We start from the raw sequence: 72,089 nt of genomic DNA on the forward strand, positions 1-72,089 counted from the left end.
AAACTTGTAAATAAATCTTTGTTTTGGAAATTATTTTTTGATGGCTCTAGATCTAACGAAGGAGTAGGAGTAGGATGCATTCTGATTAGTCCAGAAGGAGATAAAATCTTGCTCACATGTAGACTCGAATTCGATTGCACAAAAAATTACAGCAGAATATGAGGCTTTGGTTCAAGGCCTGTATAAAGCAATTGGGTTAGATTTCAAGTATCTTCAAGTTTTTGGAGACACTGAGATTGTGGTTAAACAGGTACGTAACACTATACATTGCTTATCAGGTCATTTAAAACATTATCAATCCTTAGTTCAAGATTTGACTGAGCATTTCATAGCGTTTAATATCTCTTCAATCCCCATAATCCAAAACGCAAGTGCAGACCTTTTGGCTAACGTAGCTTCTAAGCTTATTCCTTCGGAAGATTTTAGTCCAGATATATTCTCAATAGAATTAATCTTTAGACCATCCATTCCTGACAACATCACAAATTGGAGAGTATTCAATGACGATCCTGATATCGTAAATTTCCTCACATCTGAAGGATCCTACTCCAATCAAATAATTGACGAAGACCAGCACGATCGACAATTGCAACAAAATAGCACTAACAATGCTATAACTAAGTCGGTAGTCAAGTTCGAAGACTTGTACGATTTGAAAGATCGGTTTAAGAGGTCTACCAATTCGAAACTCCAAAGTTCAACCTTGAACTACGAATTAGTAAACCTAGGGACCGATGCTAAACCACAAAACATTAATCTAGGCCTCGGCCTAACCCCTGAAGAGAAACTAGAATATATTTGTATTTTGAGACAATATAAAAATGTTTTTGCCTGGAATTATGATGAGCTAAAAACATATGACACTTCCATCATCCAGCATACTATTCCCATGATCGATAATGAAAAACCTGTCCAACAAAAGTTGAGAAAGATCCACCGCAATTTAGAAAATCAGATAAAAACTGAGCTCAATAAGTTATTGAAAGCCAGAATAATCTTTCCCGTCAGACATTCCAAATGGGTCTCCAATATGGTACCTGTTAGAAAGAAAAACGGAGATATTAGGATTTGCATTGACTTTCGAAACCTTAACAAAGCCTATCAAAAAGATAATTTTCCTCTATCACCTATGGAACAGATACTACAGGTAGTGGCGGGCTCAGAATTAATGTCTTTCTTGGATTGATTTTCAGGATACAATCAAGTGTTGGTACATCCTGATGATCATTTGAAAACCACATTCAGAACTAAATGGGGCACATATCCATATCGAAAGATGCCATTTGGTTTGATTAATGCTGGTGCCACATTTCAGAGAGCCATGGACATCGCATTCAAAGGTTTAGTCAATAAATCTGTAGTAATTTATTTGGATGATATAACAGTGTACTCGAAGAAGCGAAGCAACCATCTCAAAGACCTGAAACAAATCTCTCAACGGTGTTTAAGGTATGGAATTTCACTTAACCCAAAGAAATATTTTTTCACGCTAAGTGAAGGGAAACTTCTAGGATTCATAGTGTCAAAATCTGGTATTCACATTGATCCCAACAAAATCAAAGAAATTTCTGAAGTATCCTTACCTCATAACAAAAAAGCCATGCAATCTTTCCTTGGTCAGATCAACTTTGTAAAGAGATTTGTTCCAGATTTTTCACGAATCGTGTCTCCTTTGCAAACCATGATTAAAAAGAATTCAAATTTTAAATGGGGCCAAAATGAACATGAAGCATTCGACCTGATCAAACAAGCTATTATTAATGCTCCATCTTTAGCAACTCCGAATTTTTCAGAGCCTTTTATTTTATACACATTTACCTCAGATAAGTCATATGCTGCGATTCTAACTCAAGCAAATCAAGAAAAAACGGAAGCTCCAATTGCATTTTTTAGTTCGAATTTACAGGGTGCTGAACTAAATTATTCAGACATGGAGAAACAGGCCTATGTTGTTTTCAAAGTGGTCAAATACTTCAAACCTTTCTTACTTAAAACCCATACTAAGATCATAGTATTGTTTCCAGCGATAAGGAATCTTCTAGTACAGAAGGATGTGGGAGAGAAAAGGGCCAATTGGGTTACTGCCTTACAGGAATATGACATTGAGATCAAACCAGCAAACATTGTAAGAGGTCAAGGCTTCCGCAGAATGCTGGCTGGAGTAGCACAAATTTTTGAAATTCCATCTGAAGAGGTACAAATGTGTGAGGTAAGCCTAAACAATGCAGAACCATTATATGTTGATATCATTTATTATCTTAAAAATGGGTATGCTCCTTCACACCTTGATCATACTAAGAAAAGAGCTCTAAGGTTGAAAGCCAAACAATATCATCTCATAAATGATATTCTTTTTAGAAAAAAATATGATTTTGTTCTTCTTAGGTGTCTTGAGAAAGCTGAAGCTGAAAAACTTTTGCAGGAACTCCACGATGGGCCGGCAGGCGGACACTATGTTGGAGATGCTACTGCACATAAAATATTGCGCGCAGGATATTACTGGCCCACGTTATTTAAAGACTCGCACAGTTACGTGAGGAGATGTCAAGTCTGCCAAGCTACTGCTGGAAGACAAAAGAAGATGTCCCTGCCACTACAGCCGGTAAACATCAAGCAACCTTTCAATCAGTGGGGATTGGACATAATAAGTGAGATCGTTCCTCACTCTTCTAAGCAACATAGATACATCCTCATAGCAACAGATTATTTTACTAAGTGGGTAGAAGCAGTTCCACTCAAGACGGCTAATTTTGAAAATATCATTGAGTTCATAGATCAATTTATATCACCAGGTTTGGATTGCCATCCGCTTTAATGTTTGATAATGCATCATACTTTTCTGGAAATGCAATGACTAAATTCGCACTTAAAAGAGGATTCAAACTTAAATATTCAGCTAATTACTACCCACAAGGTAATGGGCTAGCTGAGTCAACAAATAAAATCCTAATCAGGATTATTAAAAGAACAATTGACCAAAATCATAAAAATTGGCACAAGGCTTTGATATATTCTTTATGGGTAGATCGGATAACGCAAAAAGCTTCTATCGACACTTCTCCCTTTAATTTAGTTTATGGGAAAGAAGTGGTTCTTCCGACTCACTTAAAAATTCCCTCTTTGTCTTTAGTACAATACATTGATGAAGTACCCACTTCCTCCTTACAGCTAAGATAAATGGAAATAATTAAATCAGAAGAATAACGAGAACAAGCTAGGAAAATGCATGCTTATCACGAAGCACTAGTAAAATCCTCTTTTGATTCAAACAAATGACCAGAAAAGATTTTCAGATGGGAGATTTAGTTTTAAAGTGGGACAAGGCTCATGAAGAAAAGGGAAAACATACAAAATTTCAAAGGATGTGGCTTAGTCCTTTTCAGATTGTAGAAGTCATAGGTCCATCAACGTTTGTGTTATAGATTTAGCAGGTAAGAGGGATCCTTTGCCTGTTAATGGACAAATTCTCAAGAAATATTTTCCATAGAAGATTATTCTACTATTTTTGTAGAATAGTTGTTTTTCTTTTTCATAATAAAACCAATTGTGAGTGGTTACATTAGGCATTTACGAAAAAGACACCAATTCTCTTTCAGATTTTGAACTTTTTGCTTGTATAAATAGAAAATCTTTTGGAAAACTAATCTTTATTATTGATAGATACAGTTAAAAACTTTAGCCTAGATATGATACTAGTTTCAACTTCAAAAAATTTGATGAAAGCAACCTTTAGTGAAGAAATTGTTTTATCTCAGTACAATTAAAGGTATCAATAACAAAATAAAGATTCTATGTAGAACAGCTGTTTCCAAAAACTCTATTATTGTCATCTAGAGCTATCTTAAGGAAACAATGACTTCCTCCCTGCTAAGGAAATCGCAACTTTCAGAGGAATAACCCAAGGATACACTTTATCTTGAAGAATAAGAGGTCTCATCACGAGTCGGCTTATAATTATCACAGATATTATAACTTGTTGACTTTGCAAATACTGTACACCACAACAGGGCAATGACTCAAGATTGTTGCAATCAAAAGACAAGGGGTCTCATCACGAGCCACCTTGTTCAGCAAAGTTATAAATCAAGTGAATGACTATGTCATAATTTTGCTACCAAACCAAGACATTGTTCTTTAAGAATAAAAAGAAAATCAAAGCAATAAGTGTGGATATGGATTTTTCTTTGAAAGTTGTAGGCCACCTTAAGTAGGATAGAGGATCATTGCTAGGTAACAAGTAACTCTGTCGAGGCTATAAACGCTTGCTGGCAACAGAGGCTCTACCTATGACAAATGAGCATATTTAAAACTAGTTTACAGAGGAGACTTTGTTTTATCTTTACAAGACCAAGTAATGGCTGATGTAAATACAAGGACTAGCCTGAGGAAGAAAATAATCAAAGTAGAAAATGGTTGAAACAAAATATGATTGATGGTTTAGAGCATAATGTACTTTATCTTTCCATAATAAAGTTTAATTTTCTGAAAATTTTTCTGTTTTGGAAGTTTGAAAAATTCAATAGAAAAACAGAGATAACTAGTTCCTCCAAATGAATCGCCAATTTTTGTGGCCACCAACAACCCCCTCCTTATTTAGTATTAGCAATAGCACTAGGTAAGTGGGGACCCTTAGTGAAAATTTTAAAAATCTATTAAGGCTCGTGTATTTTACTCCTCAAGAAAGCATCGTATCGCACAAAGAATGATAGGACATTTCCTTATAAGTAAAAAATGATAAACTGCGAGATTGCGACGTGAACTCCATCACATCGCATGCATTAAGAAACGCTCACATTAGAAAACCTTAAAAAATCGCCAATATGCGATATGCGATATTGCCATATCACATATCGCAAAGTTGCATGAAAAACACATAACGGTTTAACGATTACAACGATCTGCGATTTTGCGATGCTGCGATCCGCGATTTTGCAATAGCATGATCAAACGACCTTGCTATAACACGACACAATGAAATTGCGATAATGTGATGCTGCGATGCGAATCGCAGAAACATCCCATCACAAATTTCCCTAGCTCAATATTCAAGAAAAGTTTTCCATAAACCAAAAACTGGATACACGCTTTAATGATAATTAATGAATGATATGCCAGTTGTTAATGAAAGATGGTTCTATGTTGTTCGAAGAGTCAGGTTACGTCAGGTTGCATGTTTTTGTACATCCGTAGAGCTTAAAGCTTTCTTGTCGATTTTTATTGTCATTACTCTTTCCTCACTTACTGCAGGGACAAAAAATAGAAGTAACATAAAGCAATGTGCAGGAAGCCATGAAGGAAAAGGGTAAAGCTCCAATGCTCAGAGACAGAGAAAAGATGCCCTCATAAATGGATACCGCATGCAACAGAGCCGCAGATTCACAGAACGCTACTGAGCTATCCATTACAGATCTTTCATTCACAGCCATGGTTGAATGAGTAGTTGAACAATGCTGATATCAATAAGCGGTTTAACGCTCAAGGTCAGAAGCTCACGAAAGCAGTATTTTTACAAATTTTGAAGCTTATACCCGGTGAAGGAAAAGGCGCTAAAGGCGAAAAACGCATCAGAGAGGCCCGGATCAAAGAACGGAGGAAATTTCTGATGCGCGATTAGCGCCTAGCAGTGATCATGCATTGCTGAGAAAATTGCTCAAAAAGCAAAGCCTATAACTGCTCAGTCACTTGTAAGCCCGGAAAACGCAAGAAAGGAATGGTAAAGAACAAACTGGAAACATAAAGCTGAAAGAAAAGGCAGAAGCAATTCGAGGATTAACCAAGTGGAACTTGGATTATTACTGGGCATACACAGTAAATCCACATAGCCAGAGGATGACTCTCGAGTATATCATCGATTTTGCTGAAAAGATGGTGCCAGCTCTTACCATTTCTGTTTGCTTAGCTCAACCAAAAGTGGAAGACAGTCAGCCGACTCTACCGAGGCAAATATTGAATGCTCGCAACATTAAGGAGCAAATGCAAAAATAGTTAGATATTAGATCTAATTTTTAGAAATAATTTTGCTTAGAAAAAGGGCGGTCATTTAAACCATATCCTAAATCTGTGTCATTATGTTATTTAGCTAGTAGTATTTAAACCCTTCTCATGCATTTAGAGAAGGGTCCAAAAATTTATCAAAAACTTGTCCTCAGAACATGCACTTTTGCACCCTCAGAGGAGGTTTTGGTGAATGAATGGATCAAGATTTGTTGATGTTTGCATTTGATATCTACTACTGATGTTGCACTTCTATACTCTTAGTGGATGTTAGAGCAAGGAGAGAAATCATTGTTGCTTGAAGCTTATGAGTAGGACTAATCATAAGTGGTACTTTTATCTCTTGACCATTTCTGCTTATATGTTAAAGTGATATATAGTTTTTCGTTGTTTATGTATTATTGCATGAATGCTTGAGTTATCATTTGGCACTTTTGTACGGTGATAGCTATTTATTTATGCCTAATGTATGAATAGCTCATTATGCGATATGTTTTTCACAACTGTTTCGTCTAACTTTTTATGCGAAGTGGTTCATCCTGATTGATTTCCTTTCTTATAATCACTGAATGATCTTTATTACCAGTTGTTATTTGAAATCTCTTTAGATCGCATAATAGAAGAATTACATCCCGGGTTAGTATAGATTTATATGTGCTGTTTGTTAGATTACAATAGCATAGAATTAGATTAAAATTTTGAATTAGAATATCTTAAATAGGAACTGTTAGATCAACAACATCGAATTCTACACACACACACACTCATAGATTGGGAAACTGGTCCCATTATCCCCAGTCAGACCCGCTATACCAAACGGATAAGGAGCTGCCAACCAAGGTCCAGACGGGGTGGGTATCCCCCTTGTTGTCAACCCAATATTCGGGGCCTTCAACACCTCCCAAAGTCTATAACCGGAGCCACACTTGTCATAAGCTACCAAAAAGGTTGTTGCATTAAGTGAAGTATGTGTTATATGTTCTGGATGGTCTATGTTGTATCGATAAGTTTTCAAGTGTGTGATCATAGTGAAGTTTTATCACTATTCACATAAGTTCCACTGATCCCACACTTAACTAAATTTCGAAGTTTCCTTGGCAACGTAGCCTCATCCAACTTTCCTGAACTACGCACTTCACATATGTAACCCTCAATATTTTACGTTGCTTGTTCGAATAGTGCAATGCACAAAAATCCCAACCTCCCTTACCATTCAAAAATGTGCAGTGGTTTCCTCCAGTTCCCTTCCCTCAGCCGGAACCCACTGTCTCCAAAAACTGTGCAGTTTTGTCCCCTGACTACCCAGTCTGCCTTACATCGTGAAATTGGATAGATGTGTCCTCCCAGGGCCTCATCCCATACTAGTTCTTTACATCCTAAAACTGTGTAAATGTGTCCTCGCAGGTCCTCATCCTGCAATAGTCACTGCCCATTGAAACTACACAATTATGTCTCTCACGGGCCACGAAGAAAGATGACATGAGAGATGACTCTCAAGGAGCTAAGGAGAAAAATAAACAGACCAAGAAGCCAAAGGTATGATAGAATATTAGGACCGCATGAAGACTCCATCTGATGCATAACCCTTTGGAGGCTAAGTATGGAAAACAAAGCACATATTTTGAAATACACCTCTTAATGTAACTTAAAATTTTTCTTATCATTGTCGTATCATTCCGTCTTCAATGAAATTCATGGTTGCAAGAACTGAAAGTCATTCCATGTGGTTTCTCTACGTGTCTTGCTCCCTTTCAGTTGTTTATTACACATCTTAGAAGATGAAGAGTATTACCACTTGTTTATTTAAGCTACGGAGGTTGTGACCAACATGATCTTATGACTAACCAGGCAGGATGCAAGGCATCCTAAGTGGGATGAAAGATGTTTGATGATATGTATGTAGTCAGTACACTCCTCTGCATTACTCCTTTGCATTAATCCTTGCTTTGTATCTTGCATGTACCCTCACCGCTTGTCAGATTTGGCTACCTACTGCCAATAGAATTCTTGAATGTTCTTCATAGCAATTATAGAGCTAAGAGAAGGAGATGTGGAATTTCACTATCAAACTCTTGAAAATACTTTGCATGTTCGAATATATCCAAACAATTAAACTGCCACTCAACAACATTATCAATCTTGGAAGACTCAAGAAAGATCACATCTCTAGATATTATAAACTTCTTATTCACTTCATCATAGAGATAGTATGCTTTGGATGTATGAGCACCCAAAGAAGATACATTTGTGACTCCTTGCACTGAGTTTTTTAATATGTTCCTTAGGTATGAAGGCATAATATGAGGAACCAAAAACCCTGAGATGCCTCACTGAAAGAATGTGGCCATACCACATTTCATAGGGAGTCTTTTTTCTAATAGCAAGAGTTAGACACCTATTATTTATATACACAACACATAAAACCACATCAGCCCAAAACCTTATGAACTTAACATGTGAACTATGCCAAGTTCATAGTTAAAGTAATACATTCCAATGAACTATGTGTTGAAAAATGCAACAAGAAATTCTCAATTTGATTTTTCCTTGGTTAAATTGAAAAAAATTGAATTTCCACATCAAAAGACAACTTGGATGATGTTAACTTGTGTGACATGGCTTGTGTCACCTAGTTTACTCAATAAATTCAAGTTGGAGGAGTTAGAGTTCAGTTATGCATATGCGATTGATAATTTGTAGCAATAAAGGTCGATTATCTCAGGTTGTTGTTAGTTAAACTAGTTCTAACTTTTGGAGGAACTAGTGGAAGGTCATTTAAGCAGTGGGACTTCAGTTAAACTTGGTGATCATCTAGTTAACTGATCAATCAACCCAAAATAATTGGGGCATGAAGAGAAGACAAGTTCCCTAAGATTGGTGGACATTCGAAGGTAGTCTTAATTTCTTGTAGCTCACACAGTTGCAAAAACTTGCTATAACCATAGTGGAGGAGGTAGCTTGAGTAGGAGCTTCTTGTGAAATTAGAGAGGAAATGATTGTTGGTAGCATTAATAGCCTGCTAGCAAATTGTTTTGCACCACACTTCAATGTTTTGGGCATGGTTTTTGAGGGTGGATAATTTTCTTTTATGATTTTTGGTCATGCACGTCCTCACTAAGTATCTTGGGAGGTCTATAATAGTTCCTTGCATGCAGATCCTCACTAAATATTTTTTGGGATGTTTGTACTAGGTCCTTGCAAATTTCCGTTTGCCAAGGCTTAACTACTTATGATCTTAGGTGCTCACAACAATTCGACAGTTTATGGCACTTTCCAAATCACCATTCCTGAAAGGATCCAACAAAACGACTTCAAAGGAAGATGAGAAGGGAAAACTCTTATTGGAACTAGCCTAGAACTAGTGGAATTGGTTGGTCCCAATGGTTTTAGAGTTGTACTAGTCTAGTTTGGTGGTTCAGATTGGTTAAGGTTGGTCTTGTATTGAACTGACCTTAAAACACCAAATTCAATAGTTCTCTAATAAACTGACCAATTCTGAAGAATGTAGTGCAACATAGCTAATGACCACCAAATAATAAATTTTTGATAAAAAATACTTAAGAGGAAAAAAAAATATTAATTCGAGGGCCCTACAAAACCTAACCCTAGTAATTAATGGTAATATTTAATTTTTAAAGTTAAAGTAAAAGTTGACATTCTCCTTATCTTTCCTTTTTGAAAAGGAAAGATAAGGATAATGTGAATTTTAACTTAAATTTTGAATACTAACATTAATTGTTTCGAGTTGTTTCAGAGTGGTTCCAACTTCATTGAATTTTGAGAAAGTCAAATTTTAGATCCCATTCAAAACTTAGTGGTGATTTTTTGAACCGCTTATTTATAATGAGTTCTAGACTTTGACTTCCAATTTTTCAGGTGCAGTTATTGCATAATCATATTCCTCGTGAGACTTTGCAGCAGAAGTTGATCTTTAATCCATTGCAAGCACTTGACCTAGCTTAGAGAACCATCAGCTACCCCTCCCAAGTTGTTCCTCAACATTGAAATTTTCTTTTTCAGTAGACATTCATTTTATCCATTAGATCATTTATTTCACTGTGACAGTCCAACAAAACCCCTACCAGCATATGCTTGACAATCCATCTCATCTTTACTGCTACCTTATAAAAACTCTTAAGTCTTGTGTCTCCAATATAAAAGAGGAAGAACCAGAAAGGGCCTTCTTGGCCCTCTTCACAACCCACAATATGTTTAGCTTCTCTCTTGTGCTTACACTCTATTCTTCTCACAGCTTCAGAATGGTGAATCTTAAGCACAGTCTCATGATGTCCATTAAGGGAAGAATAATTCACCCTTTCTTTGAATCAAATTACCCCCCTAGCCTTCCCTTTACCTTTACATGCAGGCATATATTTTCCTTCTAAATGACTATTAAGCTTGCCATCTCTATTTCGCCTCCCTCTCCTACCCTCATGAACCTGATAACCTGAATTTAACCAATCTCAACGTATCTGAGATAAAAAAATCCATCCAACTAGATAGATTGAGTTCAGACCCTTTTAGAAACTAAATCCATCCCTCCACAATGATATATCCCTTCCCAACAACATCATCATGTTGTGTTCGAGATCTAACATTCCCATGATCACTATAAATTTCTGAGTCCTTCACTTACATATTTGGTAACATCATCATTTAGATCACTTATACTTTATTGTGTTGTTTCTTGTGTTATGATTTCCTTTAATGGAAATATCTCCCTAGTAGGAACGAGTAACCAAATGCAATTTCTTATTGAACTCTTGTGTTAACATACTTAATTTTCATTTTGACCTATTCGGTTTCAAATTCTTGTGTGGTTGGTTTACTGGTTGACTACTAGCATTGACCAAGTGGTTATTGGTGATCATAGTTAGTCTAGAGTGAACGTTGGACTTTCCCTTGAAAACCAAGCCCCAAGAATAAGCAATTATCATGGAACATTTCAGAGCCCATACTAGTGGAAGGCCAATTGTGCAGTGGGACTTTAGTCAAACTCAGTGATCATCCAGTTAATTGATCAATCAACCCAAAACATCTAGTGCATGGAGAATTCGAGTTACCCAACTATGGTGGAGATTCCAAGGCAATGTAACATAAATTGTGGACTAGCCTTGAGTGTAGAAGTGTTGCATGTAGTCACATGATCAACCTTTGGAATTTCACAATCCATTTTGTAAAAATTCCTAAATAATAGGGGCCTAATTTCTAAAGGAATTCTGCAAGGAAATATGGGCTGAAACAGAGGTAGAAATTTACTAAGTCTGGATTATAGCTTCTTAGTGAGACGAGAGACAGGTTATTCACTTACAAGTTGTGCTCAGTTGAGAAAATAAATTGCAATACATTTCTATTCATCATATTAATGCAAGCAGAGATTGGGTTTTTTAGCATATTTCTTTCCCCGGGAAAAATTATGTTTGCATGTGTGTTATTTCTTATTGCATGTATGAAAATTCTGTTCTAAATTGTGAATTAACTTCGAGAGAGCAATAGAGTAGGTTTTTGTCTTGTGATTTTGATTAAAACTTCATAAGTAGTTGCAACTCTACACCATAATTTCTACAAGGATGGTGGAGGCATATTACAAAATATTCGTTAGTAGACAATATCCCTACTTAAAAGTATCTATGACAACTTTTGTGAGAAGAAGACATTGAGGATAAAATATTGGATTGTGGAAGAATTAGTCATAAAATTCACAAGGGCAGTAATTTTGGTTGCAAGTGTGGTGTATATGGATTAAATGTAATTATGTAGGTAGACAAGTCACAGTTACTTCTTTGATATTTGTCGATGATGTGTTACTATTTGGTAGATTGACCTCTTTTAATTGGTGTCTGTACTGCTTATGAATAATAGTAAATCTCATATGATTTCTTCTTACGGAGATGATGCATTGGTATTGGAGATTTATTATATTTTTGGTGTTATCTCCATTGCATTGGATGCAGATTTTGAAAATCTTAGATTTATGCTCCAACCTAATTTTATGGAATTAAGGATTGGAGTTGACTTATAGAGAAAATCCACTGTAAACTTTTATCATAAGCACAGAGGTCACTCTCCCTAGGAGGCAAGTTGACTGTAGTTTGAGCAGTCCTTTAGAGAATCTTTGTATATTGGCTTCATATTTTCGCTTTGCCTAAGAATATCAATAAATGTATATTTTTGGCTTCATCTTGGCATGAGGCAATGTGTCGTAAAGGACAGAGTTGGCCTGGTTGTTGTTTACTATGTATGGAGGCGATGGATAGCTAGACTCATCTATTTCCTTGATTCTGCTTAGAAAAATCATTTTGGAATGGTGTATTTAATATGTTACATTTACAGGTAGTTTATAACTACTCTTTTGTGGTTGATTGTATTCCAGACTGGATTATTGAATATAAAACATTTGGACCGCTTCCAATATACATTGGGGATTCAACCCAAAGAATGCATTATTGTCCTGAGCTCCTTTGTTGTGATACATCCTCCTCCATCCTTGTTAAGAAAGCTAAAAGCCTCCCTGAACTTAGACATAACCTCCATATTCCTTTAGTAGATAAAACCCTTCTCTCATTCTCTGACCATGCCAATCTACCCTCCATCCCATATTCTCTCATGAGCCCTGTGTAAACCACCATTTCATTCAAGGATGGAGAATTTGATGCATACTCTAACCATATTTGTTAGATACTTTCCCCCTTTTCTTGGTTATGGTTTCTTGCTTATTCATTCATTTCCAAACACTATACCACTAGTTCTAGGAATCTTGTGGATACTATTACCACAATAAATGTACATTTTATTTTATAGGAGACAAGAATGTATATTTCCCTTTAGGACACTCCAAAAATATTTTGATGCACCTTTGTGACCTTTATGACTTTATGACCTTAATTCCCATTCCATGTTCATCCATGTGGACACACTTTATGATGTTCTACGACAACCTAATGTCCTTGTCAACTTCCTCTCGTCTTCCTTGTCATGTTTTCAGGACTTGTGTATCCAACAAGAAATTTGGGAGATGAATGCCATCAAGGTAGAAAATCAAGGGGGTTTCAAGTCATTTATTTAGGGTTCCCACTAGCATAGTCCCGCCATGTAATCCACCCAATCCTTAAATTGGGGTCTATTGCTATTTAAATTAATTATTAGATGATCATGGTGGGCCATAATTCCAAGTTAAATATTATGATTCTTCATATAATATTATTGGAGATACTTGAAGAGACATCTTTTTGGCTAAAGGGTTAAGGGAGGATTTTGACTTCAATATCGAACCATCAACCATATCCTCAACATTTGTCCCATCAACCATATCCTCAACATATCTAACCAAGAATCAAGAAGAGAACTGAGGTGAAGCATGGGCATCCTCTCTCGCACACGTTGTTCAAGATATATATCAATTTATGAATGCCTCTACACTCCACCAACTATGCATCAACAAAATTTTGGGTTTCCCCACTATCCTCCAAGATGGATACATGTTGTCCCCGCATTGTGCCTTTGATTGCAGAGTGGCTAGTAATCATAGTTTATCGTGGATGATTGTCATCGTACATAACATCCATGCTCCAATTCATTTGTTTGGTGCCCAATGTTGGTGAATCATTGTATTGCATCATGGTAGCATATATTGCCTTTTTTAAAGAAAAAATATATTGAAGTTAAATTAAGTTATGTCTCATACAAATGTATAATATTGTTGTGTTGTGAGTGCTTTGCATATTATATGTATCTTATATCTATTATCACTTATTTCAAGCCTACTTTGAGAAATAAAGGAAGAGGTGCAAGCCCACCAACTCCTGTTCTCGTAGAAATTTTTCAAACGTTAGCGCATAAATCAAACACATGCCCTTATTTCTCTAGTTTGGAAACCCTTGGATGTTTCTGACAATGAACTCCTCCCAACAACTACTCTAACCATCTATTGAATGTCTTTGATTGGTATGTGTAAATTATTTTGATTGATTCCTGGAGAGGTGTGAAATCTAATTTTGCATGACATGATACAAACACCAAATTTAACCCATGGTAGCAAAAATTTTAGCTTTAGAACTCTCTCATCCAATATTAGATACTTCACTAATTAGTCAATGGGTAATCTACTTAACAATATATTAAATATTAGAAGCATTCATATTAATAGAAAAAATAAGAATAGTATTTAATATTAAGTTATAATGCAGGTAACTGCCAAGTTGACATATTTTCTACCTTGGAAAGTGAATAGTCAGCTTGACATAATGTCTGATGTTAGTTTTAAAAAAATTAAGATAAAATTGTTTAAGAGAACTCACATAGATCTATAAGTGCGGAGATGATAAATATGATGCAAAAATTTACTCAAAAGTTCACATTGAAAAATAGGTTTTCACTTATAGTAATATGATCCCATTCCTCCCTTGATAGATCCAAGGTTGGTATATTTGTCCCAATATAATAAATGTGTTTCTCTTTATTAAATTAGGTTGCTTCAACAATCATGTCCTTATTGTTAAGGGCGGATTATCTTAAGGTAAGTGTTGTCATAAGTAGTGTGATAGAAGTAACAATGGGAAACTATATCTATATATTTTTTTAAACATGTGAAAACGTAATCCCTAATTTATCTATGTCCATGGTAGTAAAAATCTACTTGTTATAGTGGTAGATCAATTATTTTTCATGTTAGTATGAGTGGTGGCACCTTGTGGTCATTATATTATGTTTAGTGGATATAGTAATAAATGGTGTAATTTAAAATTTTTAATTTAGACTACATTTACATCACAATGTGATACTCTATAATTGTACCAAAACTTAGTAGTGAAGACATGACAAGTAACTAGATGTATGGAACAAAATTTTATTGCTTTTCATTGTGTCTTTGAATAATATTTATAGTGCTAGCTAAATTGGGTAGTATTGACTTACTTTTACGATTCACATAGATATCATCATAACTCATTGGTTTTGATACCTTGATTATTTGAAAATAAATGCTAGTTAAATTAGGTAGTATTGACTTAGTTTTGCAATATATATACATAAGAACATAACTCATTGGTTTGATACCTTAATTACTTTTGTTTTGCCCATTTGTATTCATAAGTATATACAGGAACATAGAGGGTTTCAAGGAATAGAGAGGGTTTCAAGGAACATAGGAACAAAAAAGATTGAGAAATGTTTACGGATGCACGAAGATGGTGATAGTGCCACACCAATGTCACTTTGTTTCTGCTATGCTAAGAGATGGCTAGAGAATTTCCTTGATTTGTTCGAGAGGGATTCTCCAGACGGCATGAGAAATTGGGCTCTTTGGCAGGAATTGATGGAAAGGAATCCCGCGGTGGGCTTGGCAGAACTACTCCATTCTCTGCTTGATTCCTACCATGGCTTTCCATTACGAATCCACCGAAAAATGGTGCTTCATCTTCATCAACCAAACCTTCCTCTGCACTGCAATGAACCAACACCTTTGCTTCTACTTCGACCTTGATTATTGTACTGAACGTATTTCAGAGGTAACTATTGAAAATAATTCCTTTTGTAGTTTCTGCACTTCCTCCCAAATTCTGATGTTTAAGGAGGCCGAGGAAGAAATTTTAAGCTGCTTGTTTAAAGATGTAGAGTCTAGATTCATCCACGCTGATGGCCTAATGGTGTTGGTTCAAGAAAACTTCCTGGGGAACTAATGACCAATTCCCCACGCTCAACAATTTGGCCCCTTGCACAAGGAATGCTCTCTCACACACAGAAGATTGATCTACCATTGAAAAATAATTTGTATTTATTTTGCATAATATTCTCCTGGAGTGCAGTGATGCTAAGCCTGTGTCAGACTGAATTCCCTCTCTGCAGTTTTCTAGGGTTTTGTAAATATGCACATGATCCAGGTGGATATTGGTGGCCACCTGCCAAGTCCACCTGGACCCCCATTATTGTCTTTCTCAGCATTTTCAGTTTCCTTAATTGTAGCACAACTTACTATTTTTAGCAGTTTTTCGGGTCCTGAACTTCCGGAGCCATTTTGAGGCCCTAAACGACATTTTTTGGGGAATCCGAGGGCAACACGAGTCCATGCAATGGACTGGTGTTGCCCGTTCCAACAATGATAGTGCTCGGATAGATCTTTCTAATGAGCTATTGTACGCGTCAAACGGAGATCATATGCCAAAGTTACGACCCCGGGAAGTTGATGTACCAACTTACCCCCAAACGGGGCCCACAGTTTGGCGTTTCATCTCCTAGGGTTAGGTTTTGGAATGTTAAGGGTTTTTTCCATTGTTTCTCAACAATAAATAGGCCTTCAAGCCTCATTGTAACATAGTTCAGAGGCATGTAGCCATCACATCTCTTCTCAGAGATAAGCTACCATCGCCCTAGCTAGTTTGTTTCCATTTCTGTTTGTAAGCATATTTCAGTATTTTCCATTAATGAAATGAAGTATTATTTCCGCTGCATCTTTGTGTATATGGTTATCTCTGTAATTTGTTGCGTTCCTGTTTAAATCCGGATCCGTGGTATCAGAGCGGTCTGCTTTTTCTCTGTTTTTCTTTGCATGTCCCCAACAAGGTCGGGATATAAGGAGTTAGGGCTTGAACTGGTTGAACCTTTGCAAGACCAGCCTCGCAAATCCCGACGGCCTCCCATGGCGGACGAGAAGAAAGACGAGGGGGCAGGAGATCCCATCAAAATCTTGCTCGAAGAAGCGCTCGAGCGACAATGGAACGCGATGATGGACAGCTTTGCGCAGATCCTTCAGCGGCTACCCAGAAGCGGCGCATCGGCTTCCAGCAGCTCCTCTGGAAACGCCACACCCTTTAAGGTACAAGTTAATTTTGAAATCCCCATATTCGAGGGTCAGATAGACGCCGATGCCGTAGATAAATGGTTAAATTTGCTAGAGGGTTATTTTTCTGTTCATGAATTTTTGAGTCGGGAAAAGATTGTTTTTGCTCTTCTCAAAGCAGCCCCCCACGTCAAGGACTGGTGGGAAACCTACTGCGAGCAGAAGGATGAAAGTACTGGCTCACTATTTTCAGCCGCACCCACCTAGGATTCATTCCGGGATGCCATCAAGGAGCAGTACTACCCTGTCGGAAGCTATGAGGATGAATACATAAAGTGGACCACGTTGCGGCAGGGAAGGGACCAAGATGTGCCGGAGTTCACCAATATTTTCCATACCCTTTGCACAAAGTTGGGTATCAAGGATTCGGAGCAACATTTGATACTCAAATACCATGGCTGCCTGCACAAGTACATCCAGGAAGAAATACAGTTCCTAAACATCCCCTCGCTCGGCGCAACATACCGGTATGCCGTCAAGGTCGAGCAGAAGTTTAAACAAAAGAAGCGAGACTTTGGATCTGCGAATCCAAAGCAGGGGAAAGGTGCCCCTAAACCACAGAACAAAGGACAAAGCCAAGGCGGGACAGCCCAAGACAACCAGCCAAAGTTTCAAGCAAAGAGCAACGCCGCGAAGCCGAGAAAGGACACTGGAAAATGGTGCGAGTTCCATAAGAGCTCCACTCACAACACAAGTGAGTGTCGGGCCAAGCAGTCACTGGTGGCTGAGCTAAAGGTTTCAGAATCAGATGCATGTTCCGACTCTGAGTCAGAACCTGATAAGGGGTATGAAAAAGGGAAGCAAATCATTGATGCGGATCCCAGCGCCACTGTTGCTACCGCAAAGATCCAGAAAAGTGAACCCGGAGATCCAGAGGAGGAGGACCGTCTCTTCCACTCCCAGATGTGGGTAAAGGGCTCCCCGATACAGTTCATTGTTGATAGCGGGAGTCAAAAGAACCTCATTTCGGCAGAGGTCGTGAAGCGGTTGGGCTTACCGACCACAGCACATCCACAACCATAGACCATTGGGTGGCTTCACCAAGGGTGAGATCTTCGCGTGAGCCAGCAGTGTCGCCTTCCATACAACATCAAGCCCTTCACGGATGAGGTATTGTGTGACATTGCTCCCCTTGAAGTTTGTGATGTATTACTAGGACAACCATACTTGTGGAAGCGACATGCTGTGTATGAATCAAGGCCCCGTGCTGTTATTATTACATTGGGAAATAAGTTGTTCAGGATACCAGAGGTAGCACCACCTGCCGCCATCTCTTTGATTACTGCAAAACAATGCAGTAAGATCATTTCCAAAACCAGGAAATTTGTTTTCCTGATGATACGCCCTCAAGGGAAGAAGAAGACAGTGGCCGCGGCCTCCAAACAGGATCGCCTCTGCACGGCACCAGTGCTCGCGTTACCAGATTTACAACAACCATTTGAGGTCGAGACAGATGCCTCTGACTATGCTATTGGGGCAGTCCTTACTCAACATGGACATCCAGTGGCATATCACAGTGAAACACTTTCAGACACAGTCCGGAAGTACCCCACTTATGATAAAGAGATGTATTCCATTGTATAGGCCTGCCGACAATGGAAGCATTACATTTTGGGGAAGGAAACGGTCATCCACACAGACCACCGACCTCTGCAGTTCATACAGACCCAAGGGAAATTGCAGAATGATCGCCATCAGAAGTGGTCTACATACCTGCAACAGTTTCACTTGAATATCAAGTATAAAAAGGGCAGCACCAATAATGTTGCAGATTGCCTCAGTTGACCACCGATCATGGCGCTAACCACCATGCTCAACTCTTCCGGGCACGAGACTTCTGATTGGCCACTTCTCTACAAAAGCGACCCAGAATTCGGCCACACATACCAGACACTCTTGGAGGGTCGGCAGGTTGCAGATTTTCACCTCCAAGATGCCCTATTATGCCACCTCGGTCACCTTTGTGTTCCTTCAAGCGAGCGTGCCAAGATGATTTGGGAAGCACACTACAGTCGGGCTGCTGGGCATTTCGGCGTCGACAAAACAGTGGCAGTACTGCAAAACTATTTCTATTGGCCGAATCTTCGACAGGATGTTGGGAATTACATCCGATCATGTACTGCCTGTGCCATTGCCAAACCGACCATTAAGAAGCAAGGCCTCTATACCCCGTTGCCTACCCCTAGCCGACCTTGGGAATCCATCTCCATGGATTACATGTCAGGCCTTCCTTCCACTAAGCATGGAAATGACTGTGTTTTTGTGGTCGTCGACAGGTTCTCAAAGATGGCCATTATGATGGCCTGCAAGAAGAATATCACAGCAGAAGCCACTGCTAAACTCTTCTTTGAACGAGTGTGGGTGCACTTTGGGATCCCACAGTCTATCATCTCAGATCGGGACAGTCGGTTTCTCAGCACCTTTTGGTCCAGTCTCTGGTCAATGCTGGACACCAAACTCACGAAGTCCACAGCCTTCCATCCTCAAACTGATGACCAGACAGAGGTTGTCAATAGGATGATTGTGCACATTTTGCACATGTATAACTCAAAGCATCCACGCACATGGGACGAGAGCCTCCCCTACGTTCAGCACAGCTACAATCGAGCTCTTCACAGCTCCACTGGCCATAGCCCTTTTCAGGTGGGTTTGGGATTCCAGCCACTATGCCCCATTGATGTGGCCATGCCACTTGCAGCTACTCACATGAATTCAGCTCATGTCCAGTCCGAAACAGATAAGGCCACCAGCTTCATTGAGCGCATCCAACATATTCGCCAGCAGGTCCATGACATTCTTGAGAAATCAAATGCCAAGTACAAGCATCGACATGATCAACATCCGGTGCCACACAAGTTTCAGGTGGGTGACAAAGTCTGGTTGCATTTGCAAAAGGAACGCCTTACTGGAGCCTATCGGAAATTGAGACCACTCCGGTATGGTCCTTACACCATTACTAAGGCTATGGGAGACAATGCATTTGAGCTCAGCATTCCCCCATTCCTTGGCCTGCACCCAGTATTCAATGTGGACCGCCTTCGACCATACTTTCCACCATTGCTAGACACATCCGACATTGCAGAACAGCTCAAACCCACAGAATTAAATGCAGATTGCATGGAACAAGCTGCAACTGATCGGATCATGGACACACAGATCAAGAACACTCGCCAACAGAATATCCAACTGTATCGAGTTGTCAAAGCGGGCCAACTCCTTCAGCAGGGCAAGTGGCTCACCAGGGAACAAGTTCAGCAGAAGTTTCCTCATCTCATGGAGGAGCTCAACGCAATGGGGACCATTGCCTCCTAAGGGGGGAGGAATGATCCAGGTGGATATTGGTGGCCACCTGCCAAGTCCACCTAGACCCCCACCATTGTCTTTCTCAGCATTTTCAGTTTCCTTAATTGTAGCACAACTTACTATTTTTAGCAGTTTTTCGGGTCCTGAACTTCCGGAGCCGTTTTGAGGCCCTAAACGACGTTTTTTGGGGAATCCGGGGGCAACACGAGTCCATGCAATGGACTGGTGTTTCCCGTTCCAACAATGATAGTGCTCGGATAGATCTTTCTAATGAGCTATTGTACGCGTCAAACGGAGATCATATGCCAAAGTTACGACCCCGGGAAGTTGATGTACCAACTTACCCCCAAACGGGGCCCACAGTTTGGCGTTTCATCTCCTAGGGTTAGGTTTTGGAATGTTAAGGGTTTTTTCCATTGTTTCTCAACAATAAATAGGCCTTCGAGCATCATTGTAACACAGTTCAGAGGCATGTAGCCATCTCATCTCTTCTCAGAGATAAGCTACCATCGCCCTAGGTAGTTTGTTTCCATTTCTGTTTGTAAGCATATTTCAGTATTTTCCATTAATGAAATGAAGTATTATTTCCGCTGCATCTTTGTGTATATGGTTATCTCTGTAATTTGTTGCGTTCCTGTTTAAATCCGGATCAGCACAGGGGATGGTGGTGGCCTATCTTAGAAGTATCATAATATATGCATGAAAGGAGAGCCTCATTTGCCCCATTGCAATGGAGGGTTTGTCGAGAAAATGGAGAGACAAACACCAATGTTCGAGAGCCATGAGACTAATGTTTCTGTGATGGCCATTAAGAGCATGATGCCCAACGGCAATAGAGCACATACTCATTTATTCGTGGGTGGTGGGAGATAGATATTAAGACCCTCAGTCTTAGGAAAAGTGGGAGACATGCGCACCGACTGAGTGGGAAATAGTAAGAAACAGTGGGCTAGGCCATCTTAAAATGGAAACAGGCTGGCTTAAAATGGAAACAAGATGGCTGAAACCACTGAAACGTTTTTGGTGTAGAGGCTAAAAATATTTTTGGGGCCAAATTGTTTTAGTTTTTATATGATGGGGCTTTCATTGTTATTTTGCAAAGGAACTAGAAGTTGAGCTAGAAGCTTCAAGGAATACAGCAAAGGGGTTATTTTCCATAGGTATTTTTCTTTCAATTTGATGTATTTTCCTTGCAAAGTTGTTGGAATTGGTATTATTTTCGCTGTAGCAATTGGTATAGCTGTGGAAATTGGGATTACTTTCATGGTATAGATGTAGGCATTTGGATTATTTTCATGGTATATTTGGATTTGTGAGTATAATTTAACATGTTTTCAAGCTAGGGAAAGTACTTTTGAATTATACTAAGTGCACGAACATGGAACGCCAACCTAATTTGAATTAATTGGTCTCTAGCAGAGTCTATATATTGCATTCATGTTCATCAATAACATATTATTAGATTTTATTAGAAATTTGAATCGTCTCTCTCGTTCATTAGTCAATTTCTTAGTGGTTTTATTCTCTCTTGTTACTTGTTTTGCAAGTAACTATCTAGTATTTTTTCACACTTATATCTTTCTATTATAGTTTTATCTTGGCTAAGCAACTCATCCTGGTACCATTTCTTAAAGTCTTGCATTATTGTGATTTGAATCTATTCTCCTTCAAGGAAGTTTTGTTCAAGAATGCTTATTTTTATTTTTCTTATGTAATTCACACTTGGAACCATTTCCAAGAAGCTTAGATGAATTGACTATCCCAACCTTAGACAAATCAAATAATGATTTTTTACTAGATGTATCTATCCTTTTAGCATGGTGTATTTTTATGGAGGTGATTTTCCTCATTTTATTTGTAGATAATATGTGTTTTTCAACTTCTCAACGAATCTTTATCTTTGAAATTAATCATTGGTATCATTAGGTCTTTGTTGCAATTGCTTCTGAATTTCAGATAGATTTTCTAGCAACAATGCATTAAATTCTAACTGTCTTTTTCTCTCTTGGATTATCCTTTCATTATCTATCATGTAGATTTAGAGTATTTCTTTTAGGATCCTCACTATTTCTGCAAGATTTAGGAGTGTTTCTACTTTAGAATCCTCACCATTTCTACAAGATTTAGAGGTTTTTCTACATTCATCCTCTCTTGATATTCCTCACATTTGACATGGGTGGTTTCTTCAAGAGGACATCATACCATATTGGTTTTCTCTTGTGATGTTGTTTCCACTTTTTTCAGTTAATTATATTTTTTTTTTAGTGTTGTAATGCAAAAAATTCAATCATTAGTTGTAAATTAGCATAACAATTTAAATTAATAATGGACTATAACCTTTTATATGCAATTGTGTCTTATAACATGATAGTGTTGCACCCTATCCCAACATACAACATTGTAACAATCCTAGTTCATTTGGGTGTGTTTTGAGAAATGAGGTCATCCTTTTATGAAAATGCACTCCCCATTGGCTCATTGCTATATAATTCAACTTTTGTGCAATAAATGGCCACATTTTGTCACTTGATATCTACCATTCTAGGAGATGCACTGGGATGGTCTTTTTCTTGGATATGTGATCATGTGTTTGGCACTAGACTCTAATTCTTTCACATGAAATAGGTTGATATCACACACAACATGCTTTTACCAGCAAGATAAAATCACATATAATATGGAAATTTTATTTATCAACAATATAGGGAATGGTCCTTGTAAGTCCAATTGCAAATTTTGTAATCTATTGCTAAAAGTTAGTATTCTGTCTACAAGTTTGGTTCTTTTTGAATCCCCTTTACTAGGAACATGCATATCATCCAAAATAGTATAACTCTTAGCTACTTCTCCAGATTCTACAGGATTTTTTGTGAGGAGAATATTTTTAGAGTGCTCTGCGCCATCCAAACCCGTAGCATCCTTCTCCATGACACACACATGGTCTCCAAGTGGGACATGCAGTGACAAATATTCAGTCTCTAATGTCACATCATTTTCTATAAGCTTGAGATTTTTCACTAGGGTATCATATTCTGGTCCCTCGGCATGTTCAAACCTCTTCAATGAATTATCCAAGGAAAGTTGTTGATTGCACACATCCTTGTCTTCTAGAAGAGATTCATTCATACTTAAACAAGGGGATATATTGTAACTTTTTCTAAGTTCCTGAACTTTTGGATGGAATACTGGAGTCCAGGCCAAATCAGGTGCTTAAAAAAGGAGATATATTATATCCCTCCGTAACCTCCAGGATCCTCAATGGAGTATCCAATTGGGAAGGTTCCTTCTTTCTCACCACAATCTATATATTTTCTCCAACTTTGAAATTTTGGGTCTCTCTAGCTTCCTAGCCATTATTTCCCTCAATTTTGGCAGGGTCGATGAATCACTCATGTTTTTCATTGTTTTCCATATCAAACAATTGTTCTCTAGTTGGAGTTGCATCAGTTATGGCATCAACAATAAAAATTCTTTCCTGGCATGCTCCATATTTTACTTCATTCTTTTCCACAACTATATTATATCCCTCTGTAACCTCAGGGGTCTTCAAAGGATTGTCCAATTGGTAAAGTTCCTACCTGCGTGCAACTTCTGTAACAATCTCAGAGATATTTTCTGGAGGAGAATCAGTTATACCCGAACAAAATAATGCATCATTACTCTCCATAATCTTGGGCTTATCTAATGGATCACTAATGTCCAATCCAAACAAAGAATTAAAGCAAGGAGATATATCAGGGTCTTTGGATCACTAATATCCAATCCAAACAAAGAATTCAAGCAAGGAGATATATCAAGGCCTTTTGTAAGCATAGTCATCTTCAATGGAGTATCCATGTTAGACGGTTCTTGGTTGCTGGCCACTGTGTCTACTTTCATAAGTTGTATATTTTGTCCAACTTTGAATTATTGTGTCTCTTCAACTCCGTTCTGTATAGATTTTTCTTCCTGCTCATCCTCTTTTCCCTCAATTTTGTTAGGGGCAATGAATCCCTCATTTTTTCCATGGTTGTCCTTATCAAACAATTTTTCTTTCATTTGATTTGCATCAGTTATGCCATCAACAATACTAATGCTTTCCTTATATGCTCCATCTTCAACTTCATTTTTTCCATAGCTACATTGTAAGATCCATGTTCCACTTGATCACCATCTGTTAATGGAATGTGAACATTCTTGGTGATCTACTCAAATACATATTCCTCCTTTTGAGGAGTTGAACCATACAACTCATTGAGGTTATAAAACTCATTTCCATTATCTGAAAAGTTGTCTTAATGCACTTCATCCTCTGAAGCTTGAATGTTCTCATATGTTACTTGAAGTTCATTGGACATATCTACCTGTTCAGGATTTTTCACTTTCATCCAAACTCCATCAGGAGAGCCATCATTTTTCTTGTGAAAGATGGTTTCTTCAATATCCGAAGTTTCAGCTATTGAAGCAAGTTCATAATGTTCCTCTCTTTGATATATAGAGTCATGATATCCTTCTCTAGTTTTGGGATCACTCAATTTATCTACTTGAGCTTCACCATTAACCAGTGAGATGTGACTTTTCTGAACATCATTTCGAACTAAAAGCTCCTCTTCACTGCATTCCCCAAGCTCTTGACCTTCACTATATGATGCCAACTGTGACAGATTTTCTAGAGACAAAGCCTTTGGCAGGAGTTTGAATTGGTGAGCACCATTCAAGTTGTTGGCTTCAAATTGAAGCTTATTTTTTAATTCTAGAGTGTTTCCACAATCCATTGGTTCACCTTCATAAGCTTCATTCTCATAAATCTATTGGTTTTCCTCTCCCTCCTTTTGAGGACCATTGAACTCATCAAGTCCAAAACACACTATGCTTTAGTTTGAAAAATAAGACTTGATTTCATGAGCTTCATCCTTCACAGCCTCTTGAGCTTCCTAATTGTAGTTCTTAGGAGATACAGTTTCTTGAGCATTTTGAGTTTCACTCTTCGAAAACTGTTGAATTTTCTCTTCATCTTCAACTACAGAGACCCGATACCCTTCAGTGGTTTTTGAATCATTCAATTCATCCTCTAAACCTTCATCATTAATAATTGGCATGGGATTTACCTGAAGATACTATTTACTACATTATTCATTGGCTTGAGCTTCACTATTTGAAGTCTGTTGCACTGGACCGTGCAAAACTTAACCCTCTACTAACAAATTACCTTTTTTGTTACCTCCAACTTAATCCACAATCTGCTCTTCATCGAAAATTTCTTCAGCAATTTTCAAATCATGTGATTCATCTTCATTATCTATGTCTCCTAGCGGTGGACTATTTTCCAAATCTACATTTGAAACTAGAATCTTCTACTCCACATCACAGTGTCCAAACTCTGGCTTTCTAGATGCAATGCTATATTCTAGTCTGAACAAAGTGACTAAATAGGGAGATATATTATATCTGTCAGTAACCATAGGGGTCTTCAACAGAGTATTTAACTAGGGCACTTCCTGCTTACAAGCCTCTTTTGTAAGACTCTCTACGAGTTTGTCTAGTACAGAATCATCCATTCCTTAACAAAGAAACATGTCATTAGTGTCCATAGGTTTGGGCTTGTTTAAAAGAGTACCAGAGTCATTACATCAAAGAGAACAACACATGAGTACTAGCATTACTAAGACAATCCATCTTTTATCTGGAACTGTCTTAAGAATTGTCTGTACTGTCTTAAGAATTGATTTTATTTTGAACAGTCTCCTCAGTTGTGACTTCTTTTTCAAGAACAGATTCATCCATACCTGAACAAGGAACACATCATTACTGTCGGTAAGGTTGGGCTTGTTTAATGGAGTATTGAAATCATTATAGCAAAGGGAACACATCATCAATATTAATACTAGGGGAACTAGAACAGAGTCAAGGCATTCCCGAACTAGCGAACACATCAATACTACCTTCAAAACTGTTTGAAGAATCAATAATTTCCTGAGCCATGTCTGGTTCTATATTTTTATAATTACATGAATATCTTAATTTTTGCTTTGAAGTATCAGTCTCTACCTGTGTGTAGACATGAATCCAGTCAACGTCGTAATGAGATGATTCACCTGCATGCTAGGCAACACTAAGCATTGGCTCATACATACTATAGACATTGTCCACTTTCGAACCATACAATTCATCAAGGCCATAAAACTGTTTGTCATTGTCTAGACTCTAAATAATGAAATTTGTCTTCATGAACTTCATCCTCAATAGCTAAGTTATGAGGTTGCAGACCAACATCTGAAACTCGAATATTCTCATAAGCTTCTTGAGGTTCATCGTATGATGAATGAATCAGTGGATGACCTCCAAATTTCAAATAAACTACATTAGACAACATGGGACAACCATCATTTTGGCTACTGTTATAATTCATATGTGATGTTCATTCTTCATCATCGTGAGTTTCACTTTTGTAAACCTATTCAATTTGCTCTTCTTTTTCAACTACATGATCTTGATATCCTTCAATTGCATCTGAATTCTTAAACCAATATTCGTGAGTTTCATTATTAACAAGTGAGATGGGATTTTCCTGAATAGAAGTAGCTGAAATGTACCATATGGTGCTTTCCTCACCATATCGAACTTCATTGGATGATGCATCCTTTCTAAATAACAATTATTTCTTTTCAATGAAAAACTTTCTCCTTTATAATTAAGACAAGAAAGGGAATTTTCTTTATGTATCCCATGGAGTATAACCTTTTATATGCAATTGTGTCTTATAACATCATAGTGTTGCACCCTATCCCAACATACAAAATTGTAACAATCCTAGTTCCTTTGGGTGTGTTTTGAGAAATGAGGTCACCCTTTTATGAAAATTCATGCCCCATTGGCTCATTGTTATATATTTCAACTTTTGTGCAATAAATGGTCACATTGATTCACTTCATATCTACCATTCTAGGTGATGCACTGGGATGATCTTTTGCTTGGATATGTGATCATGTGTTTGGCACTAGACTCTAATTCATTAACATGAAATTGGTTCTAGAGGGGAGTTATGGAAATATGATTGATTCTCTTCTGAACATCTCAAATCTCCACAAATCTGCGCATAGGTATAATACCAAGCCATGATATTTTTAGCTTGGGTCTTTGAGAAGTATGAGGCATGAAATTGGCATTATTTGGTTTAATACCACACCAACATTTACTCATGAATTGGTGAAACCAGAGCTCATGGGCATTCACTACATTGGAATTCATTTGAATTCACTTATTCAATGTGTGGTTAACTATATTGGAGGTTTAAACATAATTCTGGGTTTTTATACCCTCTCTGCCAGCAGTACTCTACATTATTTAATGTCTTTTCATTTTCCAAGCATATTTTAGGGTTCTTTATTGCATATTGGTGCTCTTCTAAGGTAGCACATGTTGGGTCTCTATAATAATAGTGACTACCCCATTACTATTGTAGTTGTATCCCTTATTAATATTGTTGTGCCCCTATTTTCCCCATAGAATCCCTCTATTGTTATTTTTGTGGCTTTATATTATTATTGTTAGGTCGGCTGGGTTATATTGTGACTCCTTAGACTCCTATATATATAAAGGAGGTTTTGTCATTTGTATCATCCAAGAATTTTTCATTTATATAATGTAAAGGAGGTTGCCCCCTTGAAGAGGCTAAATTCTAAGGCGTAGATCTCTCTTTTCTATGTTTTTGTGAGCTAGTTTCATAACATTTGGTATCCGAGCTTTGGATTCTAGGGTTTCGCTGCTCCAAACAGGTCATCGTGGAATTTTCGTTATAAATTTTTATGCGATGTTTTAGAAGCTAAAAAAAAAACATTTGAGAAGAAACCATGCTGAATCTCAGGTCCGAATTTCAAAGCTTTTCACGCTATATTTGTGGAGATATGATCTAAGGAAGTTGATCTTTTTGTAGACTCCTGAATTACATTCCAAATAGGTGACCTGGGGAAAATCGTCATAACTTTATCTCTGAGCATCGGATTGAAATTTTGTAAGAAGGTACAAAAAGAGGATGGACTGTAGTTTCATTTAAATCATTTTTAGATCCAAAGGTCAAAACAGTGACTCGTGGCATGTCTTACAAGTTCGCTCTACTGAACTAGTCTATAATAAGGTCATCCTGGGAGATTGTGCATAACTCTTCCTTGGAGAATCCAACTTGGATCAGACTAGTCGCATTGGAAAGAGGACACAAAGGGCTACTACAGGTCACAATTTCAGAACGGATGATCTGAAATTGCAGAGATACATCAGATTCAATATCAAGCTTCTACAAAGTGAAAAAAGGTGTGTAGTTTTTTTTTAATTTTTGCATATGCTTGGTTTGAAAAGTTAGTTTGAATCGGTAATTGATGCCCCGAGGAAAGAAAATGTAAACACCTAGTAAGCAACCTGAAAGCTCTAGCATGTCTTATGAAGAAGAGGAAGAAATGCAACATGATATATCAAAATTACGAGACCAAGTGCAACAAGTGTCACTTTCACAAAAAGCAACAGAATCTAAGATGGATGGTTTAAGGAAATATATAGAAGCTAAGATGGATGGTTTAAAGAAATGTGTAGAAGCTAAGATGGATTGTTTAAATAAATGTGTAGAAGCTAATATGGATGGCATGGAATCTAAGATGAATGGCATGGATGCTAAAATTGATGGCATGGATGATAAGATGGAAGAATTGAAGATAAATATGAATAAGTTGCTACAAGAAATGGTCACTAATGGTGAAAGCGCAGTAAAGAAAACTCATGATAATGAACAAAAGAAATGTTAATCATGATTCCATAGACTCTAATGTTGGATCGAAGACCCACCATATTCCAAAAATTGATATGAGGAAGTTTGATGGCAAGGATCCCGCAACATGGATATTACAGATGGAGCAATTTTTCGATCTCAATAATGTGCAAAACACACAAAAGGTACGTATTGCAACTTTATATTTGGAACCAAATCAGTTTGTATGGTATCAATGGCTTTGCTCTCGTAAACAAATTATCCCTTGGGAAATTTTCACGGAAGAATTGACAGCACATTATGAGGATACAAAAAGCAACACTTTTTTTAGCCAATTGATAAGTCTCAAACAAAAGGGTTCAATAATGGAGCACATTGAGTTCTAAAAATTGAACATAAGGGTAAAAAATATTTGAGAGGAGCATAGGATTGATGTGTCCATGGGGACTTTAAAGGATAATATCCAAAATGATGTTCGCCTTTGGGAGCCTGATTCATTAGAGAAGGCATTCAGGTTAGCAAGAAAAATGGAAAGCAAAATTATGGCAACCAGGAAGCATACCACTCACAACTATAAAGATGGAAGTGTTGTTGCCCCTAGTCTTCCACAACCTATAAGGTTGACACCACAACAATTGGAAGAAAAAAGAGCAAAAGGACTTTGTTACAGTTGTGATAGCAAATACACTAAAGGTCACAAGTGTGCTGAGAAGAAATTAGTCTACATAGATTGTGAAGAGGAAGAAGAAAAGCAGCAAGAACAGTCAAAAGAAGAGGATATACTCCAGGAACAAAGCCTAGATAAAGAAGAAATGAATCCAACCATATCTTGTAATGCATTGGTGGGAATTAACACTCCTCAAACCATCAAGATAGAAGGAAAAATCAAGAAGAAAAAGGTAATAGTGTTGATTGATTCAGGAAGTACCCACAATTCTATTCATTGTAAGGTAGCAAAAAAATTGAATTTCTTCTTATATCCAGCAGCAGAGTGTCAAGTGATGGTTGCAAATGGAGGGACAATAAATTTCTCTGGAAAGTTGCATAATATCAAGTTATCCATGGGAGAATATGTATTGAGTAGCCCAATTCTTTCCATTCCAATGGGAGGTGATGATGTTGTACTAGGAGTCCAATGGCTACAATCCTTGGGTACAATAGCTTCCAATTTTACAAACTTTTCATGAAATTTTCTGTGGAAGGAAAGGAAGTTGAATTAAGGGGTATTGCAGGGAAACCGTGAAAGATAATCAGCTCTAACGGTATGACAAAGCTTCTAAAAAAGGAACAAAGAGGTGTAATTGCACAATTATGTTCGCTAGATGTTTCCACATTGGAATCATCTATTTCTCCAAATCTCCAAAAAGTCTTGGACAATCATTCCAAGGTATTTGAGAATCCCAAAGGTCTCCCACCTATTCATGATCATGATCATGCTATTCTAGGAAGTGTTCCTCGAAACATCAAGCCCAAAAGAGTGAAATTTAACATATGGTTGCAGAAATTCTAGAGGCTGGTATAATTCAACCGAGTCAAAGTTCTTTCTCTAGTCCAGTAGTATTGTTGCACAAGAAGGATGGATCATGGCGCATGTGTCCGGATTATAGGGAGCTCAGCAATCTCACTATTAGAGATAAGTTTCCCATTCCTGTCATTGATGAGTTACTGGATGAATTTCATGGATCAATTTAATTCACCAAGTTGGATCTTCGTTCAGGATATCATCAAATTAGAATGAAGACTGAAGACATTCTGAAAACAGCGTTTAGAACTCATGAGGGTCATTATGAATTTTTGGTCATGCCTTTTGGCCTTACCAATGCACCTTCAACATTTCAAGGTTTGATGAATTCCATTTTCAGACCATTCCTTAGAAAATTTTTGTTAGTATTTTCTGATGATATACTAATCTATAGTAAGTCTTGGAAGGATCATGTTGAACATGTTGACAGGGTGTTACAACTATTGGAGGAGAAACAATTATATGCAAAAAGATCCAAATGTTTCTTTGGAGTACAAGAGGTGGAATATTTGGGTCATATTTTATCTCATGAAGGAGTTAAGGTACACCCTAGCAAAATTAAAGCCATTAAGGAATGGAAAATCCCCACATCCATAAAGCATATGTGGGAATTTCTCGGGTTGACAGGGTATTATCGCAAGTTTGTTAAGAATTATGGGAGAATAGCAGCACCTCTAACAACATTATTGAAGAAAGATGCATTTTCATGGACTCCAGAAGCAACAAAGGCCTTCGAGCATCTTAAAGGGGCAATGTGCCAAGCACCGGTCTTAGCTACACCAGCAATGTGATGCTTTAGGAAATGGAATTGGTGCTGTTTTAATGCAAGATGAAAGACCCATTGCTTTCGAAATTCATCCCATCAAGGGAAAGTTTTTACACAAATCTATTTATGAGAAGGAAATGTTGGCAATACTCCATGCACTTAAGAAATGGCAACCCTACCTAATGGGAAGACACTTCAAGGTAAAAATGGATCATGATAGCCTTAAATACTTTTTAGAACAAAGATTATCCTCTGAAGAGCAACAAAAGTGGGTCACAAAGATGTTGGGTTATGACTTTGAAATCATCTACAAAAAAGGGAACCAAAATGTGGTGGCAGATGCACTCTCAAGAAAGGATGAGGATGTGGAAGCATTGTTGTGCACCATTACTATTATCCAACCAGATTGGATAAATGAAGCAAGGGAGGAATGGAAGAATGACGAAGAAGTGTGGGCACTTATTCGAAAGTTACAACATGACTCTAGTATGTCTGATACATTTAGCTGGAAAAATGATTCGTTATGGTACAAAGATCAGTTATACCTATGTAATAATTCCCAGCTAAAACAAAATATTCTTATGAATTGCACACTTCTCCCTTAGGAGGGCACTCAGGATTTTTAAAAACTTACCACAGGGTTAAGAAGGAATTTTTTTGGGAGGGCCTTAAATCAGATAATCAGAAGTTTGTGGCAGAATGTTTTGTTTGCCAACAAAATAAAGTTGAAACAATTAAGACACCGGGTCTATTACAACCTTTATCCATTCCAGGCCAATGTTGGGATGAGGTTTCAATGGATTTTATCACAGGTTTACCCAAGTCTAAGGGAGAGAGTGTCATCATGGTGGTAGTTGACAGACTTACCAAGTATGCACACTTTTGTGCATTATCACATCCATTTAGAGCCAATACAGTTTCTACTGCATTTATAGAAACAATTCAAAAGCTACATGGAAACCCAAAGATTATTGTAAGTGACAGAGATCCCATTTTCACTGGAAATTTTTGGACAGAATTATTTTCTTCTCTTGGTACTCAGTTAGCTCATAGCTCATCTTATCATCCTAAATCTTATGGGCAAACTGAGATAAAAAAACAAATGTTTGTGTTGGGTCCCTATAATACTAGTGATTACCCCATTACTATTGTAGTTATACCCCTTATTAATATTGTTGTGCCCCTATTGCCCCCATATTGTTATTACTGTGCCCCATAGAATCCCTCTATTGTTATTTTTGTGGCTTCATATTATTATTGTTAGGTCGGCTGGATTATATTGTGATTCCTTTGACTCCTATATATAGAAAGGAGGTTTTGTCATTTAAATCATCCAAGAATTGTTCATTTATGTAATGTAAAGGAGGTTGCCCCCTCGAAGAGGCTAAATTCTAAGGCGTTGATCTATCTTTTCTATCTTTACTTGAGCTGGTTTCATAACATTTGGTATCAGAGCTTTGGATTCTAGGGTTTCGCTGCTCCAGACAGGTCATCGTGGGATTTTCACTATAACTATTTTTCTGCAACGTTTCAGAAGTTACAAAACAAACCCATTTGAGAAGAAATTGCGTTGAACCTTAGGTCCGAATTTCAAAGCTTTTCGCTCTATATTTTCGGAGATATGATCTGAGGAAGTTGGTCTTTTTGGAGACTCCTGAATTACATTCCAAACCGGTGACCTGGGGAAAATCATCATAGCTTTCTCTCTGGGGATTAGATTGAAATTTCGTAAGAAGGTACAGAAAGAGGACGGACATAGTTTCTTGTATGAATTTTTCAGATCCAAAGGTCGAAACAGTGACTCATGGAACGTCGTACAAGTTCGCTCTACTGAACTAGTCTATAATCAAGTCATTGTGGGAGATTTCGCATAACTCTTCCTTGGAGAATCCAATTTGGGTCAGACTTGTGGCATTAGAAAGAGGACACAAAGGGCTACTGCAGGTCACAAATTCAAAACTAGATGAGCTCAAAGTACAGAGATACATTAGAGGCAATATCGAGCTCCTACAAAGTGAAAAAAAGGTGTGTAGTTTTTTAAAATTTTTGCATAAGATTGGTTTCAAAAATTATTTTAAAGGAATTCAAAGGGCATAGAAAAGCATTATTATTGGTAATTGATGCCCCGAGGAAAAAAAATGCAAACACCTAGTAGGCAACCTAAAAGCTCTAGCATGATCCATGAAGAAGAGGAAGAAATGCAACATGATATATCAAAATTACGAGACCAAGTGCAACAATTGTCACTTGCACAAAAAGGAACAGAATATAAGATGGATGGTTTAAAGAAAGATGTAGAAGCTAAGACAGATGGTTTAAAGAAAGGCGTAGAAGCTAAGATGGACGATTTGAAGATAGATATGAAGACAGACATGGACGAATTGGAGATAAATATGAATAAGTTGCTACAAGAAATGGTCACTAAGGGTGAAAGGGTACTAAAGGAAACTCATGATGAGAACAAAAGAAATGTTAATCATGATTCCATAGACTCTAATGTTGGATCGAAGACTCACCATATTCCAAAAATCGATATGAGGAAGTTTGATGGCAAGGATCCCGCCACATGGATATTACAGATGGAGCAATTCTTTGATCTCAATAATGTGCAAAACACACAAAAGGTACGTATGGCAACTTTATATTTGGAACCAAATCAGTTTGTATGGTATCAATGGCTTTGCTCTCGTAAACAATTTATCACTTGGGCAATTTTTACAAAAGAATTGATAGCACATTATGAGGATACAAAAAGCAACACTTTTTTTAGCCAATTGATAAGTCTCAAACAAAAGGGTTCAATAATGGAGCACATTGAGGAGTTCCAAAAATTGAACATAAGGGTAAAAGATATTCCAGAGGAGCATAGGATTGATGTGTTCATAGGGTCTTTAAAGGATAATATCCAACATGATGTTCGCCTTTGGGAACCTGATTCATTAGAGAAGGCATTCAGGTTAGCAAGAAAAATGGAAAGCAAAATTATGGCAACCAGGAAGCATACCACTCACAACTATAAAGACGGAAGTGTTGTTGCCCCTAGTCTTCCACAACCTATAAGGTTGACACCACAACAATTGGAAGAAAAAAGAGCAAAAGGGCTTTGTTACAGTTGTGATAGCAAATACACTAAAGGTCATAAGTGTGCTGAGAAGAAATTATTCTACATAGATTGTGAAGAGGAAGAAGAAAAGGAGCAAGAAAGGTCAAAAGAAGAGGATATACTCCAGGAACAAAGCCTAGATGAAGAAAAAATAAATCCGACCATATCTTGTAATGCATTGGCGGGAATTACCACTCCTCAAACCATCAAGATAGAAGGACAAATCAAGAAGAAAAAGGTAATAGTGTTGATTGATTCAGGAAGCACCCACAATTTTATTCATTGTAGGTAGCAAAAGAATTGAATTGCTTCCTATATCCAGCACCAGAGTGTCAAGTGATGATTGCAAATGGAGGAACAATAAATTTCTCTGGAAAGTGCCATAATATCAAGCTATCCATGGGAGAATATGTATTGACTAGCCCAATGCTTTCCATTCCAATGGGAGGTGCTGATGTTGTACTAGGAGTCCAATGGCTACAATCCTTGGGTACAATAGCTTTTAATTTTCAAGAACTTTTCATCAAATTTTCTACGGAAGGAAAGGAAGTTGAATTAAGGGGTATTGCAGGGAAACCAGGAAAGATAATCAGCTCTAATGGTATGACAAAGCTTCTAAAAAAGGAGCAAAGAGGTGTAATTGCACAATTATGTTCGCTAGATGTTTCCACATTGGAATCATCTATTTCTCCAGATCTCCAAAAAGTCCTGGACAATCATTCCAAGGTATTTGAGACTCCCAAAGGTCTCCCACCTATGCGTGATCATGATCATGCTATTCATCTGATTCCAGGAAGTGTTCCTCCAAACATCAGGCCGTACAGATATCCCTATGTCCAAAAGAGTGAAATTGAACGTATGGTTGCAGAAATGCTAGAGGCTGGTATAATTCAACCGAGTCAAAGTTCTTTCTCTGCTCCAGTAGTATTGGTGCACAAGAAGGATGGATCATGGCGCATGTGTCCGGATTATAGGGAGCTCAACAAGCTCACTATTAAAGATAAGTTCCCCATTCCTGTCATTGATGAATTACTGGATGAATTGCATGGATCAATTTACTTCACCAAGTTGGATCTTCGTTCAGGATATCATCAAATCAGAATGAAGACTGAAGACATTCCGAAAACAACATTTAGAACTCATGAGGGTCATTATGAATTTTTGGTCATGCCTTTTGGCCTTACCAATGCACCTTCAACATTTCAAGGTTTGATGAATTCAATTTTCAAACCATTCCTTAGAAAATTTGTGTTAGTATTTTTTGATGATATACTAATCTACAGCAAGTCTTGGAAGGATCATGTTGAACATGTTGACAGGGTGCTACAACTATTGGAGGAGAAACAATTATATGCAAAAAGATCCAAATGTTTCTTTGGAGTCCAGGAGGTGGAATATTTGGGTCATATTGTATCTCATGAAGGAGTTAAGGTAGACCCTAGCAAAATTAAAGCCATTAAGGAATGGAAAATCCCCACATCCATAAAGCATCTGCGAGGATTTTTGGGTTGACAGGGTATTATCGCAAGTTTGTTAAGAATTATGGGAGAATAGCAGCACCTCTAACAACATTATTGAAGAAAGATGCATTTTCATGGACTCCGGAAGCAACAAAGGCCTTTGAACATCTTAAAGAGGCAATGTGCCAAGCACCGGTCTTAGCTACACCGGACTTCACAAAAACCTTTATTGTGGAATGTGATGCTTCAGGAAATGGAATTGGTGCTGTTCTAATGCAAGATGAAAGACCCATTGCTTTTGAAAGTCGTCCAATCAAGGGAAAGTTTTTAAGCAAAGCTATTTATGAGAAGGAAATGTTGGCAATACTCCATGCACTTAAGAAATGGCGACCCTACCTAATGGGAAGACACTTCAAGGTAAAAACGGATCATGATAGCCTTAAATACTTTTTAGAACAAAGATTATCCTCTGAAGAGCAACAAAAGTGGGTCACAAAGATGTTGGGTTATGACTTTGAAATCATCTACAAAAAAGGGAAGCAAAATGTGGTGGCAGATGCACTCTCAAGAAAGGATGAGGATGTGGAAGCATTGTTGTGCACCATTTCTATTATCCAACCAGATTGGATAAACGAAGCAAGGGAGGAATGGAAGAATGATGAAGAAGTGTGGGCACTTATTCGAAAGTTACAACAAGATTCCAGTACGTCTGATACATTTAGCTGGAAAAATGATTCGTTATGGTACAAAGATCGCTTATACCTCTGTAAGAATTCCCAGCTAAAACAAAAGATTCTTATGGAATTGCACACTTCTCCCTTAGGAGGGCACTCAGGATTTTTAAAAACTTACCACAGGGTTAAGAAGGAATTTTTTTGGGATGGCCTTAAATCAGATATTCAAAAGTTTGTGGCGGAATGTTTGGTTTGCCAACAAAATAAAGTTGAAACAATTAAGACACCGGGTCTATTACAACCTTTATCCATTCCAAGCCAACGTTGGGAGGAGGTTTCAATGGATTTTATCACAGGTTTACCCAAGTCTGAGGGAAAGAGTGTCATCATGGTGGTAGTTGACAGACTTACCAAGTATGCACACTTTTGTGCATTATCACATCCATTTAAAGCCAGTACAGTTTCTACTGCATTTATGGAAACAATTCAAAAGCTACATGGAAACCCAAAGATTATTGTAAGTGACAGAGATCCCATTTTCACTGGAAATTTTTGGACAGAATTATTTTCTTGTCTTGGTACTCAGTTAGCTCATAGCTCATCTTATCATCCTCAATCTGATGGGAAAACTGAGATAGTAAACAAATGTTTGGAAGGATATCTTCGTTGCTTTGTATCTGATAAACAGACACAATGGGTCAAATGGTTGCCTCTGGCTGAATGGTGGTATAACACTTCCTTCCATACAGCAACAAAAATGACCCCATTTATGGCACTTTATGGGTATCAACCACCATCCATCACATCATATTTAAGAGAAAATTCTAAGGTTCAGGCAGTGGAACATCACATCGAACATCAACAACAAGTCCTCCAACTCTTAAAGGATAACCTCGTGTTGGCACAAAATAGAATGAAACAACAGGCAGATCAACATCGCAGTGAAAGAAGTTTTGATGTAGGTGATTGGGTATTCCTACGGCTACAACCATATAAGCAAATGTCCCTCAAGCAAGCTAAGAAGGATAATAAATTATCACCAAAGTATTATGGTCCGTACAAGGTGTTGCAAAAGATTGGTACTATGGCATACAAATTGGAGCTTCCTGCAGCTTCTCGATTGCACCCAGTTTTCCATGTTTCATGTTTAAAGAAGGTTATAGGCGACAAGCTCCCAGTTCAAACAATATTGCCAGAACTTGACGAGGAAGGAAAAATTATATTGGAACCGGAAGCAGTCACAGAAACAAGAACTCGACAGCTACGAAATCGATCAATTTCAGAGTATCTTATCAAGTGGAAGAACTTATCCGCTGAAGATTCCACATGGGAGGATGAGAATTTTATGCAGAAGTATCCAGAACTACTCAAGCGTTGAGGACAACACTTTTTTGAAGGAGAGGGGCATGTTGGGTCCCTATAATACTAGTGATTACCCCATTACTATTGTAGTTATACCCCTTATTAATTTTGTTGTGCCCCTATTGCCCCCATATTGTTATTACTGTGCCCCATAGAATCCCTCTATTGTTATTTTTGTGGCTTTATATTATTATTGTTAGGTCGGCTGGATTATATTGTGACTCCTTAGACTCCTATATATAGAAAGGAGGTTTTGTCATTTGAATCATCCAAGAATTGTTCATTTATGTAATGTAAAGGAGGTTGCCCCCTCGAAGAGGCTGAATTCGAAGGCGTTGATCTATCTTTTCTATCTTTTCTTGAGCTGGTTTCATAACAGTTTGGAAGGATATCTTCATTGCTTTGTATCTGATAAATAGACACAATGGGTCAAATGGTTGCCTCTGGCTGAATGGTGGTATAACACTTCCTTCCATACAGCAACAAAAATGACCCCATTTATGGCACTTTATGGTTATCAGCCACCATCCATCACATCGTATTTAAGAGAAAATTCTAAGGTTCAAGCAGTGGAACATCACATCGAACATCAACAACATGTCCTCCAACTCTTAAAGGATAACCTCGTGTTGGCATAGAATAGAATGAAACAATAGGCAGATCAACATCGCAGCGAAAGAAGTTTTGATGTAGGTGATTGTGTATTCCTACGGCTACAACCATATAAGCAAATGTCCCTCAAGCAAGCTAAGAAGGATAATAAATTATCACCAAAGTATTATGGTCCGTACAAGGTGTTGCAAAAGATTGGTACTATGGCATACAAATTGGAGCTTCCTGCAGCTTCTCGATTGCACCCAGTTTTCCATTTTTCATGTTTAAAAAAGGTTATAGGCGACAAGCTCCCAGTTCAAAAAATATTGCCAAAACTTGACGAGGAAGGAAAAATTATATTGGAACCAGAAGCAGTCACAGAAACAAGAACTCGACAGTTATGAAATCGATCAATTTCAGAGTATGTTATCAAGTGGAAGAACTTATCCAGTGAAGATTCCACATGGGAGGATGAGAATTATATACAGAAGCATCTAAAACTATTGAAGCGTTGAGGACAACACTTTTTTGAAGGAGAGGGGCATGTTGGGTCCCTATAATACTAGTGATTACCCCATTACTATTGTATTGTCCCCATATTGTTATAATTGTGCCCCATAGAATCCCTCTATTGTTATTTTTGTTTCTTTATATTATTATTGTTAGGTCGGCTGGGTTATATTGTGACTCCTTAGACTCCTATATATAGAAAGGAGGTTTGTCATTTGTATCATCCAAGAATTGCTCATTTATGTAATGTAAAGGAGGTTTCCCCCTCGAAGAGGCTGAATTCTAAGGCGTGGATCTCTCGTTTCTATATTTTTGTGAGCTGGTTTCATAACAACACACCTTTATGCATATGGAGACATAAAAGTAGTGCGTCGCCATGTGGTCTTAAGTGGAGATTACCCATACTCTAACAATTAATCAATGCTCAAGCATAGATTTTGTGGTTGGGTTGTGTTTCATGGAGTAAAAACACTTATAAATGTGGATAAAACACATCATTATTATAAATATAGAGGAAACCGATATTTTTTCTTGAAGAATAATACCTGAACAAGGGAACAAGTCAGTATTGTCTTAAGAATTGATTTTATTTTGAACAGTCTCCTCAACCGTGACTGCTTTTTCAAGAACAGATTCATCCATACCTGAACAAGGAACACATCATTAATATTAATACTAGGGGAACTAGAACAGAGTCAAGGCATTCCTGAACTAGCTAACACATCAATACTTCCTTCAAAACTATTTGAAGAATCAACAATTTCCTGAGCTGTGTCTGGTTCTATTTCTTTATAATTACATGAACAACTTAATTTCTACTTTGAAGTATCACTCTCTATTTGTGTGTAGACATGAATCCAATCAACCTTGTAATGAGATGACTCACCTGCATGCTAGGAAACACTAGGAATTTTCTCATACATACTACAGACACGATACACTTTTGAACCATACAATTCGTCAAGGCCATAAAACTGTTTGTCATTGTCTGGACTCTGAATAATGAAATTTGTCTTCATGAACTTCATCCTCAATAGATGAGTTATGAGGTTGCAGACCAACATCTGAAACTCAAATATTCTCATAAGCTTTTTGAGGTTCATCGTATGATGAATGAAACAGTTGGTGATCTCCAAATTTCAAAGAAACTACATTAGAAAACATGGGACAACCATCCTTTTGGCTACTGTTATAATTCTTATGTGATTTCTGTTCTTCATCATTGTGAGTTTCACTTTTGTAAACCTGCTCAATTTTCTCTTCCTTTTCAATTACACGATCTTGATATCTTTCAATTGCATCTCAATTCTTAAACTCATACTCGTGAGTTTCATTATTAACAAGTGAGATGCGATTTTCCCGAATAGAAGTAGCTGAAATGTACTCCATGGTGCATTCTTCAACATCTCGAACTTCATTGGATGATTCCTCCTTTCTAAATAGGAATTCTTTCTTGTCAATGAAAAATTGTCTCCTTTCTAAATAATACAAGAGAAGGAATTTTCTTTATGTATCCCATGGAGTATAACCTTTTATATGAAATTGTGTCTTATAACATGATAGTGTTGCACCCTAACCCAACATACAACATTGTAACGACCCTAGTTCCTTTGGGTGTGTTTTGAGAAATGAGGTCATCCTTTTACGAAAATGCATGCCCCATTGGCTCATTGTTATATATTTCAACTTCTGCGCAATAAATGGCCACATTGAGTCACTTCATATCTACCATTCTAGGACATGCACTGGGATGATCTTTTGCTTGGATATGTGATCATGTGTTTGGCACTAGACACTAATTCGTTCGCATGGAATTGGTTCTCAAGGGGTGTTATGGAAATATGATTGATTCTCCTTTGAACATCTCAAATCTCCACAAATCTGCGCATAGGTATAATACCAAGCCATGATATTTGTAGCTTGGGTCTTTGAGAAGTATGAGGCATGAAATTGGCATTATTTGGTTTAATCCCACACCAAAATTTACTCATGAATAGATGAAACCAGAGCTCATGGGCATTCACTACATTGGCATTCATTTGAATTCACTTATTCCATGTGTGGCTAACTACATTGGAGGGTTAAACATAATTCTGGGTTTTTATACCCTCTCTCCCACTAGTACTCTACATTATTTTATGTCTTTTCATTTTCCAAGAATATTTCAGTGTTCTTTATTGCATATTGGTGCTCTTATAAGGAAACACACCTTTATGTATATGGAGACATAAAGGTAGTGGGTTGCCATGTAGTCTTAAGTGGAGATTACCCATACTCTAACAATTAATCAATGCTCAAGCACAAATTTTGTGGCTGGGTTCTGTTTCATGGAGTAAAAACACTTATAAATGTGGAGAAAACACATCATTACTATAAATACAGAGGAAACCCATTTTTTTCTTGAAGAATAACACCTAAAAAATGGAACAAATCAGTATTGTCTTAAGAATTGATTTTATTTTGAACAGTCTCCTCAGCCGTGACTAATTTTTCAAGATCGTATTCATCCATACCTGAACAAGGAACACATCATTACTGTCGGTAAGGTTGGGCTTTTTTAATGGAGTATTTAAATCATTATAGAAAAGGCAACACATCATTAATATTAATACTAGGGGAACTAGAATAGAGTCAAGGCATTCCCGAACTAGTGAACACATCAATACTACCTTCAAAACTGTTTGAAGAATCAACAATTTCCTGAGCCGTGTCTGGTTCTATTTCTTTATAATTAGATGAACAACTTAATTTTTGCTTTGAAGTATCACTATCTCTTTGTGTGTAGACATGAATACAATCAACCTTGTAATTAGATGACTCACCTACATGTTGGGAAACACTAGGCATTGGCTCATACATACTACAGACACTGTCCACTTTCAAACCATACAATTCATCAAGGCCATAAAACTGTTTGTCATTGTCTGGACTCTGAATAATGAAATTTGTCTTCATGAACTTCATCCTGAATAACTGAGTTATGAGGTTGCAAACCAACATATGAAACTAGAATATTCTCATAAGCTTCTTGAGGTTCATCTATGATGAATGAATTAGTTGATGATCTCCAAATTTCAAGGAAACTGCATTAGACAACATGGGACAACCATCATTTTGGCTATTGTTATAATTCTTATGTGATTTTAGTTCTTCATCACCGGTGTTTCACTTTTGTAAACCCGTTCAATTTGCTCTTCTTTTTCAACTACATGATCTTGATATCTTTCAATTGCATCTCAATTCTTAAACCCATACTCGTGAGTTTCATTATTAACAAGTCAGATGGGATTTTCCTAAACATAAGTAGCTGAAATGTATTGTATGGTTCATTCTTCACCATCTCGAACTTCATTGGATGATGCCTCCTTTCTAAATAACAATTCTTTCTTGTCAATGAAAAACTGTCTCCTTTCTAATTAAGACAAGAAAAGGAATTTTATTTATTTATCCCATGGAGTATAACATTTTATATGCAATTGTGTCTTATAACATGATAGTGTTACACCCTAACCCAACATAAAACATTGTAACAATCCTAGTTTGTTTGGGTGTGCTTTGAGAAATGAGGTCATCCTCGAATGAAAATGCATGCCCCATTGGCTCATTGTTATATATTTCAACTTTTGTGCAATAAATGGCCACATTGAGTCACTTCGTATCTACCATTCTAGGAGAGGCACTGGGATGATCTTTTGCATGGATATGTGATCATGTGTTTGGCACTAGACTCTAATTCGTTAGCATGAAATTGGTTCTATTGGGGTGTTATGGAAATATGATTGATTCTCCTCTGAACATCTCAAATCTCCACAAATCTACGCATAGGTATAATACCAAGCCATGATATTTGTAGCTTGGGTCTTTGAGAAGTATGAAGCATGAAATTGGCATTATTTGGTTTCATCCCACACCAATATTTACTCATGAATTGATGAAACTAGAGCTCATGGGCATTCACTACATTGGCGTTCATTTCAATTCACTTATTCCATATGTGTTTAACTATATTGGAGGGTTAAACATAATTCTGGGTTTTTATACCCTCTCTCCCACCAGTACTCTACATTATTTTATGTCTTTTCATTTTCTAAGCATATCTCAGGGCTCTTTATTGCATATTGGTGCTCTTCTAAGGAAGCACACCTTTATGTATATGGAGACATAAAGGTAGTGGGTCGCCATGTGGTGTTAAGTGGAGATTACCCATACTCTAACAATTAGGCTCTCACAAATTAGGCTCTAACAAATTGGATCTCACAAATTAAGCTCTGGTGGATATAATAGTATTCATGGCATTATGGTAAGTGATATTTCCATCTATTATATTTTCTATTTTAGGCAAAGTAACCATGGTCATGTTGAGTTAATTGTATCTTATTAGTTATTTTACCTTATAGATATGATTATCTTTGTTAATGTAGGTTCACCAGATTCAAAAGGAAGCTTCAGAGGAAGATCTAAAATATGCTTTATTACATGGTTCCCAAGGTCTTCACCAACAGATGATAAATTGAGGGGAAAATTAATTACTAGTTATGGATCTGAGGTTAGTTGTTTATAATATTATATGAATAATGTAGTAAATCAATTTGAGGTATAACGTTATTCTAACAAGTTAAAGCGTCTTGTGTATAGGAATCAGGTGAAACATCTGGGAGTGAACATGGGGAGGAGATACAAGCACATGATGATTTTCTTGTTGCACAAAATCATCCAATTGTCATTCTTGAACCTTAGCAGGAAACCATTGTTGAATTTCAGCAAATGGGAGACAAAAATAATGAGGAGGGTGTTCAATGTGATGAACATTCCACACCCACAATTAATGTAGCGCCTCCCAAAAATAGGACAAAAAGGATTGATATGTGTTAAATTTTAATAACTTGAACGTGCATTGCTCTAGCTTCTAAGGAGCGCACAAGGTTGGGAGGGTCCAAACATAAATTAATTTTGCATGCAACAAAGAAAATTTTGAAGATACTTTGTTTTTTTGATGAGTACTTACATATTATGTGCATCACTAAGTCTGTTGCAGGTCCTAACTTGTATTATTTGTTTGATTATGATAAATTTGATATGCTTATATTTGTGTTGTATGTAGATGACCTAGTCCTAAAAGTTAGTTAAGAAAACTCTATCCCATGGTGCAAGAAGAAACTGGCAAGTGAAGTTGACATGAAGGACATACACCTCATGTGTTATTTCTTGGTCTTGGAGGTTTGGTTGAGTTGAGGTGAGGTGGTCCTTGAATAGGGTTAAGTAAGCAATTGAGATTCTTAAGAAGTTTTGGATAATGGACTGTAAACCATAGGCCACTTTTATGATACATATTTTGAAGTTATTAGTAGATTAAGATTAAGATTTGATTTATTCGTCAGCGTACAAAAAGTATATAGGTTCCCTAACATGTTTGGTAGAATTTAGTAGTCAAATTGCTGTGTGGATGAGATCCCTTGTCTCACAAACAAGGGGGGCTTAGACACCAATTTAGTGTCTAGCTTGGCTACTAATATATGGTTGAGCTGAGGATGCTGCAAATATACGCCATGGTCTAAGGTATGTGAGGTACTTAAAGGGCACACTGGCACAGTGCTTTGAGCTACTGCATGCTTTAGTGGCTTTTGACAGGGCCTGAGATGCAGGTGGTAGGAAGAGTGATTCATGGTTTTGTTTCAACTTGGGTTCAAATATAATATCTTTGTTAGGATGGGATACCCATGTGTGCAAGTTGAAGAAATCCCTTTTTGGCTAAAGTAGCCCCCTGTGCTTGGTACGCATGGATTTATGAGTACTTACAGATTACGGGCATCACTAAGACTATTGGAGGTCCTAAATTTTATTATTTGTTTGATTATGATAAATTTGATATGCTTATATTTGTGTTGTATGTAGATTACCCGGTCCTAACAGTTAGTTTAAAAAACTCAATCCCATGGTGCAATAAGAAACTGGCAAGTGAAGTTGACATGAAGGACATCAACCTCATGTGTTATTTCTTGGTCTTGGAGGTTTGGCTGAGTTGAGGTGAGCTGGTCCTCGAACACGGGTAAGTAAGCAATTGAGATTTGGAAGAAGTTTCAGATAATGGACAATAAACCCTAGGCTACTTTTATGATACATATTTTGAAGTTTTAAGTAGATTCAAATTCAGATTTGCTTGATTTGTCAATCTACAAAATGTAGATACTTTCCCTAACATGTATGGTAGACTTTAGCAGTCAAATTTATCTGTGGATGAGATCCCTTGTCTCACAAACAAGGGGGGATCAGACACCAATTTAGTGTCCAACTTGGCTGTTAATATATGGTTGAGCTGAGGTTGCTGCAAATTTGCTGAAAAATGCATGTGCCATCCTTAGATGTGTTTTTTCTATCCAATTCAGTTCAAAAATTAGAATTCCATGTGGATCAGACTTAGGTAGGGCACATTATTCCACAGGTGAGGATATCTATTATAAGAATCTGCTGCATGTAACCTGTGTACACTTCCCTAGAGTAGAATGATGGTTTGATTAGGATGCACTAGTTAAGGTGTCCCAGCTGCTTTTGTTATTCATTTAGTTTACCAGAGTTCTAAAATTAGAATTCCATGTGGATCACACTTAGCTAGGGCACACTATTCCATAGTTGAGGTGATATATTATAAGCATCTGGTGCATGTAGCCTAGGTACACTTCCCTAGAGTAGAATTAGGGTTTGATTAGGATGCACTAGTTAAGATGTCCCTGTTGTTTTTGTTATCCATTTAGTTTACCAGAGAGTGTGTGCATTGTTTTTCCTTTCCCAAGCTAATAAAGACAAATAGAGATGATTTTTTTAATGCTGTAAATTGTTTTGTTTTGCTATCAGTTTTCAGTTAGCATTTGAGATTTCAGATCTAGCACACAGAAGTAGTTTTGAGAGTTCCTTAAGTTTGCAGGTTTGTTTGCCATGTAGTGAAATTTTAACATACTATTCTAGACATCCAAAAATTGTATGCCTCAAGTAAAGTCTGCTCAAGATTTCCTAGACTTTTGTATGCACTAGGGATGACTTTAGACAACTTGTATTCATCTAAATATTTTAGGGAATTGGTTTAAGTATGTAAAAGGACATAGATATTTAGTACTTTCTAGCTCTTTAATTGCTTTCTAGTTGGAAAGCATACTACATATCAACTGGTGCTTTAAACATGTATTTCAAGCAGATACATTAAACATATTTACCGCTTCAGGTATGAGCACATGGGCATTATCTGTAGCATAACAATAATTTCTTGCATTCAAAATTTTATAAATAAAGAAGACACTGTAAGTCTCTCCTGTTTAACACAACTATTTTTCCTTCTTTATACCATTTCTCTAACCATTCATGAATTCACTTTTAGTGTATCAAGAGGTTTGTGATTTGTGCATGGAGATGTTGTTCTGGATATGTACGAGTCTGACATGGAAAGGGTAATCTTCTCAGGTAAGAGTAGCGAATATACTTTGTACCATAATGATTTTGTTGTAGGAATAAATTGTTACATTCCTTGCGATTCAAATAGGCATAGGTATTCTTTCTATTGATCTATCGTTAAATGGGTTTGTGCTGACAATCTTAGCCTTTTTGCTGACAGTGTTTCTTTTTTTTTTTTTTTTCGAGTCTAGATGGGTACACTGTTGCATTGGCTGCAGGAGATGAGACTCTTAGGTTTTGGCAAGTCTTTCGAGCTCTAGATACCTTCAAGAGGGCAAAGCGTAAAGATGCGGCTAGTGTTTTTAACATGTGTCTCACGCATATCCACTAAGCAGATTGTCCTCCTTCAGGAATGAGCACAGGGGTATTATCTCCTGAAATTGATTTAGCCAGAAGCAGCTGACCTTATGGAAATATCCATTTATGGTTAAGATAAGATAGCTTTACAGGTCACACATCTAGAGTGATGAAATTGACAGAGGTATTCATTGTATTGATCTAACGCAAAATGGATTTTGTGTTGAAAGTCTTTGTTTTTTTGCTCACAGTCTTTCCTTTGTTTTTGTGTTGACACAATCACACCATTTCCTTTGTATTTGGTAAGTATTTGGAGCTCTTGGTACCTTAAAGAGTACCAAGAGTAGAGATGCAGATGGCGCATTAGACATGTATTTCAAGCAGATTTGTTAAGAAGATTTACCACTTTAGGTATGAGCACATGGGTATTATCTGCGATATAAGAATAATTTCTTGCATTCAAGATATTATAAATAAAGAAGACACTGTAAGCCTCTCTTGTTTAACATAACTTCTTTTCCTTTTTATACCATTTCTCTAACGATTCATGAATTCATTTTTAGTGTATCAAGAGGTTTGTGATTTGTACAAGTCTGACATGGAAAGGATAATCTTCTTAGGTAAGAGTAGCGAATATACTCTGTACCATAATGATTTTGTTATAGGAATAAATTGTTACATCCCTTGCTATGAAAATAGGCAGAGGTATTAATTCTATTGATCTATTGCTAAATGGGTTTGTGCTAACAGTCTTAGCCTTTTTGCTGATAGTCTTTCTTTTGTTTTGTATTTTTAGAGTCCAGATAGGTACACTGTTGCATTGGTTGCAGGAGATGAGACTCTTAGGTTTTGGCATGTCTTTGTAGCTCCTGATACCTTAAAGAGGACAAAGTGTAAATATGCAGCTGGTGCTTTTAACATGTATCTCACGCATATCCATTAAGCAGATTGTCCTCCTTCGGGAATGAGCACAGGGGTATTATCTGCTCACATTGATTTAGCCAGAAGCAGCTGACCTTATGGAAATATCCATATGTGGTTAAGATAAGATAGCTTTATAGGTCACATGTCTAGAGTGTTGCATCTAGCAGAGGTATTCATTATATTGATCTAACACTAAATGGATTTTGTGTTGAAAGTATTTGTTTTTTGCTGACAATCTTTCCTTTGTTTTTGTGTTGACACAATGACAACCTTTCCTTTTTACTTGGTAAGTCTTTGGAACTCTTGATACCTAAAAGAGTACCAAGAGTAAAGATGTGGATGGTGCTTTAAACATGTATTTCAAGTAGATTTTCCGCTTCAGGTATGAGCACATGGGTATTATCTGTGGTATAAGAATAATTTCTTGCATTCAAAATATTATAAATAAAGAAGACATTGTAGCCTCTCTTGTTTAACATAATTGTTTTTCCTTCTTTATACCATTTCTCTAATCATTCATGAATTCATTTTTAGTGTATCAAGAGGTTTGTGATTTGTACATGGAGACGCCTAACATAAGGAAAAAGTAATAAACATTGATGACTTTGCCATTCAACCACCCTTTTCTAGGAGTCCAATCACAAAGATAGCTATCACAAGGAAAACGCCTTATCGACGTACTCCCAATGTTTCATGTGAAATAGGTGAGCATGAGGTTTATAGTGACACTATGAGCACCATTGGTATGTGAATCAATGGGTCCACATAAAAATTGATATATGCATGACTGACTGGTAGGCACGAAATTTTATCACTTCGCTGGATTACATAACACTAGAATGATCTAGTAGTGGCCCCCTATAACATGCAAAATGATATGATTACATGAAAAGTTTGGACAATGTCTCACTCAAGTTACTAGTGTCATTGTGTTGTCATAATAGTGACAGGCATCTACCCACTTATGTGAGATTAAAGTGGACATTGATATGAAGTTAAACCTCTAATTAATGTCAACCATGTTTGTATAGCCTTATAAGACACTGACAAAACACCAAAAAGAGAAGAGTGCAGGACATTACTATATGTTTTTTATTACAGTGACAGATCCATTACCATAGTGGTCACTCTGTTTGAAAGGAAATGGACGTTTTATTGGCGTGTTATTGTTTTCTAGTAGGGAGGAGACTCTAGTAGTGCATAACGAAAAAAAAATGATTTGGTACTTTCAACAAAGAGGCATGTGCCAGTAAAGTAGAGTTGACAGCCTTCAATACGTGTTTGAAAACTCTTAACCCTAAAAATTTTAATGTCCATTTTATGTGGATGAAACTTCCCCGCAAGTTTAACAATGTCTAACCCTAGTTGTGATCAAAGAGTTTTAGCCTCCATTACCATGTGCATGTCACTTTCGAATTTTTTTATTCTGAAGTGGGTTACCTGCTTGCTCGGTACCACACTAGCGACGAACCAATCAAGCTGGCTCAAGACTTCTTCTTTGCAAATTTCCCATCATCAATTCCTCTATCATTACTTCATTCCTTCACTATTAAATATAAGCTAGAGGCATTCCATGCCCTTTCATCAGTTCACCTTCTAAAGTTTCACATCTCGCATGCATTACAAGCCTTTGTATTCTTTAAGCCTCCTCCTGGTTTTTAAATAGAATTTGATCAAATTGCTTTTTTTTTTGTGAGTATTAGACCTTGTGAGGTTTGATCAGAAATTGCAAGAAATGGAGAATATCCATTCTGGTGTAAATCATGTTTCATCAAAGGGTCTTTGGAGATTTGTGCAGATAGCTTTCTTCATGATCAAAAAAGGCCTCACCTCCAAGCGCAAGATGCTCATGGACATGCATCTGATGATGGAGAGAGGCAAAGTCTATGGCAAAAGTTTAAGGAATTTGGTGTTCGAGCATTCCAAAGACAGTAGAAACCAGAGTGGCTTTGGGCTTCAAGAATATGAATTCCCCTGTAGCAACAACCCTGCCATCTTCAACATGGCCAATAGAAAACATCACTACTTTCCCACACATATGCTTCACATTCCATGCATTCATCCACATCAATTTGAAGAAAATGAAGAGCCTAACACTATTTTTCTTCCCAAGTTGGATCACAGCAATGAATACTTCAGCGAGGATTGCCTTACTCATAACAAGTTGCATGCTCTTCAGAGGCTGAGCCCTTTGTTGTCTCCAATGTGTCGAATGATCTCGAACTCGTTCAGTGAAGATAATGACCATCAGGTTGATAGGCATGCTAAGGAATTCATTGCCAAATTCTATGAGAAACTGAAGCTGTAGAATAGGATGTCTTTGCTACAATACGAGGAGATGCTTGACAGAGACACAAGTTAATTACTTTCTTAATGAAAATCTTCAATACAAGGAATATAGAAGTTTGTCTAGAAATAACCCAAACTCAGTGCCATTGATGTTGGGCTCCCCGTTAATGGCGGTGTAGAAGGATAATCCAACACTCTCCATGTGTTTCATGGCATGTGCTTAAATCTAGCGATGTGTCTGTTTACTAACACCTGCGGGTTTTAGTGTAATAGCAATCGTGACTCTAAAAACTAATATCAGAGCCAAAGGTCTCGTGTTCGAAACACACCTAGCTTGCATTGCGGGGGGAGATTTTTGGGCTCCCCGTTAATGGAGGTGTAGAAGGATTATCCAACGCTCCTCTTGTGTTTCATGGCATGTGCTTAAATCTACTGACGTGTCTGTTTACTAACACCTGCGCGTTTTGGTGTAACTACAATCATGACTCCAACAACTGACCTGTCTATATGGGGAAATAAATTTTAAAGAGCACCTTGCAAGTCTACAAAAGAATTTCATAAAGAAGGTCCTAGAAGAAGATTAGAAAATATTTGTGGCAACACAATAGAATAATGTGCAGTGAAAGATTGAGTTATGGAAGAATTTGATGCATCAATGATCAGTGAATAACAATATGACTATATAAGTAGTTTTGTAAGTATTAGTAAGAATTTGGAACTTTTATTGTGTGATTATAGTTTCTTTTGAAAATTGAATCATATTAATAGAATATGGCATTTTTTATGAGCATATTTTTTTATCCATAATAGAATCAATTCTGTTATTAAGAATTTTAATGGATTCGTTATTTCGGATTGTCCAATTATTTTTGTTAGTGATGGTTTTTTTTTTTAAGCTTTTTTACATGTTCATATTTTGGTGCAGAGAGAACTTTTAAAATGTCTGGTTCACCACAAGTGCATCAAGCGAAATTATTTTAGATAAATTTATTCTTTGTTTAAATTTGCTCGCTTTGTATGTTGAAATTCTGTTCTCAAGTGCCTCAAGTGAATTTTTGTTTACAAATTTCTTCTTCGCTTTTGGATGCTTATTTAGATAAATTCCTTCTTTGTTTAGGGCTCCTTATTTGGATAAATTCATCTATTTTTGGCTGCTTTACATGTTCATATATTGTTACAGAGAGATCACTCTGAATTTTTGGTTTAGCGCTTTACATGTTCATATATTGTTACAGAGATATCACTCTGAATTTTTGGTTTAGCGCAAGTGAGGCGAGTGAAATAAATTTAGATAATTTTTCTCCTCTGGTTTATTCGCTGCCTTCGGCTTAAAATCATTCATATTTACATTTTCCCAAAAAAATAATCATTGGAATTTACAATCATTGATATTGATGCTTTTAGTTGTAAGTCATAGATGGCCACATTTTATGGACTCCTTGTCACAAACGAATAAGTAGTTTTTCTTTTTCATTACCCTGTGCTGGATTTACGTACCAATACTTAATTATAATGATGGCTTTGGTTATTCCTTAATTACATTGTTGATTTTGATTATTGTGATACACTTGGTTTGGTTATTCTCTAATTATAACTTTGGTTTTGATTATTGTGATGTGCATCTTATTGCAGGTTTTTATTTTTATTTTTGTGATGTACAGGTTAGTGTAGGGAGTTGTTATACTAGTTTCTTATATGAGTTTTATAATATAATAATTATAATTTTTTAAATTTTATATTTTAATTTAAATTAGTAAATATATAATTATAAAAGCTTCATATGCGGATTTGGGAAAATCCCATATGATTGTTGAGTATTAATGTTGATTGAGATTCTGCAAGTTTCAGTCAGAGATTCTGTTCACTCTCTAATAAGAGTTTTCAAATACTTCCCATCCCACTGCAGAGAAAATAGGTGATGTACTTTCATTTTAAAAGGGTTTGAAACTTACCTAGTATTTTCACTAGTATTCACGACATTTTTGGGCTTTGATTGAAAACAAACAGTGCTACCAACCAAAAATAGAGATGGTATCATCATTAAAATTTATGCTTATATTAAAGAGTATATTGATTTTGTGTCATTTTTCTGATCATTTTCAATAACCTGGCACGTAAAGCTGCATTAATAATTTCAGCCTGACAATGTTAAAAATATGCCAGGGCCCACGATAGTCACGAGAGGCGCTACAGTCGCTCGATAAGTTTTACAAAAGTTGTCCTTGAGAGTTGACGTATGATATATAACGATTAAAAGATGATGAGAATGGCAAATAGAAGATGGCCAAAGACAAGTGGTAGAAGACCTATGGGGAAATAGAACTTTTACTTCTCGAATGACGGGGAGCAACGAAAAATGTCATGTCTCAGTCACCTTTATGTTTTATTTTTATACTTTCCAGAAGGGGAAGAACTGATATTTCCTTGCAGCGAGGGTTTAGTATATTGACCGTGGCTGGAAATCCGAAGAGACAACTTACTTTGCGTGGCCAAAATATATACATATACAAGTTTAGATGAAAACCGAGATCCATTATAATTCTACTAGATTCCCACTGTCATATATTTAAATAGGGACATAATTGCAGAAATCAAGCATGTGTATGTTCTTATTTCCACTTAAGGTAAACAATGACGACCGGCATGCCCAATCCTAACAGAACTGAAGGAAAAATCAAGCATGCAACATGATATTGTGGGCGCACATTTTGGAAGCGTAAGATGCGGGCAAACAATTAGCGTTGAAGTATTGAAATATTCACACGGGAGCATTATCCAAACGTTAATTCCAAATTCCTCGAATCCCCTAAAGCGAATTTGTTGTTACAAACGTTTTAAAAACGTGCAAGAGTTCGACTAAAGTAATAGAGGCTTCAAGCATGCAACATGATATTGTGGGCGCACATTTTGGAAGCGTAAGATGTGGGCAAACAATTAACGTTGAAGTATTGAAATATTCACACGGGAGCATTGTCCAAACGTTAATTCCAAATTCCTAGAATCCCCTAAAAGCGATTTTGTTGTTACAAACGTTTTAAAAATGTGCAAGAGTTCGACTAAAGTAATAGAGGCAAGTTCGCTCAACGAGGAAAATTACAAAGTAAATCGCAGAAATGTGATATCGCAGAAAGGGGAAGTCTGTGATATCGTAGAAATGTGAAAGTTTGCGATATCGTTGGTCAGCCGGGCGCACAACGCAAATTTAAAAAGATAGTTAAGGAAAGTAACTCGGCCGAGGGCTGGTTTTCTGAAGTATTGGTGGTGCCTATTTTGGGGTTTTTACATGGCAAGGTGCCAATTTGTAGAGATGTCATATATTGGCATGAAGGAGGGGTGCCAATGAAAGGATGTTTGGCAGGATGGATTTGTTGATGCGACATGAATATATTTTGTAGATAGATTGATAGGGATGATGGACACATTCAAACAGCAAGCTGCTGGTTGTTTCTGGAGGAGACATGGGAAGCCTATGAGAGTGTTCATACAACAAAGAGAGCAGAGGAAACTTGCGATGGAATTTGTGACTAAGACAAGTGTGCCTATAAAAGTGTTGGATGAGGATGGTTCAAAGGAGCTTATGATGACTTGAGAGATTTGCAGTAATGAAGACTTCATATGATGGTTGTCTTAGAGTATCTAGTTCGTTGAGGAGTTGAGGTCGGTTTTGATACTTTACTTTGATCCACTATGGGACACATACCATGGGCACATTATGGGATGTGTTCATGAGGAGTGACTTGATGGATGTGATCTAGATGAGACACCTTGGATTTAGATGGTGGTTGTAGGAGACACCTTGGATTTAGATGGTGGTTGCAGCGACGGAGGTCCCCTGGTGGGATCGCTTAGGCATGGTTTGAGTTTGTTGAGACAACCATCTTTTATGGACATGGAGGTTGGTTATTATACAAGTGTTCTTCTTCTTTAATTATGGAGCAGAATTCAACTTACTTTACATTATTTATGTTCAATTATTTAATTCTGCAATATTTAACAGTGTGCAATATCGTAACAAAAGTCATAACAACAATATATATGAGAGGGGGTGACCTGCCAAAGTAGTTTGCCCCAATATTATATTATACTTCAAATACAGTTTAAAACAAATTGACAAAGGGTCCATCCATGCCCAAAATCATGCTCTACCCAAGTAAAAGAAGTGGTAGTCATTGGCCCAACCCAACACAGTTGCCCAAAAATACCAAGTCGACAAGTAGGGTGTGCCCACCCTAAGGTTAACACCTTGCCTTATAGAAACCCAAGAATAGGTGCCCCCAATACTTCAAAAATCCAGCCCTCGACCCTACAAATGACTTACCTTAACTTCATTTTCAATTCTGTGTTGTGCACCCTATTGACCTGTGATATCACAAACTTTCACATTTCTGTGATATTGCAAACTTGCGCTTTTTTGTGATCTAGTTCTACAATTTTCCTTGTTGATCTAACTTACTTCTCTTCCTTGGCCGAACTCTTGACTTCTACTTATATGCATTCAACCATCATCCTTTTCATGGTTCGATGCCCCTTCAACCTTTTGAGTTGACCTGCAACTTTTCATGGGTGCTCCTGACGCATGGGGGCGCCCCTTGCACCGACCTACCTATGGGCGTGTGGGTGCCCCTTGCTGGGTGGGCACACCCCTTGCCTGCACCCTGCCTTTCCTTGGCACTCATGCTTTACTCCCAAGTCACTTGCTTGTGTCGCACATCATGTTCTCTCACTACCCTATCATGCCCCACCTCGCCCATCGTATCACATTACCCATCATGTCGCATCGCCTATCACCTCGCATTGCCCGGGTGCACGATGGTGTGGGTGTACCCGTGGGCATGGGTTCATGAGTTGAAAACCACTAGAACTTTTGAATACATGCGCTTGTTTCCTGAGTTGTGTGACGCCCTCAACTATAATTCCCATACCTCTCAACTTCAAGTTGTCTTCACCTACGCTCATCTTCAAGTCACCACCAAGTCGGCTCGTCACATAAGTGGATGCCATGCCTTCATGTGGGCACACCCAGCTTGTGATCTTATCCAAATCGGTCCAAATACATTTTTTTTGAATCTCCTAATGTTCGTGGGAAGTCATGGTTGCTCATTGGCCTTGGTTCTAATTCGGGTCCCTAACACCCTAGCCCACTTCAAAAAAGGTAGTCGCTTCAACAACAATACCTTGGAAACTCCATTGCGAAGACCAAATGTCACAAAGTGTCATGCACTCGAACACCAATCATCCTTGTTCCATGAACTCTTTGCCTTCATCGCATGAACCTTCATCAATTTCATGACTCTATATGCGTAACACTCCTCAATCCATGATCATCAGCCACAACTCATCGCAATATTCCATAATGCCTCAATTCATGGAAGGTTTCTCCCTCCAACTCAACTCCATGGTATTGCTACAACATATATCATGCCAACCTATCGCATTTTGTTATCATGTGAAATATTGTTGCCATATTACAACTCAACTCCACCATGCATCTGTGCACTTGGCCACTCCATGGCTCAAACTAGTTGGATGGCTAGTCCAACCATCTTCCAAATCCATGAGAATGCACCTCCTCATGCCTTTGTTATTTGTCTCTCAACCATTCTGTCACATATTCAACTTGATCAAGAACTCTTCCCATCAATCTAATGCTCAATGTGCCATATCCAAGGCCATGAAGAGATCTCCACCTCATCTGTGATATTATACCGATCAATGTTGTCAAAAGGGAAAGTCTACACCTACCTCATCATCTCGTCCATGTTTTTCCCATGGTCATAGACCAACAACCTCCATGTCCATAAAAAATGGCTAAGTCTCAACAAAAATAACCCATGCCTAAGTGCTCGCACCAAGGCACCTCCATCGCTGCAACCAACATCCAAGTCCAAGGTGTCTCGCCTAAATCACATCCATCAAGTCACTCCTCACGAACACATCCCATACTCTACCATAGGTATGTGTCCCATACCGCATCAATGTCAACTGAAAACTGACCTGAGCTCCTCAATGAATGAAATACTAGAATGCTGCCATAGCATGAATTCTTCATCAACTGCAACTCTCTTAAGCCATCATAAGATCCTATGAATGATATCCATCCAACAATTTAGGTAGGAACACTTTTCTTGGTCACAAGTGCCATCAACATTTGCCTCCACCCTCTTCGTTGCATGAATGCTTTCATAAGTTGCACATGTCTTCCTTCAAAACAACCATGTCCTTTTTGTTTGAATGTGCACAAAATCCCCATCATTTGATATGCAAAATATGTTCATATCACATCGACAAGTCCATCATATCCAACATCCTTGCTTTGGCTCCCCTCCTTGATGCCAATATAAGACATCTCTACAACTTTTCTCGCTTTATGCTTCTATAAGAAGTCTTCCATGTACCCCTCTTTCTCAATTCGGCAAAACCAACACATTTCATTCATTGCATCCTTGCTTCCATTCTGGTTAGTTCCCTTAGTCAGCCTACCCTCATATCATTGTCACAGGTCCCTTCCTTCAGCGGTGTCTCCCCCAACCCTAAAGGTTCTCCCAAGACTGCCTCTTGGCCTTAATGAAACTGCAATGAAGAAGTCCATCCAATATGGATACCAAGTTGTTTTCACTCTGGTTCGGTGTGCCCTTCCTTCATTTTTTCCATGATTCATGTTGGGAACTTAGCCAATCCCCTACTCGGCTACACATGACTCACCCATCAAAAGGTTTATCATGTTCCACAACTGTATCGTGAATTCCCACGTTCTTCTCCAAGGCCACATATCGCTTAGATAAGTTCTGCCACAAACATTGTTCCTTACTACTTAATTTCACAAGGTCTCATTCATGTTATCCATCAGAATTCTGCCCATTGAACCAGCAAATACATACTTCCTTTTCCCATCTTTACATTTGAATCATCTTTATCAGGTCTCTGCACATGATTGCCTCCTCCCTTCAATGGCTTCCGCATGCATGAATCTGATCCAACTTGGCAATAAATGATGTACCCAGTTCCTCCTATTCGATTGGCACTTCTACAATACTTGCTTCCTCATTATATCTTGTAGCTTCCCCTTCATTTCAATTGTCAACTCCATCCTCCCCAACTACCAATCTAAGTTGAAGAAGTTGTCCTTTAACTTCATCCTCAAAAACATAAAGTTCAACCCAAATTCTCGGCCTATCTTCCTTCATGTGTTTCAACCCATACAAAGTTTGCAAAAGCATCCCATAAAAATATATACAATTTTCCATCATTTAACTTGACACTTGACCCAAGTCTATGCCATTGTCAAACTATTACATCGCCCTACGACCACAAATCAACCCTTATACTTTGACATGTTCACCCAACTATTCATGGCATTCGTGACTCCAAGTACCCAATTCATTCATCTTAGCCCTAAACAGATGTGCTTCTACCATTGCCAAAATTTAGCACTTCAAATAAGCTCATTCCTACCCGAACCAAGCTCTTATCCCACCTACTCACAGATTGGGAAGATGTGTCAATTTTTGTCAATGGCCACTTTCTTCGAAAAGGGCTCTGATACCACTTGACATGGCTCGAAGCATGTGTGTCCTAAGTCGATTGTGGGTGCTATGCGGCATCGGCACAGTTTCACCTTTTCAAAGTTACTTTTATCCAGACTATTCCATCTTCCAACACTTCGTTACTCTACCAGTGTTCTTCTTATTTAATTATGTAGTGGAATTCACTTTAATTTACTTCATTTATTTTCAATTATTCAATTTTACAATATTCAACAATGTGCGATATCGTAAACAAAAATATATATGCAAGGGGAAACTCCCCAAAGTAGTTCACCACAACCTTATATTATACTTCTAACATATTTTACAATAACTTTACAAAGGGGCCAACCATTACCAAATGCATGCGTTGGCCAAGTATAGAAAGTGGCAGTCATTGGCCCAACCCAACATGCTTGCCCAAAAAAACCAAGTCCACAAGTAAGGCATGCCAAACCTAAGGTTGTCACATTTCTCAATAGAAGTCGAAGAATAGGCACCCCCAATACTTCTGAAAACCAACCTTTGGCCCTGCTAACAACTTACCTTAACTGCGGTTTCAACTCTACACTGTGCACGCTACTGACATGAAGTAATAGCCATCGTATATACTCAAATTAAATCTTCAACATCTAAACTTTAGAAAACAATGGATATATTGATATATCGACTGAATGAACCAATTGGAATGCCATTAATTTATGCTATATTTAATTAGAGAGGAAGAGTATTTATATATAATTGTTCAGTTGCAGTAGAAAATTTACGAATACATCTAGAAGTCGAAGTGGGGTACCTGTATTGATTTTTATAACAACCATTAGAGCTCGTTTCATTCAAAGTTATCAACAAGAATAAAGAGAAGGAAAAAAGTTTTTTAGTCAACTTAACTTTTTAAATATACCATATATTGTAATTTCATGTATAGATTAAGAAGCATAACTTTAAATAAATTGTAAATACTTTTGTTACTTTCTTTGGTATTCCAGTTAGATGAGTGGAATCCACTATGGCATGGATGTATAACATGGACATTAACACCATGAATGGCTATCCTACAAATTCAATAACATTGCTTTAAGAAAATTCACATAATGGAAGAGCCCAAAATGGTTAATGAACAAGGGTGTCATGGTATCTAGATCAATCATTAAAATACTTGTAATTTGCAGATTTGTGAATGTAGTGTTGTCTACATTCACATGTCCAAACTATGTCAATTTATGAAGTTTACTAATTATTTATAATGTAGCCCAATGTACGTTCATATCTATAGACCATGTCAAGCCCTTCTTTCTTAGCCTAACCATTTTTTTATGGCTCAATGAAGTCACATAGATTTTGATTTAGAATTATTATTATGTCTTGAGTTTAGTCAGATTGGTTTTTTTGTGACATTCTCCCATTGCCAAATATTTTATGATTGAGGTAAGAGGTCAGAGCTAGGGAGGAAAAGTGAAGGAGAGGCCCAAGAGTGAGAAAGGATAATTGAGCAGAGAAATCTAAAATCTATTCAAGGAATGAATCCATATAATTCCTTTGTAATTAGTTGTTAAAAGATATAATGTTGTTATTATCTAAATGAGTGGTTCCCTATAAAAGTATAAATTGGTATTGGTGTTTATTAGTCAAATATTCCTATTTTAAAAGATTAATGTCATTTTTTTCATGCTATATCCTCAACGTCAAATCCCTAAGAAGGAGGAGATTGCAATGGGTATTATTAACTGAAATTGTTGTGTGTAAGTCTTAGCAAGATTGTAGGGATGGAGACACATGTGAGGGTGTGAGGGTGCTTCACTATGTGTTGATCTAGGGAATCGCCCCAACCCATAGACCTGTGAACCTCGATGAGATTCCCTTTGTAATCAAGCAGGAAGTCCATGCAAATTTGTGCACATCAAGGAGGTTGACCATTCGATATGTATGATTTCCAGGAGGAAAATTTTGAAGGGATATGGATCACCAAAATGTTCCAATGAATAAAAATTTTCATATCTCATTATAATGCATGCATTTACAATAAAATCATCTAAAAAATCAATTTCATAAAACACAAAACACAGGTTAAACGAGAAATAGAAGCCACTTTATTTTATTAACAATTTCAAATAATACATGCTAGAATGATTAAGATAGAAACCCTTTCTAATGACATCAAAGGCTGCCCATCAACAGAATCAACCAAATGAACTCTGAGGCACACTTGTGGACCCTAAATGGATCCACCAAACAAATCCTCCACAAAGTTTTCGTCCTCGGATCAAACTACAACTGGCCAAGCCGAGTTCTCAACAAACACAATAATATTGATAAACTCTCGATGCACCTAAATGCCTAGATCTTATCCCCATTTATAGGATTGATAGACTCTCTAGAAACCTTATTTTATTATTTATCCTCAAAAAACAAAGCTTAATACAATGGGAAAATGCCATGTTAAATACCATGGGCATATTATGTCCATTTTGACCATATCAAGAAAAGGGAATATTACAAATCCTCCTACCCAATATTATTTTCCCTTAAGCAATTCACTTCTAGCCACAATAGAATCATATGTACATTAGTACCAGGATCCCAAAGAATCCTTCGTCCAATCTTGTCCCACATGGGATTCACAAGGGGAGCAATATCATATCAAGTGCATTCATTTTGGGGGATATATATTGAGGAAAAAATGACATAATATTTTGAGCATATAAAAAGAAGCTAAAGGTTAATGAAAAATATAAAGGGTTATTAAAAATATTAATGAAAAAATAGATACCTACAATATCTAGTGAAAGTAGGGGTTTTTTAAATGGGAAGGTGCATTGGGTTCATATTGGTATGGGGGTTAAATAATGTGATATTTAGAGGTATTTTTCAATATGTAGTGAAATTAACGGTATTGTTTAGTATACCACAAACACACGTTATATGTAAGAGATTTATTTAGTGAATTCCACATGTCCTTCCCTCAAAAGATTCACCTCGATCCCAATGCCACCAAAGTTTTGCAACCTGTGGGTTATGATACCATCTCATCCTTCCATCAATGCCCGTGCTTAAGGGCCCAAGCTACAATATGCCCTTGGCAAAGAGTATCCTCCTAGGAATCATCCCATCCATAGAGTTCCAACTCATAATCTCTCACTAATCTATGCCGTGGGAAGGATATAATGCATGAATGCCTTCACATGAAATAATTCTACTATGTTGATGTTTCCCGATGCTCAACTCATGTTGCTCCATCCATTCACCCAACATGACCAATTTGGAGAACTCTTCCCTACTCTCGCTAATGTATAAAGGTGGGTTAATAATGCTAAAAGCCCTCTCTATGTACTCCTATAGAGAGATTCTCTAAAACTCCAAACTGTACTCCTCTTGTTGCCTTGTGAGGGACTTGAGCCATTCCTTTATGCTAGACAACTTGGTCGGTAACTTGGCACATACCCCTATGAGCTCCTTAATTTTTCAGTTCTCATGTAACATAGTGTCTCGGGGTGTCCAAAATCTTTTCTTCAACATCATAAGGTCTACCTTGAAATGTATTATCTTTCCCCAAAATTTCTCTACTAGACATTCGGGTGCCCTATTGAATGTTTTTGTGTCTATCTAAACCGGATGCCCAACTATGAGAGCTTCAACTTGACCCTTTGACTGACTCTCTCGGAATGGTTCATCCTACACACCATGTATGTCATGCTTGTTATAACTGGGCTAGACAGGTTGGGTTGTGTCAACCTCCAACCAAGTGTAACTATTTCAAACCAAATTTTAACTGGAAGCTATCCCTTCCAATCTAAGAGGGATATCTCAATATACATAAAAATTTGACTATGATAAGCTCAAAAATTCATATGGCTAACTCTATTTTTTAATATGATTTTGTAGGTGAAGGAAAATGTGATGACTGCCACCGTTGCGCATGGAGTCAAATTACAAAAATGGAAAACAATAGAGTTTAATGGAAGCTGAGGCATCTCTGGATTTAAAATTAATATCAAATTAGCATTCATAGTCATACATAGTATGTGAAGGAAATTGGAGCACTTAACAAGAATTCCAAGTAATCAAAATACTATGAATACTGATATTAAAACAAAAAACCAAAGTAAGAGCACATGAAGCCATAAATGAATCTCAGGTACAAAAACATAGTTGCTACAATATTTGTATTAAATCGATCAAAGGGTTACATAGGGTTAGCTTCTCATGTTATCGATCAACCTCCTTTAGAGTCAAGGAACTACAAATATATAGAGTAAGACCATCATCATATCATTAACTTCAAAAATCTTCCACTTCTATTAGATTCGATCAAACAATTCTAAGACCTTATCCTACTTGACATCTAATGAGAAAAACTACAGATTTCTGTCTTATATTATTTGAATACAAGTAGGACTCTTCCACCGTAAATGAACTCAACCGGATCTTGTTTGATGGAGCTTATCGAACCAAACTAATTTTCTGAATGGGCTTAGGTTGATGTGTCTCATGTGACGTGGATGTGCTGACCTAGTTGACTTTGCTGAGCTGGACCTCCACCAAGTCGAATTTCAAAATTTTTGGCTAGGAAAATTTCTGTAAAATAGGCCACAAAGACAAGTGTGTCTTCTCCAAACCCTGATAGTTTTGTAAACATAGAGAGTGGTTTTTGTAGATGAGCTCGTGATGAATAAAAACCTCCTTTTGATTTCCAAAATTACTTTTCATTTGGTCAAAAAGTGAGCCTGGAGTTGACTACTAAAACAGTCATTTCCAAAATTTTTGTAGCAAATTTTGGTAGAAAATTTCAAAAACCACCCTTATACTATCATTTTGATACCTTTTCTAATTCTAAGTTGTTTAGTAATGTTTTTTTATTAAACTCATTCTATCAAAACTCTCTCAATTGAAACTTTTCCAGGAATTTATTTCCATGGAAAGCTACAACTGTTTCGTAGAAAACTTTGGTAGAAAATTTCAAAAAACACTCTTATGCTACCTCTTTTCTCCCTCTGCTAGTTTTGAGTTCTTGTTTGATGTTTATAAGCTAAATACAGGCCTTTATAACAATCTTTGTTGAGCTTTTTGGGCATGGAATCCCCCCACACCATGTTTTGGGGCTCAAAGCCCAAGTTTTGGTCAAATGTATTGTAAGACTCCGCGAATTACGGGTGCGGAGCGCGAAGTATAGGATGAGTCATAGGGTTGTCCACCCTAAGTGTTGTAAAGTAATGTAATGTCATGTCAGCCTACCCATGGTCCGCAAACCATGGGATTGTATAAATAGAGCGAGGCTCTAAGTTGTATAGGGAGCAAATTGGAGAGATAAATGAATACGGATGGTTCGAGCATAGAGTAAGATTCTAAGCATATTGGGTCGTAGTAGTAGGAAGGGGTTCTACAGCTGAGTGCGCAAAGGCCTAGTAGAGTCTACAGCTAAGTGCACATGACAGTGTTGAGTCTCTAATCTTGTTCAAAGAATAATAAAGAGAGCTTGATTCAATTTCTATGTAACTGCTTGTGTATTGCGTTCTTCACATTTACACTGTTTTGCTTATCGTGCACACTAATATGATTGTTGGATATGATGTTAATAATCACTAGTCTTACAAAAATAAGTTGAGTAATTGGGTAATAACAGATTAAATAGTAAGGAAATTGGGTACAATACAGGTCATGCCCTGACTAGGGTTGTGTGGAAGCAACATCGGAAGTTGCGAGGGACTAATAGGTGCGCGTAGCGACATGTGCGCAGGGTCAAACCGCGGACCTCCAAAAGCTCATCAAACATCCCCAAGGTGCGGAAACCTAGTTCTAGCACCCTCCCATACTACTTCGGGTGAGGCCTCAATCGGTGCTCCGCGGATTTTTGCCAAAAGGGCCAGTAGTACCATTATTTTCTTGGCTAAATCACCTCTTAACCTGGGTCAGGCCCATACAAACAAACAAATGGTTCCATTGCTGGGACTGGGATCTACATAAGGGATGTCTGATGTCGTGCCGCTAGAATCCCACAACAAAATAAATTTAAGAGTGGTTGGATAAGAAGATTCACAAGTTCGCTGCGCAGGAAAACAAAAATCTACAAGTGACTAAAGAACAATGTTTGAAGCGTTACTTGTATACAGAAATCCATGAAATTTTCTTTGCATCCTTTCCTTTTGAGCTCTATGACTGGATCGTGAAGCTAGCAGATAGTCAGGGAAGGTGTAGGCTCGAAAAACCAATCGTGTGGACTCTGGAATTAGTGCACAGACTAGAAGCATCAGGAGATAAGATCGTGTGAGTTGTGGACCATTGGCTTGACATAATTATAGGAGGATTTATCACTGATTTTGCGGTAGACACGACCGTTATCTACAGTGAGGCGGAGCGACGTTTCCTCAAGGAACTATGAGGTAAGTATATCAAATCTTTGAACACTTGGATTAAGATGCTATTATGTGAAAAGCAGGTTATGCAAATAAATTAATGTTTTGGACTACGCAAAGTGGGAAGATCTACAGAAGTGGAAGTGAAGAATTGGAAACCAGTCCCTTAATTCCCCCCTCATGGGAAAGTGAGGAAGAGCTCGTGAAAGTTTCCCCAAGAAGCTTGGTCAGCATCATAAGGTAGCACATTCCATGTTGACCACCTCCACCTACACTGCCACCTATCTCACCCTCCTCACCTACATCTCCACCCACCCCACCTCCTCCACCACCACAATTCAGCATGGCAAGTGCGATCAAACTACCAGTATTCAGAGGAGTAGGGATGAAGATCCAGCCCAATTCTGGTTCATGGTAAGAGCAGTATGGGAAGCACAAGGCATCGCGAATGACAATATTAGGAAGTCTACGCTGGTGAGCACGTTTCGTGATCGCGCATTAACATGGTACATCAAGCATTCTAATGACCATCCAAACACAGGAATCATAGAGATCTAGGCCATGCTGAACAGGGAATTTAGCAGGACAAAGTTAGAAACACAATCAATCATCAGGTTTAAGAAGATCACGATGCTCCCAAGTGAGACCCCCTCAGATTTGGACCAAAGAGTGGAGGGTATGATTCACGAAGCCAACATGATGTTGACAGATGGACAGCATCACGCATTGTTTGTAGCGTCGCTGACATCACACTTAAGGATAGCATTGTCACAGCAAAAACTTTCCACCCAGGCCGAAGCTTTAGAAATGGCGATGAGATTGCATCAGACCCCTATACAAGACCTTGGTCTAGGAGTCCAACAAATCCACACACAATTACAAAATCTGTGTTTGAAAATGCAAAGTTTGAAACAGGATAGGACACATTGGCTAGAGGAACGTGAGGAGGTATGGTGCATAAAATGAAAAGGTGAGAGGCATGACAAGGACCACTGTCCAGTGTTCACGAGCTACTTGGCAGGAGGAGGGTCGATGTCATTAAGACCTGAGGCACGTGAAGGGTCTAGCACTTTGCCTGAATTATGGTGCGCCATCTCTCAAGTAGGAGGAATACACACTACGAAAAATTGTCATCTATTGCAAAAGTATACACAGACGTGCCAACAATTGTTTTACAACTTCTGCAGGTTGGTAGGCCATGATGAGCGCACCTATAGAAACTATGAACTAATGATGGATTGGACCCCTGTGTACAAGGTGCAGACTGAAAAACAAACCCTCGACCCAGATGCAAGAATGGCGAGGGCTGGATTTCAGGGGCGCGGTCTGGGTCGAGTTGGAATGGGACCAGGAAGGGGTTGCGGACAGTTAATTTGTTATAGTCGTGGAGGGCCAGGGCACTATGCCCACAATTATACAAATCCAATTAGGACATCATGTTTTTACTATACTCAGTTTGATCATGAGGCAGAAGACTGCCCTACACTGATAGCGAGACTGCGTAAAAAGGGGTACTTCAACCCCCTCCGACTCAGGATTTGCAGATGATGAGGTCTGAGCTGCACGAAGAAGACCTGAATGTGAACATGATGCTCAAAAGTGGTATGATCATTGGTGATGATAAAGGGAAGCAGCGAGAAGAAAGTTTGTGGGTTCGCAAGGATCCTACAAAGGAACCCGAATTTGATTTAGAATGCGTGAAGGAGACATTCATGGAAGTTAAGAAGAGTTTCATGGAGGCCTCCACTTTAGGCAGTCAAGATCAATTAGAACCAAGAATGGATCCTCTTTGCTCACTACCTTTCTAGATACATGCATGAAAATGCTATGCGACCGCAAGGCAGTAAAGGGGCTACAGGAATTTATCACTAGGTGCGTGGGGTTAGGAGAACCATGCGTGGTCTGGAAACTTGGAAAGCTTGAATTGCGCCCAGGAAGGGAAATGTGGTTGACTGCGCAAATCGGCGAGTATGAAATGGATCAACTAACCCTGTATCTATAGTCGGACAGGAATGTACTACCAAAACGAAAATGGGAACACATGGGCAGACCCGCACTATAGTGGTCTCCTATTAGTTATGAATGGAGAACCAACATAAGATCTTGCCCATGGGAAGATTGCAAGGGGTAACAAAAGTTACTGAAGGTGCGAGTGTGCAGGCGGATTTTGAAGTGATAGAGATTGTCGATGACAGTAATCCCTATCCCACACTACTAGGAATAGACTGGGCCACCGATATGAACGGAGTCATAAATCTGAAGAAGTGCAAAATGATCTTTGAGAAAAAGTCACTACGTGTAGTAGTACGCTAGATCCAGCCGAAGGAGCGTGATACGCTAAACCGATGTGCGACGATGATAGTCATGACCATCTCGATTACATTTACAACATAACTACATGAGAAGAGGATTGGGTGAATCCGACTGTAGATGGAAGGATTTCGTGGGAGTGTGAAAGCTCCTGCACCTCAGATTCAGACGAAGAAATAGAGCGATGGTAGAATCGATTGCACGAAGTAACAATGCTTAATTGCAACATGATGGTTAGATCACTAAGCTGCATGACAATAGAAGCAAGGGATCTACCAGCATATGATGGGTTGATAGTAGTGGATGAATTCTTGAGCAAATTTGAAAGCATAGTAACAGAACAACAGCGGTTTGATGCACTAAAGTGGGCACTCGACACAATGCCTGGACGATGGTGGGGCATGCATCAAGGAATTTTTGAGGACTGGCATGGATGCAGAAGGATGATGCACCTACATTTTGGAAAACCCCAGCATCAAATGAGAGTCAGTCAGCAGAGGCGAAACAACTTTCATGCCCACCTTTTACCGATGGGTACAGACATATGTTGTACAACCCACACAAGCACACACCACTCCTAGAATAGAGAATCAGAACAAACTGTAGCAGTAGGAAAGGTGACGCGTGCTACCAATTATCCATGGTGAAGCATTCAATAAGTTGTTGATGTATTGAACAAGGTTCAGCAAACAAGATGCACTGATTGGGACCTGCACGTACCACCAGTTCGATGGGCCTATAGGACCATATGCAAAAACCTTACCACGTAAATGATTCCAAAGGTGTGAAACATAGTAGAGACCATAATTTCTGAACAGAATGCAAACAGGAATCCGCACGTAATAGCTCTTGCATTTGTGAAAATACGCGAAGATCAAGGCGAACAAATCACACAGCTATGCGATGTCAAACACATAGATATTCAGGAAGCTAGTCAGCGAGGGAACCTTAGACTTAGCGAACTCAAGAAAGACTAGGTATGACTGAGGAAGAAAATGATTTTGATGGATGTCAAGGTCAAAAGGCTAGAAAATGAGATCAAGCAAGCATTCTCGTCGATCAACCTTGGATAACAAGACAAGGTGCAGATGATCATACCATTGGATTAGAAGATTTTCATTGTGAATTTATGACTTTGCTGCCATGGCTACAACCACACCTCACCAAACGCAGTAACCAGGGGAGCGCACTAAATATAGTAGAACGTGCAGCACCGGCTGTCGTGAACGCAATTGAGGAGTTTCCGCGGAGTATACTTTAAGGCAAGTTGAAGTCTCGCACAAGTTGTGTTGTCACTTGACTAGCCATAGGAAACACAATCTTAGTGCTCCAAGCAGTTGAAAGAGAGCGCGAGACTATAAAAGAGTCTGTTTGGGAGCTGCACAATGAGGGAGGTGCCCGCAGAATGAACATGTCACAAGGGTCACGACCGAGCACGAGGGGTTTCACTGCTGTGTGGGTAGGCTAGGAAGTGACCATTGGTGTCACTATTCATGACGAGATGTCCGATTTAAAGCAAAAGGGAGCAGGCAGCGAGCATTTAAGACACGAATTAAGGACAAGATTTGGGGAAATAGGCCACCAAGAAAGCATTGATGACCTAGAATTGGGGGGAACAGTTGAATTTCAATTCAGAAGGCACTATAATACTCCAGGGGCTGGCCACGAGACAACACTTGCTCACTTGAGATTTGAGCAGTTGATTAGAGCATAGAGTGTTGAGTTCCAAGAAATATTTGAGCTTGGAAGTTCGTGAACGACCACAAATAGTTAAAACAAGATGACAACTACTAGGAGAGTTTTGGGCTCTAAGAAGGAACCATCAACGAGGCCGCGCAGAACCCCAGAAATCCTAAAATCGCCTCGGACACTGAGGCCCAAGAAAGCTAAGCAGGTAGCGGGACTGGTTTGCATGTCCCCAAGGAATCTGTGGTTCGGTAAACTCTCAATAGAAGAAAAGATCAAGGCTATCACCACTGAGACAAATTATGAGGAGGAGGACCTACATGCTCCCGTTGATGAGATAGAGGAAGTAGAAGACATAGAAGAGGACATCCAGTCGGTGCGCTCTACAGCGAAATTTCCTGATTACGTCCCTCTACAAAAAGGGAAAGCTAAGATACCAAAGGATTTGGATGCCATTAACAGTGCACTCCAGACCTCACTCCTCCTCGATGGAATTGTGTTTGAGATCTCGCACTTGGGCCGCATGCCCACAATGAAGTTCTAAGACTGGGACCTCGAGGATAGTGAGAAGTTCCCATGCTTAGAGATGAAGAGCCTCATGAAGTAGAGCACAGAGGGGCCAGTCACAACATTAGAGCCGCGAAAATGGCAGCGCGGTGTGGAGAAGGCTGAATTTCTTCATCTGTTGTCGATTCCACACTTTCACCATGCACCCATCACTATTTTCATCATCAGGAAACTGATTTTCCTAGTGCATGATGGGCACTTATGGTTGGAGGAGCCTATTCCCATTACGACAGATCTCCTCCATAGAATTTGTTTGCTCCCCTATAAGGGAAAGGACCCCGCAGCGATAGCAGGAAAGAGCAGAGATTTTGCGCTTGCGGAGGCCATGAAGAAAAAATACAAGCTTGAGAAGAAAAAGAGGGGTTACATAATCAACAAAATCAAAGATAGAGGTGTGTGCGTAGCCACCCAACTCCTGGCTAGGAAGGTAATGAGAAAATGTCCCGGCGATGAGGTGCCAGCATCAGTAGTTGTGTTGGTCGAACAATGCATAGAGGGGGTCCAATTCAACTGGGCCGAGTTCCTCTATGAGAAATTCCTGACCAACTGTAAGGAAGCCCAGGAGCAGGGCAAAACCTTCCACTACGCGTGGTTTCTCTTGTCCATTTTGTTGGTAACAGGAGAACTACCAGAGGACAGTCAGTTCCCTAGCATTGAACAAGACTTACTAGAGGCCACAAAGTATGCGTCACTCTGGGCTACCAAGGACACGAAGCAGATTTGCGAGATAAAGATCTTCTTGGTGCTCATGGAGGCAAGCATCCAGATATGGATCAATAGATGACCGAACCTATCCCCCACAGTTCACAACAGTCTGTGGAGTTTTGTAGACTTCAAGGTAGACATGCATAATATTTACATCAAGGCGTGTAAGGATGCGGCGTAGCAATGGACCAAGCTCTCCTTCATCACCTTTGATGATGCAATATTTTTAGTGTTAGAATCATGGCCTCCCAAGAGGTGTGCCTCGGATCTGGTAGAGCTGGATAGGATAGTAGCACAGAAACAAAAGGATGAGGCCAAGTTGTGCATCATGAAGCTAGCTGAGAAGAGGCGTAATGAAAAAGTGGTTGCGGAGGTAATGGTTGTCTATGAGGCAGCAAAGGTTGCTAAAGTAGCAGCTGCAACACAGACAATAGGGGCCACCACAATGTAGGATGAGGAGATCCAGGACTTTTCTATAGAACAGGAAGCATAGGACATAGACCTCACAAAAGAAGGTGCAGAAACGGGCACAACTTCCACCTAACTAAAAAGACTGAATGTCACAGAGAGATCAGGTCCATGAAAAAAGGTCAAGGCATCCAAACTGGCCATCGACCTGATCACGTTAATAGAAGGCGACATGTATGACATCGGTGACACAGTTCAAGAAGACACCAAGGAAGCCATGTCGGAGCAGCAGATTGTGTTGGGGGCCCTAAGGGCACATCTGTAGGAACTATAGGTGTGCCCCCCACAAGAAGAAACCGTAGCCACCTATGGCATAGCTGGCACATCAGCAGCGGAGCAGCTGCTACGTACAAATATGGCCAACACCATAGTGCTACTGGAAGGAGTGCTAATAGCAAGGAATGAGGACGACATAGCCGCAGTGGGCAGGATCAAGGGACTTCACCTTAATTTGGCTGCCCTTCCGCGACACACACTATACTAACTGTAGGATGGCATAATAGCAAAGCTCTGCACCAGGGAGGACAACACAATTTAGGTGATGAGTGAGAAAAAGATAAAAATTAAACATCTCGGCTTGCGGTGTGAAGAACTGTTGTCACAAAACCAACAGATCATGCAGATAGTTGATGAAGCATGTCAGTGAGTCTTAGAGTTGTCCATCGCCGCAGACCTACCAACAAAGATGCGGATCCACTATCTCGCAAGTGGAGTCTGAAACACACACGAGGAAACAACGTGTGTGCAACTAGAGCTGAATCTCCATATTGTCGAGCTGTGGCTAAAGGCGCAACCTTCCACTCCTCCAGAAGTTAGAGTGCAGCGCGTTAACACTATTCAACAAGGATTGGAAGAAATTAGACGGGCAGTGTAGGACTATACTAGTATGTTGGACCAAGCCTTTAGCATCCTCACATCCTTACAGGAGGACGCCAACACACAATGCCTGGAAATAGAGGCGCATGAGCTTTAGGAGAAGTACAATAATGTAAGGGGAACTGCGCAGACAGTCGTCCTCGCTCAACAGCTGGCAAATATGTAGCAAGGAAGCGCACTGAAAGAGCAGGTGGATGCAGCAAGATAGAAAGAGGCACTTCTCAAAGCACACGTCTAGCCATGGATTGATGAGGCGTTCACTGTTACATCAGATATCGAGGGTGAGCTTACATAGATGCACGAACTCTATGCGCTAAGGCAGGCAGTTGATCCTCACAAAGAAGAATAGGAAGAGCGCATGCAGCAGGTCCAGCAAACCGCAAAATAGTACGTCGTGGACCTTCGGGTAATACGAGACTAGTTGGAGGGGTTCCGCAACAACAGAGTGACTTGAGACAAGTCACGATGATTGTCTTGGGGGCTTGTTGGGAATGGAATCCCCGAAAATATGTTTTGGGGCTCAAAGCCCAAGTTTTTGTCAAATGTATTGTAAGACTCCGTGAATTATGGGCACGGAGTGCAAAGTATAGGATGAGTCATAGGGTTGTCCACCCTAAGTATTGTAAAGCAATGTAATGTCATGTCAGCCTACCCATGGTCCGCGGACCATGGGATTGTATAAATAGAGCGAGGCTCTAAGTTGTATAGGGAGCGAATTGGAGAGATAGTTGAATACACATGGTTTGAGCATAGAGTAAGAGTCTAAGTGTATTGGGTCGAAGTAGTAGGAAGAGGCTCTACAGTTGAGTGCGCATAGGCCTAGTAGAGTCCACAGTTGAGTGCACAAACCCTTGCAGCTGAGTGCGTAGGGCGGTGTCGAGTCTGTAATTTTGATTAAAGAATAATAAAGAGAAGTTGATTCCAATTTCTATATATCTTCTTGTGTATTGACTTCTTTAAATTTATACTATTTTTTTTATCGTGCACACTAATATGATTGCTAGATATGCTCTTAATAATCACTAGTCTTACACAAATAAGTTGAGTAGTCTGGTAATAAAAGATTAAATAGCAAGAAAATTTGGAATAATGCAAGTCGCACACCAAGTAGGCTTGCGCAGAAGCAACATCATAGGTTGCGAGGGACTAACAGGTGCACATAGAGATATGCGTGTAGGGTCAAACTGCAAACCTCCAGAAGCTCATCAGACATCCCCAGAGTGCGAAAACCTAGCTCTAGCACCCTCCCATACTACTTTGGGTGACCTCCGTCTGCACTCCACAGGCTGTTGCCGAAAGGGCCAATAGTACCAGGATTTTCTTTCCTAAATCAGCTATGAACCCGGGTCAAGCCCATACAAGCCAACAGAGCTTTAGACCAGCCTAAACCTCCATGGAAAGCTACATAGTTTTGTAGCGAATTCTCAGCTTCATTATGGGAAGTTGCTACAAAAGTTCCTAAATTCTGCATTTTTAGATTTTTCATGATTCTTAATGCCTCCTTATGACTCCTAATATCTTGTTGACTATACATATGGCTAAGTTGACTGGTTTAGGTATAATGAAAACAAAAATTGAGAATTTTACCATATCATGGAGTAGCATCTACTTGCGCTTGCAAATCTTTGACTTGAGTTTTCAACTTTCTTCTGTGGTCTTGTAGCCACCTATTCATTCTATACATATGCTTTAGCATATTTTACAGTGGTATAATTTTCTTTATCTTTTCCTAGCCGTTTTTGCAATTTCCTCATTGAAATCTAACTGCTCCAACAATTGCTTCTTCATTTCTTCAACT

At 38.3% G+C, this 72,089-nt stretch overlaps 1 pseudogene; it reads left to right on the forward strand.

The window, feature by feature from the left end:
- Window positions 1–49,246: 49,246 nt before the first annotated feature.
- Window positions 49,247–49,879, forward strand: LOC149172768 (uncharacterized; annotated as a pseudogene).
- Window positions 49,880–72,089: the final 22,210 nt, after the last annotated feature.

This window comes from Pinus tabuliformis, chromosome 4_2 (assembly GCF_031772625.1).
Source record: "Pinus tabuliformis cultivar Carrire ecotype Pingquan chromosome 4_2, CPIR1, whole genome shotgun sequence".
Lineage (NCBI taxonomy): Eukaryota > Viridiplantae > Streptophyta > Pinopsida > Pinales > Pinaceae > Pinus > Pinus tabuliformis.